The 72,089-nt window shown below is 41.5% G+C and overlaps 1 protein-coding gene across 1 annotated transcript; it reads left to right on the top strand.

The window, feature by feature from the left end:
• Positions 1–2,732: 2,732 nt before the first annotated feature.
• On the top strand, positions 2,733–29,881 carry midn (midnolin). The gene is made up of 8 exons (XM_026157682.1): positions 2,733–3,454; positions 5,710–5,938; positions 7,595–7,682; positions 7,794–7,856; positions 18,467–19,009; positions 20,236–20,359; positions 20,639–20,953; positions 27,850–29,881. Exons 1-8 carry the CDS (start codon positions 3,379–3,381, stop codon positions 28,110–28,112), a joined length of 1,701 nt encoding a protein of 566 aa, XP_026013467.1. The 5' UTR covers positions 2,733–3,378; the 3' UTR covers positions 28,113–29,881.
• The last annotated feature ends 42,208 nt before the right edge of the window (positions 29,882–72,089 follow it).

Raw genomic sequence — 72,089 nt, forward strand, 5'->3', positions numbered from 1 at the left:
TACAAGTCCAGGGTCAGACTTATCCAGTTCAGGGTGAATGTATGAACTGTTAGTATTCGTTTGTACTATAAAACCTTGGTCAGATTCAAATGTTCACTTCTGACTGCACTGCACTGTAAAGAACAACTGCAGCCTACAAGTGAATGGATAAAAGAAAAAAGGAAAACACATTTTCTCGTCTTTACTTTCTACATCAGTTCAGTAAGTGACAAACAATTGTGCTTATGCAATTTTGCTCACTTCTATTCGACAAAAGATGCACCTCATCAAGAATAACATGTAAATACTTTAATTTTAATTTTTTCTCCCTGATCATATGTAATATTTGTGGCACTGGGGATCAAATAATTTGTACTAATCTGTTTTGTAATTTTTGTACTTCCGAGTGGATGAGTTAGGCATACATTTTTAAGCCATAAGTCATAGACACTCCTTATCGGTAACATTCTTCCCAGCACTATTTGAATCAGCATGTTTACATGCATCCTCGCTGAATGTGTCAGCTTCCGGTGCCACTGTTGCGAATGTAGCATGGGGGTGGGTGGCGGGGTGTGTCTTTCTAACTCACAGCCACTTAGGGTGAATCAGGAGGAAATGGTGGCAGGAGGAGAAGAGCAGCAGCAGGCCGAGTCCGTTGGGCATGGTTCATTTTTCTCCTAAGGCAGAGGGCGGCCCACGGGTGACTTTGATGGATAGGAATGCTGCTCACCCACACACACAGACACACACACGCCCACACATGTCCCACACGCTGACTCTCTCACACAACAACTTGCGCGTTTTGGCTTGCACATGACCCACACAGACTCATTGACTTCTACACATACAATCGCACACGGTCTGCTCTGTCCCACTAGATCTGATATTGGATGTGAAATATTTACGACCCACCCACACAGCCTTCCACCCTTGTCAATAAACTCTTCCCAGAAGTACGTGTGATGCATTATCACGGAGATGACCACATGTGGGGGTTGCTCCTGTATCCTTCATCACTGGCTTGTCCATGTGCATCGTAATGCAACATGCGGCATATAGTGTAACAGATTTGGCTTTTAGGCTGCACAATGATAAATTCGTGCATTAATGCATTTTTTTCACTTAATCACATTGTGATTTGTCACATTAGCAAAGATAGAATGAGGAAAGATACTACACTAGTTGATGCAGATCAAAATAAATGACATACTCAACGAATGATCTGCTCTAGATACTAAAGAAAAACAAAACATGCCCTTTAATTTTTTTAAGAACAAAAAACACCTCCCATTTTATAAAACAAAGCCAAGATCCAGATTGGAGAGAGAGCTGCACCTTTGTCACCAAACATGTCAGATTGTGAGCTCAACTGCCAGGGCTAATTTGGGCAAAGAGGTCAGAATGTTCTGCATCACCTGAGCTGTGTTGACAGCCAGACCTGCTGACGAGCACAGCCGAGCCATCTCATGCCTGAAAGAAGGACTTAAACTCCCAAGCGGCCACAGTGACAAACATCAGCGCACATTAGCTCCTTCTCACCAAAAGTCATGTACAAACAGATCCATTAATGTGCAGCTGCCATCAAGTCCAGCGTAAAAACAAGCTGAAAAGTGAAGCGTTTGACCCAAACAAAGGGTTGTGTTTCAAGTTAGTGAGGGAGTTTAACCAACTCCTTTCACTTTGCTCTACTGAGTCAGCATCTTCCAAAGAGAAAGAACAAGATGGAGACAGATAAGGAAGAAGAGGGAGCTGTTGGGGCCAAGCAAAGACAGGCCCCTTTGTCTGCTCATGTAGCCTCTCGGAGATAATACCAGTGTTTCTTTTGAACACAACAGCCTTTTCTATCTCTATCACACACACACACACACACACACACACACACACACACACACACACACACACACACACACACACACACACACACACACACACACACGATGATGATTCAGGTCTCAGACGTTGTGATAATATGCTGGTGGGGCGCAGCCTCCCCTGCACAGTGGGAGTGTGTCTCTGTAATCAGACAGACAATCTGTGCTGGTCCTGAAGCAGAAAAGAAGGACAGTTCTAGATTGGTGCATTTAGGTATTTTCTGATGGCAGAGTCAGGCTTTTTCTTTTCACTTCTTTTCTTTTTTCCGTGTCAGTGAAACATTGCAAAACATGTCTTGTCCTTGAGGTGGACCACATTGTGATCATTATCACAGTTCTAACCATAGGGACGTAATCACTGCGCAGACATATTAAAGCAGACTGTCCTAATCTACCAATATCAACATCCACTAGTGGAAAGTAAATTTACACACGTACTTAAAAACTAATTTGTCTACTTCCTTCTTTTTCACTTCAAACAGACTTCAATTCCTTTATCTTAAAAGCCATAGCCAACCTAGACTTTAAATATGTTTTTTAAGTTACCTATGTAAAATTATATCAATAGATTTAGAGTTAGATCCAATAATTACAAGCAACAATAGCCTATAAAACCTAATAAGATACCATTATGAAAGAGGCAGTTATGAATAATGAGTTTCAATAGTTGTTAAAAAGCAACTAGATAAATGGATAGTTACCAATTTGAATACACTTAGTTTATTATTACACTTTAGCCGATTTTACGTCTTAGTGTCTCTGCTCCAAAGAGCAGCAGCCCGTAGAATAAACTTCCTACATTCTTGTATAAAACAGTCATTTTGTACATTGTGCGCTTCAAGAATCCGCATTAGGTTATCAGCAGGGCATTAATTCCTCAAACGGGACCAGTGGTGTTTGTTTATCGGCGTACGTGTGTCGTATCCAGGGAGCGTGTTTACCTGTTGCCCGGTGACATTTTCTCTATGTCGTCAAAGGTTGGCAACACCTCCAATATCGCCAAAGATTTAATTTCATTGACTCTTTTTTTAAGGTGGTAGGTCAGTGGCTGTCCGGGTTTCGTGTCTCTGTCGGTGTATGCTACCTTTAAAAGTCGTTCCTGCTGCTGGGAGCCGCTGTGCTTGACACAGTTGGATAGCTTTATCGGTTAAGAATTGCGTTATAGACGCATTCTTTCCCACAGACGACAGCAAGTTGGACTTGGTGGCAGCAGGGAAACGAGGCCACCTTAAATGACATGCTGACATAAGAAGAACATTACTCTCCACCCATATCCGAGAAGCGTCAGTTAAGAGGAGTCTCACCTTTCCGACTACGCTCTTATCACCAAGTAAGACACCGGTGATCTGACTATACACGAAAGCATCTCGGGACCTGACTGTTCCCATTATTGGCCAGGACTGACGAGCCCGGGTCTGCAGCGTAACGACGCGCACGGGGCCACCAGAGAATTTACTGAGACGTTATTGTGGATATTCAAGTGTCTGGATTTATCTCAGAGTTTTGTCGCTGTGTGGGTTTACTTTACATGCCAAAACTGGGGCAAGAGACGGGAACGCAGCAGACTTTTCCGCGAAGCTTTACAGTTTTCGCCACAGTTCTTGGTGAGTTCACTTTATTTTTTATTACGACTGATCTGTACGTTATGTTACGGGTGATGTGTTAGTAAAGTTTGACACGCGCTTTATGTGTTGGCGAGAAATTGATTAGAGACGAGTCAATTGCGGATCGATAGAAGCGTGTCAGCTGCTTGTATGAGACAATTGGGCGTAAATTCTGAGGGACAGCCTAATGTCGTGTTTATTGACGATAGCAGAATGTCATTGTTCCTGTAAATTATAATTAGTAGAAGACAGCAAGTCGTTGGTAATTATCTCAGATTAGAAGGAGAACGACAAATCTTATCAAACGTTGCTTTATGGTGACTGTCGTACTCAATACGAGTAAAAGCTGCCATACTTTAATGCATAAGGTTTTAAAAACTGCATGTTCCAAATGTAACCTATTTATACATATATTTATATATATATATATGCCAGGGGTAAACTATGAATCGTTTGCATGCTTTCATTGTGAAAACTGATTCCGTTGCCACTGGGTGGCGACCGAGTATTTTTAATGTTTTTTTTTTTTTTTTATGGTAAAGTGCCTACTTAGGTTTGAAGAAACTGCAGAGGTAAGCTCGCTGTGTAGGCTTTATGGTCATTTAAATATTCTTAGTCAGTCTCTCTTTGTGAGTTGCTCTGGTTACTTCTCTCAGGGATATTGCTCTCAGGGCGCTTATTGGTCACCTCAGACTTGAGAACTCGTGCAGCAGCAGTCCGAAGTCTGTGTTACATGCATATACTGCAGCTTACCTGACGAGAATAACCTACTCGTGTCCAGCGTGGATTAGCGTAAGATTCGCGATCACTTGAAGGGTTCCTGCTTGCTTCTGAGGTCAAGGGGGAAAGAGGGTGGCGTCAGCACTATTAATGTCGTTACAGTACATCTGATAACTTGGAGCAGAGGGATCTGGTCTTTATGCCAAGGGTTTAAAAATAGCCACGTCCAAGTTGGTGTTGTTGGTTAAGTAACCCGGGAAATATAAGGGAAATAAAGCGAGTCCTGATCAAAAATCTACTCTCACGGTGTCAAAAGTTGATGATGAGCTACATATGCTTAAATTAAGCAATCAGTTATATATTCACACTGTGTGCTGCTGTCAAACATCTCTTCAAAAAAGGCGTTTTTGGGATTAATGATGATCGCTATTTTCAGCCTGTTGCACAGTTCCCACACGATGAGACCCTTTAAACAGGCGGTACTTCCAGAGATGATGCACTCATCATCATATTTGTCTCTAAATATTATCTATAATTGGTGTATCTCGTGAAACGAGAATTCAGGAATGATTCAGCCGTGATTAACTTAAAAAACAAGTCATTTTTACGGGGACTGTCTTTAAAGCTTCCAGTAAGCTGTAGAGGCACACGGCCCTCGGTGTAGCCCTTTATTTGAGTATACTGTGATACTGTTGCATATTTTGCACTGTGCTGTAATTTATTATGAATGGCCTAAACTCGCTTGGCCTCCACGTGGGTGTCGAGCTCATCTTCCTATTGGCTGAGGTCATCGGCGTCCTGAAGGAGCTCTCCTGTGATTGGTCGGACGGCCTCGGGGGCTGTGGGCGTACTTTATCGATGGTGGAAGTGGGATACTTTGTGACAATGTTCATTGTCGATATTTCAGTGGGGCTGCCGTGGGTATGAGTGCGCAGCGGAGAGCCTTTTACTACAGCCGCAAGAGGCTTTGCAGCTCCGGATCGCGTGTCCCATCATCCAAAGCCCGAAAAAGCTCATAAAACATCCGAGAGGAATTTGTTGTTATACATTTTTTTTCTTTCTCAGACATTTTTTTTGTTTGTTTGGTTGTTTGTTTTTTTTAAAGGTAACTGCCTGCGTAAATGAGCGTCCGTGCCATTTTTTGCTGACAACATACTTGCGTTTCTGTGTGGCATTTGCCCGTCTATGTAGCATTTCGAAAGACTTGCTTGCACGCTGGAAAGCGCAACAAAGACAAAGATCACACAAAGGGAAACGCGACGCTTGTGTAGTTAAATTTCCTCGGGGGATATTCTCATGATATTGACCGGAGAGACGACGGACTGGGTTTTATTCTGACTCTCGGAGAGCGAGAGAAAAAAAGGGGGCACCAAGAGGAAGGAAAAAAAAGAGAGAGAGAGAGCTCTGAATGCTGCCTTTGATTTGCAAGGAGATCAAGGGACTGTAGTGGAAGCGACGGATCTGCTTCACTATTCTTTTCACCCTTTTCACTCCCCGGCTCTGCTCGTCTTGTCTCCCCCCTTCTCTGAGCACAGGTTATCGGATGGACCAGCATCCCAGCGCCCGAAGCTGCACCAGTCGCGGGGCTTCGTCCTGCGAGGCCGTCCCGACGGAACCCTCCATGAATCTGTACATCCACTCCACCACCGGCACACGCTTCGAGCTCTCCTTGCCACTGGAGGAGACCGTGGAGGGACTGAAGAGGAGACTGTCGCAAAGACTCAAAGTCCCAAAAGAGAGACTCGCTCTGCTACACAAAGAAACGTGAGTAAACACGAAAGAAATGCATTGCAGTTGAACGTGTTTAGTAAACGTGGTGTTTTCGGATAGGGACAATAATTACGCATACTTATTTCTTAAAGAGCCAACCGGTACTTGAGACGCTGACATCATAAGCCGTAATGTCTAGGATAGTCCGCAGTTCAAAATGTGCACAAACCGACTTTAGGTGCGCCCACCCTCCTGGGTTGAGGTAATATTTTCCAAACTGCACTTTAACTGGTTAAGCTCACGGGAGGCAAAGGTATGCCCGCTTTGGTGATCAATACGTTCAAGGAAACTATTGACCATGGGGGTGGACAATATTGGAATTATGGGCTGGGACTCACCAGTCACTGGAACAGTATTGACATGCAATCTGCAGACTTGCATTGATTCGTCCCCCCTTCTTATAAAAACTGAAGCATGACTGAATTGCTAATGCTGTGTGAGTCAAACATGTTACACATTAATGAATAAAGTCACACAGAAGTGCTAACCTTGACTGTATTTATACTGCTACTGCACAGGTGTGCATTATTCATGCGTGACTTGGTACTGAACCGAAGGTGGATATGTCTTGTGGTTGGATGTGAATGTGAGCGTGCAGTTGCATGACAATAGCCAGCAGATTCAGGAGAATAACAGCAGTTTGTTTGTGTGAGGTATCAGACGGCCAGTTTCGCGAGGGCTTGAAAAACGCTGCTGTTTAAGCAGAGCTGCATGTGTGAGAGAATAGATAAACTCTTTATTATTCAAAACGAACCAGAACCTGAAGCATTATGAAGCTATGAAATGAATCAGGCACAGGTTAAACGAGCTCACAATAGTGCAGGTGGTGCTATGCAAAAAAGAAAGGGGGGGCTTTAGTACATGTGAACAGTCAGCATTGTTTTCAGCCCCCATCTCCTCCCACCCGTTGTAATCACCCAATAAATCACATCATCCTTTAAAACCTGAAAACCCCATTTTTAATCCCCTCCTGCGCCTTAAACTGTAGACCTACAGCAAGTCGGGGCTGACTGCCTTTGTTCAGCTGCGTGGCATAAGATTTGGGTCATGCCTCCAGACCAGACTGCCCTAAACATCCTTCACTAACATAAAGCAGGCAAACGGGCAGAAACGGGTGTGAATGCTTGCATAGCATTTGGCTCTGAGATGCAAGCATTCCTCTTCTGTACTGGACATCAAGCAGTAAAGCCCTGGAAATGTGATGTGTTCTGTATCACATGATTTAACTTTCATAATCACTGACAGAGCCGTAACAGTTTGGCTAAGAACGGCGTCCATGCAATTCTAGTACTTGCCATTCTTTTCATTTATAAATTTAATATGCTGTGGTTTTGGTTTCAGCATGAAGTTTTTCTTCCTCATTTGTGCAACTGATATTGTCAAGGAAAAAAAAAATTCTTACCTCCACTTAGGCAAGTGCCAGTGGTGCCAAATATCCACTGCAAGCACTTGTCAAGCTCCACTATACTCGAAATTGAAATATGACAGTGCAATCAATACTTCTCTTTCGTGGAGCTTTACACCCACAGCTCTTTTCCAAAATAGTTTTGATGTCCGTCTGCACCCCCTGGCTGAAGGGTGTTTGTATGTCTGAAGAGAGAATATATTGTCAGCACAGTCTAATTATCTTATTCTCCCCAATCCCTGCAGGCGACTAAGTTCAGGCAAACTCCAGGATCTAGGCATCTCGGATGGGAGCAAGTTAACACTTGTGCCAACAGTTGAAGCAGGATTAATGGTATGGATTCAGCTTGCTGTGAATTTATTTTAGTTTGGAGTTCAAATCTAAAGAATGAACTTAAAAAAAAATTACACATATTACATTTTTTATTTTATTTCTGTCATGCAGTCTCAAGCATCAAGACCAGAACAGTCAGTAATGCAAGCTTTGGAGAGCCTAACAGAAACTCAGGTAAGGATCTATGTGTGTCTGTGCATGTGTGTGTCCGATGAGCCTAAATCAAGGCTGATAAAGCAAAGTTGGAATCCTGCAACTTAAACTGAGCTCCAAATTTTTTGTGTGCATATTTGCATTACGGCTAAAGAAGGTGGAAGCTTCAGTTAAGCACAGAGCAACACCCAGATATGGCAGAGATGAGCCGGCTGCGCAAGCCTCTTTGCTTGTCTAATCTCAGCCTCTTAAACAAGCCAAGCCAAGCTAGACAACCAGTGTGAGCTGCTAGAACATAATAAGCAACAACACCCTCCTGTATCCTAGTAACATCTGTGATACTGTGTGTGTGTGTGTGTGTGTGTGTGTGTGTGCGCGTGCGTGCGTGCGTGCGTGCGTGTGCAAGCATGCACAGCCCTGTAGGAAGCTAGTGCGAACACCACTCAAGAAGAACTTATGTGCTGTTGAGAGGGCCAGCACTTACTTCCATCTTTCTGTTTACGCCTGTATCTATAATCTCTCTCCGCTCCTTCTGTATTTCACGGTCTTGACTGACAGGCACATATACACGAGCGCACACACGCAAAGGCGAGTTTCCAGGAAGTGTGCTGTGGCTGCATGGAGACTGATTGTAGTCTCACTCACTCATAAACAGAGTGCTGGATCATCAGATGACAGTCTTCTCACTCAGTATTAGCACATGGTTCCTGGAAGCCTAGTGTGCATGCACAGGCCAAGCGAGGCCTACACCCTGTGCTTGCAGTGAAACAGTTCTGTGGGCCTGCTTAAGTACAGTATGTATTTGAGTCAGAGCGGCATGACTCACCAAAATGATCAATAGTGAGTGTGAAGTTTAAAAAAGACTCCGTGCCGGCCACAGAGAGAAACCGAGCGAGAAGAGAGGCGATAAGGCTGAGCGCTCGCAGACAACAGTGTGACGTATGACACATTTTGCAGCTGACTGACTGACTCAGATCCACTTCCTTTTGTACAGTTGGGCAACACTGAGATGTACGTAAGTGTATCACTGATGCACTACTGTCTGATGTCAGAACGGTACAAGACGGTGAAACAATAACACTGATGTAAGGAGTTAACTGAACTCTTAACAGCGGTTACATCCTGAAGAATTTGCCCGACGCTGTTTAGTGGAATAATTATCCGATGATGTGGGCTGCTCAGTGATAGCAGAGTGTGGTTCAGTATGGCTTCTTGCCCTGCTGATAATTTTATGGTGGAAATCCTAGCCTTGGTGTGTGTGCGTGTGTGACAGAGAGAACTCAGCATGCATCTCGTAGCACTGACAGCAGATGACTGCATGTGTGTAGGTGTGTGTAAGTGGATGTGTGCGTGTCTGTTACTGGATGTGTGTGTGTATGTCACACTGTAAGTAGGCTGGAAGCAAGCTTTGCCCATCATGTGGTACGCCTTTGCTGGGTAGCCAAGAGTGACTGTCATTTTCACTAGAGGCAGATGATAATTCAACCGCCGACCCAGAGGAACCGATCTCTCACTCTGCCTGTCTTCCTGTGTATCTCCCTGTCCACGTAACCTTATTATACTTAGATTCGTTATGAGTCAAGTGCTTGCGTTTTTCTCATGAAATGCTTACCACACGTTACCACATACACCACTTTTGCATACATGTTTATTTCACTGTAAATGGTAATCTGACGCCGGGGTACGGAACGAATAATGGGTAACAGGAGATTGATGTCACAGTAAAACACAAAAAAGGCGTAAAGCTGCTTTAGTGTGTTTATATCCACAGAAATTGATTCTTCTTTATAATTCATGAAACGAAATGGAATGATATAGATTGCGGAGAGATTACAGATCTTTGTAAGATTAGAAAAATAGGAACACAAAAGCTTTGCCTCATTTCCTATCTCCTCTCTAACTCTGGGGCTATCAAAAATCAATCAATGCACTTAGCCCTTAAAAGTGTCTGACAGGATAACTGATATGCCCATGCAACCAAAAATAGCCTGAGGGAGGTATGGGTTAGTTCTTAGAAAAAGGCATACAAGAGTTGGTTGTTAACCCCTGGACCCCTAATAAGCCATCACCCCTTCAAATATTTTGGTCATGCAAGGTCTTATTTCCAGATTGGATTCCGAGCTGCACTGAGCAGATCACCGTATGTCTTCTCCTTTATCGGGATTATGAAGAAGTCTTCAGCTACCAGGTTGTTAGTCAACAAATCATGCAGCGCATGCCAGCTTCCAAGGGCTGTTTCAGTCTCTTGTGGCATGAGTTTGGGGTGGGGGGCATTTAATGGAAGTTCTTACCCAGCAATGATTAAAATGCTATTTTTTTCCAATCTCCTATGTTTCACCTCCCTCTCTTGTTTCTGCTTAGCAGCTCTCCTGGGGATCTATAATTTAAATGTGCTGTGGTTTGCAAGTCCGGCGAGCTGCCTCACTTTGACCGTGATGGCTGACTTCTTTAGCAAGGACAATCATAGCTGCCTTAATTCCTCCTCTGGCATCCTCCTAGACTTTTTTTTGCATGACATCTAAGCTGATTTAAGCCACTGCTTCCTGACAGCCCATCAAAATACAGTTGCCTGCACTACTCACTACTCTTTTCTTATTCTGTCTGCTAAATAGCGGCTGTGTGTACAGCTTATATTTGCAGTCATACATGGGAACACACACATACACACACCAAATTGAAAGGATATATTTAAGAGGATTTATGGTCATGATGAGAGAATGAGAAACTGTCTGAGCCTAGTTGTAAAATAAATGTATATTTCTATGACAAGTAGTGAAAGCAATATTTACCATTTCTAGTCACATTTAGGCAGTAACATCAGCTCTTGATCTATTTTAGAATTTGATTATGTGGCCATTTAACACACAGGGACTATTTGCTCATTGATGCACATTGACGGTAGAATAAAGCCAACCAGACGTCACCCTTACCATCCCTACCCCCCCCCCCAATGCCCTTCCCCCCCCCTATGCAGCCACCTCTTTGTTCCCATCCTAAAGCATGAACACCACACCGGCTCAGCTGACAAACATAAGACAATGATTAGTCGCCTTTCCACTTCAAAAAGTCATGTTAGGCACAAGGTAGGACAATCGTTTACCCAAACCTTCTCCCTAATCAGTCCTTCCAGTGCCGTTTGGGCTCCATCGGACTCTTGGAAGTGACATAATAATTTTGTGTAAGCTTCAGAATGTCAATTCTGAGTGTTCCAAAACAATATAAGTTATGTAACTATGGATCAGTGACACCAAAACGGTGACCGCATTGGAGCAAGCCAAGGTAGTTGTTGCTGTTTGTTCTGTAAGGTGAATTTTTAGATTGCTGATGGTGATGTTTGAGAGATCAGCTTTTAAGTGGCTTGTTTTTGAATTTAGCCAAGTTTGCATTAAGCTCAGAAAATTTTCAGGACTGTGCCCACCTACTTTTCAACCCCTCTCAAAAATTGAAAGCTCTAAAGGAGCAGTTCCTGTGGGACAGACACATCCTAGGATGACTAGTTCCTTTAGTGGTAGTACTGAGGTGGGGGGGTAAAGAAGGGCCTAATAGGCTTCAAACTCCAAAATCCTGTTAAGTGCAGCTACAGTGGTGCATACTGGTTTTTAAAATCGATGCGCAACCCAGCTGGAGCGAGGCTCAGCAGGCTTCAGATTGACAAATTTTGCCTTGAACACTAACACAGACTGCTTCAGGAGGAGGCTGTGTTGCCATTCCACATGTCCCAGGAGAATACGCTGTTACATATCTGCTCTACTTTTCTCGCTCCCAGCGACAAGCACCTCCTGTCCTCATGCACTACCTCCTCCCCCTCACTTATTCCTCCTCTTCCTCTGGCCGGGATACGGCACGGTTTTGTCTTTGTGTCTACAAGCAGACAGACGCAAACTTAACAGGCTCTAACAATCTGTGGGGAGTCACCTCAGGGTCACCCTTTCCTTATTTCCTCTGCTATCCCTCCCTCAGGGGTTGCCACAGTGGGCCTGACAGGTGGAGGAGAAAAGAAAGGGGGAGCTTTGCACAAGTCAGTCAGTAATGTGTATTTGTGTTTGTGTAGTTAAGTGCTATTGGTTGGGGACAGTGGGCAGGAAGGCTAACATGGTTGAGAGATTACAGGGAAGATGAGATGATAGAAGAAAAATGGAGATAAGAGGAGAGGTGCTACTAGAAAAGGAGGATTTAAGAAGTAGTGCTTTTTTTTTTTTTTTTTTTTTTTAAAGACAAACTTTGGACCTGTGTGTGTCTATGTACACAATTGTTTGTAAAACAGCTCAATGCAAATGGTCAATATGTTTCTCTTTGCAGTCCTGCGCCCTGCACATCACCTTATATTGATGTCAGTTAATCAGTAGGATTGATAATACTGGAAATCATTGGAGAGTAACTGTATTGAGGATTTGGGAGCGCAAGGAACTGAAGAATGACCAAGTCTGCCTGTTGGTCAATATGAAGGGTTTCCTCCCCTCTTACATCCCCCAGCGCTCTCTGTCCTTCTCACTACTATTGAGATTAAGGCTTTTTATATGCATGCAGCTTAAGAGACAGAATCTTTGCTCTTTAGAATGGAAATTTCCTTTATTGTAACCTAAAATGAAAGCTACAGAAATTAATTTTGTTGCTGAATGTGTAAATCAAATCGTGCATGGAATAAAAAAACAATGCTGATCTAAAGGCCTTTTCAGTCCCTGCTCATGTAAATCCTGGCCTTGAAAATTGCATTAATAGGCTGATCATGCAGTATTTTTGCACCTGTGTAATCCCCTTTGTGATGCTTAAAATGCATAGTGGGAGGGGAAGTGCTGGGATGGGTGGAGGGAATCAAGGTGTGTTGTGGGGCAGTCAAAAGGGAGCTGGATTTGCAGGGAATTTCATTGTCCTATTATGTATATTCATCTCGATGCATGTGTTTCTGTGGGTGTGCGCATGTGCCAACATCCATTTTTAATGTTTCTCTTTGTATGTTTCCTCACTGAGCGACCAGGGGAGACTTACTTCTCCATTTTGGAGTCGTGACCGTCATTGTTTTCCATTCCCTGGCGATACAGTGCTTTTGTGATTCAAGTAGCAGGCATCGTGACTAGTGGGGCTACTGTGTGGGAGGATGGAGGCCATGTATATCACATTCGATAGCCACTACCAAGACTAATGAAGCCAGTGCTACTAGGGATATGGTGCTGCTGGCAGAGGTGCAGGGTTCAAAAGAGCCAGGTCATTTCAGTCTTTCCTATAAAAACGTAATGAGGAAATGAGAAACGTCTTTAAAAAAAAAAAAAGGCATCATTTTTGCACGATCACCGTTGCAATTACTTACCGTCTTTCTGTTAACGTTCCTCCATCTGTCACAGAATTTCTATACCTATCTCTCAATTTCCCCACACCCACTTCATTTATCTCAGAAACATGTGATGCTGTTTCTTCTTTCATTTGCCGCTGCTTCGTATGATGTTGTTTTTCCCAACTATCCACAAATTTGTCTCACCGGGTACAGAAAATGCTGTGAAGTCATTCTCTGCCAGAACAGGATCCTGATTAAATTGTATTAATCAGCTGGTGTAAATGGCTTTCAAGAGAGTGAGAGGAAAGTGAACAGCGGGGGAAACGAGTAAGTGAAGATTGCTTTGGTGTTGCTTGCCTGATTTAAACCGGATCTTGATAGCTGGGGACTAAGAGGTGAATATGCTCAGTTTTTCTGGCTAGTTGTAAGGAGTGGCTTTTGCAGGAACCCGATCGTCTTGACTTTGCCATTTTGATCTCTCCTTTCATGGAGCCGATCATATTCTATGATGGCCAGCTGTTCCTTTTTTACTCCACTTACCCCCCTCTGTTTCTTATCAGGTACTGTTACAGATGCCTATCTTTCTAATGGTGCCTTTGAAGATTCAACCCCCTCTGCCTTTAGGATTTGGGGATGATGCAAGTCATTGATTTTTTTTCTTTCTCCTTCTCTCTTTTGAGAGCCTTTCATTGCATCTTTAGCTGGTGCGTGTCTACCCAAAGACTATCAATAGCGTCCTGGTGCGATCAAAACATTTAGGTCGATAGGAGGGTTAATAAGCAGTTTTTGAACCATACCTTTCCACCTCGCTGTCCGGCAGGTGAGCAGCTGCACTGGAACCAGAATATGGCTGGAGGAGTGACTTCCTCCTCTCGCAGCTTCTCCTTCTCCTCCCCCGCCCGTCCCGCCTTCCAATCCTCTATCCTCTATCCTCTTTTCCCCAGCACAAAGCTGCTCAGTTGTTCATGAATGTCAGCTCAGTGCTGGCAGCACTCTCTATCTTTCCCTCCCTCTCCCTCTTCACCCGTCCTTAGACTCTCAGCCTCTCTCTTCCTCCCTCACTCCTTATCTCCCTTCCTTAGTTCGCTTAGTGTGCAAAGGAAGAACGACTGCAAATGAGTTCCTTGAACCACAGGGACCCCAATAAATAAAACTGTCAGCCAGAGATGTCGAAAGGGAAAAAAAAAAAAAAAAAAAAAGAAGGAAGGAGCCAGAGGCGCACTCTCACTGAATATTTCATCACCCACCACCACCACCACTACTACTCTGACACCTTACCCTCATTGCCAGCATCCCCATCCCCCCTTACCATCCTTGTTCCCTCCTTTTTTCATGCCATCCCCCCCTTCTCCTTCTCCTCCATCTTGTCTCCACCCCTCCTCGCCCAGCTGCCCCTTATCATATTCTCTCCCATTACTGCATAGCAACCAAAGTATCATACAAACCCCACCTCCTGGACACCCAACAACTAAAACAAAATGGCTGAGAGCACTGTTTCTGGGGTCACTTGTTAGAGAGGTGGGTCTGACGGCTACTAGATGGAAGAGCCATTTTTCAGTACCTGTATATTGCTAAATAAGCTTATCCGTGCAGTTTTTGGTGAGTATAATCAACTATGTTTGCGGTCAGGAAATGCACACCTTATTTGTTAGGCATGAACTCCTCATACTGCTCCTTCAATATAATGAAAACACTGGAGTGCTGGTTTCTTTCTGTCTGCCTTGACAAAACCCGGGGTCTCCATTCTCCTTGTCCTATGACTCTCCTTCATAAGTTGCTTTCATAAAGGACTGGAATTTGTACAGCGTCCTTCAAAGACCAAGGTGGAAATAGAATTGGAGGTCTGTTGCAGACTTAAAGACAAGCTATGAAGCGCTTTTTTGTTTTCCTGTGATGTTCCACAAAGCACTATCTGGTGTTTGTACTGACGTCAATGGTAGCCAGCCACGTTGGCTGTCTTGACTGTGCTCCTGAGAGCAGACAGGCATGTTTGGACTGGAGCTGAGCTTCTAGCCGAGACCTCTGGGATTGATTTGCTAGCCAGCTTTCTAGCAAATCAGTGCCCCTTTTCCTCTCCACCCCCCATCACACACACACACACACACACACACACATATATATATATATATATATATATATATATATATATATATATATATATATATATATATATATATATATATGCACTCTCTAACGCTCTCCCCTCCCCTTGTTTCTCTCATAGTCTCTGTCCGTCTGGAAAAGGCTTGTTGTTACATGATCACTCTCGCCAATCTAGCCTCTGGCAGGCAGGGCGCACTGTATCATCCTCCGCCTCCTCCCTTCCCTTAGGAAACGGGCCCTATTTCAGGTGTTCCACTCCACAGCTCCCGGCTCCCAGCTACACAAGCTGTTCGCCCTCCTTTTCGGGAATTGTCAGGGAGACGGCGTGTCAGATGAAAGTGATGTAGCTGTTTGGTTTGGACGAGTGGAATTCCACACCTGAACGTTTAATTTGGGTCTTTCTCAAAGCTAACCGCAAATATATGAGAGTGTCCAATGGAATTATAGTAGTTGAGATGTCCCCTGTCATTTTCCCTGCAAATGAGATGTCTGTGTTTGTGTGGGTTTGTGGCCTTTTAATTTCTTGCCTAAAAGAAGAGGTTCTGGTGGGTGGTGTATGCATGGAGACCCCATATGAGTCACATGGTCACACACATTTTTAGCTCTCATATACATGTGAAGGTTTGTGTGAGCAACTTCTAAATTGACTTTATGAGTCAACGACTGAGACTCTGAGACCTGGAGTGACAAAAATCAACTGGAGGCGGGAAAGAAGGAAAAAAGGTGTGAGGAAGCGAGCTTGCTTCTTTCGCAGGCTAATTTAAAACCTGCTATGTGGTGTTGGGAAGTAGGAGTACATGAATTCTGTCTTGTGGTTTTGAATAATCCACCCCAGTCATTATAAAGGTAATCAAGCCTCCTCTCTGTTTGTCTTGCTGTCATCACAGTTGGTCTTTTTCTCTCACTTTTTCTTGCATGTGCTTGTATACAAAGAAAAACAGTGATAAAGCAAAGATCCTGTTCATACTTGGCTCTTGGCGTCTTGGATGTTCCTTTCTTGGAAAGAAATAGAAGTACAGCTTTGCAGTCTCCTTTGGTTTCATGCAAATTTTGACCCTATGACATTCACTCTGACCAGCTGTGGAGGTACCCAGAAGTCATGGTGGTCGTTCCCTCCCCCTCCATGTCACAGCGTAAATTTGAGCAACATGTATCCGTTTAGCAGCAGTTGCATTTTCTCTGCAGATAAAATCAGATCTGTGCAGGGAGGTAAAAACTGATCTCACATGGTTCCTGGAAACAGGATTCTGACGCGAAGTGTGAAATGTAACCTGTTTGAACTGGACGTCGACTCAGCCCGAATATATTTGGATCTAGGATCAGAGGTCTATAACGGATACCCACAGGGGTGTCCCCCCCCCCCCCCCCCCCCTCCCCCCCACCTTCTAAACATTGGGTTGACGATCTCCCTTGGGGCTTTCGATTTGTATGCATGCCGCTCTGCGTGTTGTGGGTTGACAAGCTGTCGACACTTACTCTTGACAGCTGTCAGTCACAGACACAGTCATTGTCTCCTCCCCCTCCTCTGGTCTTTTCTTCATCTCTGTCTCTCCCCCCACCCACCTTTTGGAGCAGGCCTCCCCATTAGGTCTCAAACACATGCACACCTCTTCTCCTGACCTTTTATGTACGGAGTTTCCTAGCGATGTCACATGTAGCCCCCTGCGCTGTTCTCCTCCTCACTTCACACCCCACCTTGCGCCTGCTGAGCGTATCGCCTCACCACGTTGGGGTAATCGTGGTGAGTGTGGATTGTCAATAAATCATTAGTGGCTGACTTTACATTCTGAGAAGTTTGAGTTTCTCTTTATCCAGCAGCGTATTTTATTCCGATTTTTGCTCTAGCCATCAGATCATCCCAACCCCTTAGTTCTTTCACCTGCCCCTCCTCTCCCTTCATCCTCTTTTTCCACATCATGTCAATACCAATGTCCAAAGGTCACCCTGGCAACAGAGAGGCAGCGGTCGATAGAGAAATAAATAAGCAGAAGAAAAGAGAGAGATGTGATGGAGGGCAGAGCCTGGTGATTCAGAGGGTTAACTACAGGCGAGCATCTTACAAGGACACTCCAAATATAAGCCCTTTGCTCAGAATTTTTTTTTCTTTTTATATATTATTTTCTGTGCTTTGTTATTTAGATACATCTATCCCTGTGCTCTGTTCTGCTTTTCTGTCCGTCCTCCCTCTCTCTCTGGGGACTAAAATCACACATGCGGTAGTGATTGTTGAAATCTTTTTGGACAGGAGCGCCACTTTGTATTTGCTAGTGCTGGCCATTTCTGCTTGTTTCCATTTAGGGAGAACCTGAGTCATTATTGCTGAGTCTTCAAGACCCACTGAAGCTTTGTGACTCCTGAATCACACTCACTTGGGGGGGGAAAAAAAGTAAATAAATACATGTCAGACTCTCGTTGCTTGGACTTCAGCAGCAAGTCACAATACACAGCATGAGAGCCACAGGCATACAGGAGGATGACAAGAGAGGTTTTGTTATTTAGCACGAATATTCCAGCCGAGTCGTGACAACTCTGTACTTGTTAGTGTGTGTGTGTGTGTGTGTGTGTGTGTGTCCATCCAGGCCTTGGGTGGGTCACTGAAGGCCCCCGACACTTGGCTCCAGTTAGCTGTTGCCAGTGCTCCAAACATGGGCATCCTTTCCTGATCTGCTGCAGATTCACAGACAATTGACTATTCTGTGTTTGAGATGCAGGCGGGGTGGATTTCCTAAACGTGGGACTGATTTTTCAGGCCATGGGCCAAACAGAAGGGTGGCCTTTGTCTTTGAGCTGAATAACCCTGCTGACTAAGAACGGACTGAGTGGCAATGGGAAGCAAGGAATAGTGGGTTCTATTTGTGTGTATGTGTGCGTTTTCCAGTAGGCCTCCCTATCCATTCCCCGCCAACAGAAGTAAATAGATGACTATTACAGACTAGTGTTTGACTGCACGATGAGCTTATGTGGTGTGTCTGTGTCTCTGTGAGAGGGGTAGCTCAAAGAGCTGTTGTGTGCACTGTAACTGGCATCCATGGCCCAGATTGTTCATTTACTAAGAAGGAAGTCTGTATGCATGGGGAGCCTTTCTAGTTCCATAGTTTTTTACAGTGAACAGTTGTAAATGCCAGAGTGTCATTAAATCTGGATATAGAGCATCATATATTAAGTTAGACTTTGTCATCTGGCTAAGCTGTGTTGATACCTTGCATAAAAGCAAAGACATTGAATCACTTAACCCTTTTTCCCCTTTCTTTATCAATAGGTCAGTGACTTCCTGTCTGGTCGCTCTCCCCTCACCTTGGCGCTGCGTGTAGGTGATCACATGATGTTTGTCCAGCTCCAGCTGGCAGCGCAGCAGTCCGGTGGTCCCCAACTCCAGCACAGGCACCTCATCACCCGGGGAAATTCGGAGGGACAGCCCCGGGTTCCCCACACTCACCCGCACTCTCATCAACACCCCCAGCATCCACATAATCACCCCAGCCCCCACTTGTCCCATCCTCACCCTATCCCCTCCTCCCCTTCTTCCCCAGGATCCCCTTCTTTTCCCCTGCCCTCCACACACCTCCAGTCCCTTCCTCCCATGTACCACCAGTCACCCTCCTCTGCTCACTGTAGCCCCCCTACTCCTCCACCACACTCCCCTCGCCCATCCCATGTCCCTGGGGGTCTTTTCCGCTCGCCCGCTCATCATCACCACCACCCCCACCACCACCATCATCACCACTACCACCAGCCTTCCTCAGGCCAACCCAGCCACGAGATCGGCCAGGTCAGCCCTGTAGCCCCAGTCCTCTGCCCTGAGGTAAGCCTCAAGAAAATATTCTTATAATTCTTCCAAGTAGTGTTTTTTTTTTTTTTTTTTCTTTAATAATAGCCAATCACAGCATAGGATTGGTAAGATATTGTCTTATATTATTTTCTCAAATAAAAGGGTTCAGTGGTAAAAGTAGGTACATCTTTACAATACATAAGAAAGACACAGGCACTTGGGCTGCCATGAGAACGATAGAGTGGATGGGTTATGACCATTTGACCCAAGTGCCATCCTCACAACTAAATCATTCTCCATTAAATCAATTAGATTAATGGGACATCCTTGTAGCACGAGGGTGAACCCGTGGTTTAGTCAGCTCTGGAGAAGCGTTACACGTGATTTTGCGTGTGTGTGTGTCCAAACCACAGTACATTTGTTCATCACTGGAGTACACTGTGCTCCCCAAATGCATGCAAACAAGCCAGCACATGCGTACACCATGAGAACACAGCATTCATATGACCTCAGTCTTCCCAGGGTAAAGAGCAGTGGGCTAAAATTATAGGAGCAAAAGTGTTCTGGTGTTGTCATTTAACTTTCAGCGTTATGCTCATTTGTTTACCTTAGGATAACTTCATGAACAGCTGCACACACATGCAGAAACACACTTACTTCTGTTCTTCAACCCAATGTGCTGTTTATATTTTCTGTACCTCCTTGAATAGTGAATGGTAACCAAATATCAGCGAACTGTGTGGGAGAGATGGTTCACTACAGGAAAAACAAGGAGACAGGCCAGTTTAGTAGTGAGAAAACGGATATGGCTATTCCTCATCAGGCTTTCACATGCATGACAAAAAGACATGCATACGCACACAACGCGCTTTCTTGGGGTTTCAGTTTCGCTTTCAGATGTCAGTTGAGCAATCCATGTTAAGCCAAAGTGAAGTTGTGAGGTGACCATCTTTAGTTTGATCACAGTAAAGTAACCAAATACCTTAAGTCTTAAGCTATATGGCATGGCAGCAAGCTTAAATTTCATGTTGTCTGAGGTTTCTTATAACCATCAGCCTTAACTGCAGAGGTTAATTACACTGTGCAAATGGTAGTTACACCCAGAGGTAAAGGGTAAAGGTCACTGAGGGAGCTCCTGAAACAGTGATTTTGAGTTTTCACAGCTTTTACTGTAATAGATCATATGCCCTTGTATCCTCAAACATGCTTTGGTCTCACTTTATGCTCTTTTAATAACACTTTTCTTTTCCCCCCTTCAGGCTAACTGCAGTACCAACACCTCCAACAGTGGCACCAGTTCCTCGCCACGCTCCCGTAAACCCGGCGCCATCATTGAAAGCTTTGTCAACCATGCTCCCGGAGTCTTCTCAGGGACTTTTTCAGGTAAGAAAACAGAGCTGCAATTACTGACTTATGACTTATTGCTACTTTAAGCATCAACTGTGCACATAGTGAGATCCAGTTCTAAGATGCCTCTAAGTAGAACTTGACAAAATTTAACATTTTCTTCTCTGTTGGGCCTTTGTTTTAGACTTGTACGCATGCCAGTTTTAAATGTTTTAATTTTTTTAAAAAAATCAAATGATATACAAACATTATACAAAGAAATATAACACGCAAAAATTATAATATTATTTTGGTCTGTTTTGCTTCCTCTCACAGGCACTTTGCACCCAAACTGCCAGGACAGCAATGGGCGTCCCAGACGGGATATTGGGACCATCTTGCAAATCCTCAATGACCTCCTGAGCGCCACACGCCACTACCAGGGCATGCCCCCCTCCCTCACCCAGCTCCGCTACCAGACGCAGTGTGGTTCGCCCACTTCCCCATCCCCCTCGCCGCCTCCTTCCCCTCCAGTTGCTGGCATGACGGGCCTCTCTGCCAAAGCTACCTCTGTGCCCGCCAGCAGCCCTCCTCCAGCTCTGCATCCACTTGTGCAGTGCGAGAGCCAGATTCGCATGTGCAAACCCCCTGGTGAGTGACTCCACTCCACTCCCCTTCTGCACATGCAAACATGTCATGAGCACAAACAAAAACACCCCCTCACACATTAAGTCATTGTGCATCCCTTGAAGCCCTTATGAAGCAGATGTTCCTGCAGTTGCCACAGCTTTGGAGGAATGTGTGTGTGTGCATATGTGTGTAAAATTGCATGCAATTTAGAACCCTGTCAGTGAGTTCTGCATTTGCCTTGCAACCTACTGAAGAGTTCATTGTTATCTTTGTCTCTGTTTCTGTTCTCATATCACATCATGTTTAGCTCAGTTCTGTTGGGATGCTTTTACATCATTGTTTTCAAGTGCTTATTTTCATCTCTAAAATACTGACAAAGCGAGAACAGAAAAGTCAGATTAAAGAACAAAAACAGTCATGCATATGTGTCTCTGGAGGTTTTGAAGCAGATGAGAGAAGAGGAAGAAAGCGGAGGGGGAGGGGGGTCTTCTTAGTAATGCAATACTAGCTTCTCCAGACCTGTTCAGTCAGGCTTCACTTGTCAGGCAATGCAGTTGCCTTTTTGTCTTTGTGAGCTGAGGGGATAGGTTTTACCCCTTCAAGCCTGGGCTGGGCTGTGTTTATATTAGAACAGGTTTGGGGTGATGTAGCCTACCTCCTAAATACGGGCTGCAGCTTGGGCATGTATAGACCTCAACATACCCACGAGAGTTTGGTCGAGGCAGGTGTAGAGTTCAGATGATGCCATTTAAGGACTGGGCTGGGATGTTTTAAAACCTCCTTTCCTTACAGCGACACAGGATGTTGTGTGTCAAACAGATGTCCAGCGCTGATAACATCCAGTCAGCATTGTAAGCTTGGCGTGAGTGCACTGAGGAAAACATCATTGTCCTCTGCCTCCTTATCTCAAGCTAGTCTTCAATGAGCTGCTAAATTTGCACAAAATTTACCAGCGTAAGTAGAATTGTCTTGTGGGAAGGATTGTAGAAATTATTAATTAATGTTTAATGTTTTCTTCTGTTTGGAAAAAGCAAGAGCATACATACCTATTGTTGTAGGCTGGCTTTGTTCCTTGTTTTCTGACCTTTAGTTGTGAGCAGAATGAAGGATTTCAGTTGTCGCTTCTAAACACTGACTCGCTGGGAATGTCCAGTATTTCACTGCATCACCCTTAGTGCATTTACAAGTGTTCAGTGAACAGTTGGAATAACACAAGCTTATTTTCCTAACTCAGGAAAGACCATTCCTTTACTGCCCCCACCTATTGACTCACCCCCATCCTACCCCTCTTCTCCCTCTTCAGTCTTGTCATTTCTCGTCATCTCCGCTCAGCCCAATGCCACTGCCCCCACCCCGATTTGCTATCCAAAAACAGTCTGTAAAATCCATCTCTCTGTGTTCCTCCTAATCACCCCCTTCTTTTTCCATGTCTGTGTTGTGCATCAATACATTGTCTGTGTTCATTTGGCCTTTAAATAGATTTATTCCAAAATGCAGCTCTGAAAAGAATTTGCTTTGTGAACTTGAGGCCAGAGAGAGGAGGAGGGGGACAACACGGAAGATGGGGGTTGTTAAAACCACAACACTAAGCCTCCATTCATTCATCATATGGGTGTTTATATCCTGTCCGTCAGTCCACCAACTGTCCACTCATTAACCAAAGGCAAAGAGTGAAAGAATAGCCTGTCTACTGCCATTTTCCAATTTAACTGGCCTGAACCAACTTCCTGCTCACAATATGCACTTCCAGAAAGCCTTGAATGGTGACCTGTCCAACTAAGCCTGGTTAAGACAATGATTGTCCTGGTGTGTTGTGTGAACAGGGGCTATGTGCCTGTTTGTATCCTGCTCTAGTTGGTGTTCTAAATATGCCGATGACTAAGCGGTCTCAGTCGGTCTTATCAGCCGACACCTGATGCAAGACTTACTGGACTTAACACCGCAGCTTAACTCTGCTTCACAGAAACCTGCCTTCATTCAGCTACAGGAAAAAAGCCTGCGCTTCCCAGCTGCCTGAATATGTGTGCGCAATCAAACTTGGGTTGAGAGAGCCTCTTGAAAATGTCACAAAGCTTTTCTGTCTCCTGAGAGCCTTTACCTTTTGGTGAAGAAGAGGAACGTAAATAAAATAAAAAAATGCACACACACTCCATCACAAATTTCCTGGTTAAAGGCTGTGACGACTAGCTTGGTTTCATGGTTTTGCTATATAGTATTGCTGAGTTCTAGGGCTTTTTTTAGACCAGGACTTGTGTTGAATTTGAACAGGAGGGTTTTAGAATGGCCTGACAGGTTGATTGTTAGCTAAATTCCTTTGCTGAGTAGGCTGGACTTCCCCAGCATCCCCCCTACATCCCACTAGCCCCCTGCCCAGTCTAACCCTTTGTGTGGGGGCCAGGGACAGGGGCAGTATAGAGGGCACCAGCCTGAACCATTGTGGGACAAAAGAGGGGAGGGCTATGGGATTATAGGGTTGCCTTTTAGTCTCACTCCCACTGCAGCTGGCTTAGCTCAGGCACACAGAGAGGGGCAAAGCGGGGGCAAAGTTGGCTCTGGAAGCTTCTCCGAACCCCCTTCCTCTCTTGTGTCTCTTCCACATCCCTTCACCACCTCCTAACCCCTTTCGATTTGACATGTCAGGTCATGTTAGCTTTGTGCAGGCTGGGACTGCGCAAGCCAAAGGAAGAGGGAGGGTGGCAGAGAATGAGGGACACGCATAGAAGGAGTCTTTGCCCTTAACCCCACTGCGTCCTGTATTTAAACCCTGACCTGCTTAGCCGAGGCATGGCGCATTATCCACTGGCAGGCTTTAGCTCCTCTCGTCACAAACAGACATTTGCCGGGACACACGTGCACCAGTAACGCAACAAATGCCCCAGCGATGCAGCACAGCACAGAGATACCTAGCAAAGCCAGCCAAGCACATCAGGTGCCCTTTCATTGTCGACAAGGAGAGCAAGAGGGAGAGAGAGAGAATGCAAATGAAGTCTAAAAGTCATTGAAGAGCTTGCGTCCCTGCAGGGCTGTCAGTGCCCTTTCAGCAGCTGTCAAAGTGCTCATATTAGCTCCACTTTGATTGGTTGGTTAAGAATATGTCCGATTTGTTTAATTTTTGCTTTCTAGTAAGTAGAGCTGGGTGGGTTATTTCCAGATGGGTTGGGTTTTACGGCTGAACTTTGCTCTGCAGACTTTGAGCTACTGCTTGACTTTGTTAGGTCAGGGAGATGCGGAGCATTTAATCTGAATACATATGTTAGAAGCACTAATTTATACCCTCTCCAAGTAAAAGAGGAAGAAAAAGTGCAACATTAGTGATGTTCAATAGTGGCAGAGTGGCACTATTCAATAGAATAGAATTCAATCTTCCAGTTGAATTCTATTCTAGTTTATTAATATATTATTTCCACACAATAAAAGGGTTAAGGCAAATTTACTTTCTGATTCAGGATCGTTACAGTATTTTTGCATGTTAAATGTGCCACTATTATTCCCACTTGTAATGAAGACTGGCTTCAAACAAGCACAGAGGGATGCTAAAAGAAACCAAGAGTGATTTTGCTGCAATGTGATTTTCTTTCTCTTTGTCTCCCTCCTCTTTCTTTCTGTGTCCATCCACCCCTCCTTCTCTACCCTGGTTCCCTGGATGCTGAGCAAACACAATGTTCTCTCTGCAAGATCACAAGACTTATCAAGACAAACAAACAAACAACAGCAATAAGACAACTGCAAATGAAGGCCAATCTTTATACAATCAATAAAAGGAGAAGCTCCTTTAATCTCCCTCTCCGTCCTGCACACTGCAGCCCCTCCTCTCTTTTTCTCTTTCTCCATCCTCTGCCTCTCCTCCTCCACCCACCTACTCCTCCCACCCTCCCTCCTGTTTGCTCCCTATCTCAGTCCTTGCTGTGTTGCTGGGCTGGGCTCAAAGGCAAGGAAAACTGACGCATCGATTATTCATAGATCACCCCTTCTTTCTCTATCTCTCTGTCTTTTTTTCTGCCTTTCTCTGCAGTGCCCACTCTATTTACTACAAGGCTTATGTCAAAGTCTTTGGAGATGAGTTTGGGGAGGGTGAAATGTGCTGCTTCAGGTTGAGTTTTAGTGTGAAAGGCAGGCAGGGGAGTGGTTAAAAACAGAGAGGAGGGGGGGGGGAAAAGAGCCTGGTGTTTCCTTCCTCTGGGTGCCCTTGACCCATCTTCTGTTTGAAATCTTCCACTGTGTCTAAGAAAAGATCTGTAGTTGCTTCCTCATCCGTCTTTTCTGTGCCACGGTGGGTTGTGTACGAGAGTGGATTCTCTCTCTTGCTCTACAATTCATTCCCTATGTCTTTTAGTCACCTCTTTGGGTTCTCCAAGGTTATTGTGCTCACGTCAAGCTCTAGTCTTTGCAGTGAGGCTCCAGGCCAGCCTTTGTGTGTGTGTGTGTGTGTGTGTGTGTGTGTATAGTCTGTCCTTCTTAGCCAGCCCTAATAATAGCCCTAGTGTCATAAACATAGTCTGGAGATCCCTGCGGCCAGCTGTGTCCGGCCTAGCCGCCCAGGGCTCCGGTAGTGACGCTGATGAATGGCTACACACACACACTTAGTGTAGCTCCAAGCACATTCCCAGAGCTCTTGCCAAGCCAAAGGCCAAGACCTCCTGCCTCACCACCAAACTGCCCTTTATTCTCTGTGTGTGAGTGTGTGCGTGCACGCACGTGTTTTTGTTTTTTTTGTTTTTTCTTTCATATTGTTGAGCCGTTTTGGTAAATTACCCCTTTTAGAAAAAACAAAATCATGACTGAGGAACTACCTTGGTGAAATACAGGCAGGATTTAAACAGAGACACTCCAGACAAACAGATTTTCTATGTGGGCATGTGTTGGCTTTCTGCCATTTCATTGTTTATGGCCATATTTTGACAAAGCTGAAGGGCGGTTTCACTTTTGACTAGTCAGAGCAGGGGAAGAAGGTGTAGAAGGGGGACCAGAAAGGTAACAAAGCCTTGTGGCAGAATATATGGATGTCACATGGAGCTGAGGCAGCAGAACAATGGCTTTAATGTAGAAGACCACCCCCCATATCCCCCACCCACCCTGTGGTGTACCCCCCCCGTTCTCTGCTGATGACACATTGCCCTCACGCACAGCGTACAGAGCATCTGGATGCACACATACATTTATATCAGGACAGAACATATTGACAGGAAGTGGAAAAACCAAGTCTGCCTGTGTGGCTGTGTGAAGACGTTCATGTTTCTGTTAACTCTGAGCCGCTATTCACATCCTTTGTTTTCAAAAAGCACCATTGAGGCTGCTTAGTGGCAGTTTACTTTAGTATGCACTGGTAGACAGTGGTGAATATTTATTGCTGGAGAAAAGGCTCTGGGCTGCTCGATCCGATAAGCAAATGAGAGAAAGAGGTAAATTAAGCCCACACAGAGTCCGGAATTCATTCCGATGAAGGGGGTGGGGGGGGAAGCAGAGGAGGGCACAATCGATTTGGAAAACTGACACCTACGGCTGATCCTTTACCCTCCACCCTCTTCCTCTGCCCTTTTCTCTATCCCCCTTGCCCCTGGGGTAGGAATTCCTTAACCCACACCACCAACCCCCACCTCCACCGCCAGTCCCCTGCCTGTCCCCTCCTCCTTTTTCTTCTTCACACTGCCCCACCTAGCTGTCTCTAGGGAGATATGGGGCAAGAACTGGAAGAGGGAGGGGCAGAAAAGGGGCTTTCTGTGTGCTTGTGTGTAAAGGGTGAAGGGGTAGAATAGATGGAGTGGGGGGGTAAGGTCAATGAGTGGAGAGTAGGAAGCTAAAGCCATAATAAAGAAAAAATGGAAGGGGGGGGGGAGAGAAAAAAACAATCTTTGCTTTCCTCTCGTCTCTCTCCCTGCTTACAATTTCCATTCGCTTGCATTTTCTATTGAAAGCCAATAGCGTTGTCCTGGACCCGAGATGGATGGCTGCACTAGAGCTAAGGTTTAATCAATAGGTCTTTTTAATTTGCCATCGATCCACGTTAAAAGCTACTGCGGCTGTTGGGGTGTGTGTGTGTGTGTGTGTGTGTGTGTGTCTGTGCACCTGTGACTGTGTGCAGCTGTGTGTAGTTCAGTGCACGGGTGTGCACATTGTGTATGTATTTTTGTGTGAATACATGATGTACCCAAATACGGATGTGAACGTGTGTGTGTGTGTGTGTTGCGGTTCATGCAGCAGGCGCAGGGATGGCCACTGTGCTTCGGTTTATTGACATTCTAGCCCATTATTTAATTATTTAATTCCCAGACAGATACTAATGGAGCTAGCTAATAGATTGCGGTTGCTTTCCCCTCCTTCTGAGGCCCTGAATATACGTATAAATGGAATTAGACTCGACTTGGCTGGTGTAGGAAAGCATTCACGGTGCAATGCAAGGCCGCTCCCTTGAGACTAGACTCTCCTATAGGCACATCAACAGCTAGAAATGCACTTAGGAGCAAATCCAGTCACTGAAGCATGCCATGGGTAATTACGTTTGTAAATATCATAGGCAGCTATCAGAAAGTATCATGTCTGTCAGGGGTTTGCATCTTTTTTGACCCTAGTAGGTATTTCAGGCTTGAGAAGGTCTCCCCCATTCACTGATAAGGGGATGAAATAGCACTGTGGAGGCTAATTATACTCTGTGGGGGAGGTTAACCACCAGATTCCAATGTTACATTGTGTGAATGGTGGATGTGTGTTTGTGTGCATTTGTGAGCCAAGGTTAAGAGCCTAGCATGTTTTAGCATTATCATCAGCTACACAGGCACACATATTAACACCCCCCCCCCCCCCCCCCCCCCATTCCTCCAGAGCTGTTAAGAGAGAAGACAATTAAAAAACAAAACAAAAAAACATTTGCTATGTAAAGAAAAATACCTGACTGTCTTTCTACTCTTCTCTCCTGTGTCCAGGTGATCGTATACGTCAGACAGAGAACCGCGCAACCAGGTGTAAGGTGGAACGTCTGCAGCTCTTGATGCAGCAGAAGCGTCTGCGCAGGAAGGCCAGGCGGGACCAACGGGCTCCTTATCAGTGGCTGCCCAACCGCAAGGCGGGACGCAGCAATAGCAACAGCAGCATGTCCAGCGAGGGCTCCCTGGACCTGGACTTTGACGATTCAGTGTGGAAGCCCGATGTAAAGGCTGACTTGAAGTCCGAGTTCGTCATGGCCTGAACCATCTGCTCCCACATACGCATTCAAAGATGTGCAAAGCATTGCTTGGGATTTCCTTAGAGATAATTTTGAGGGAGCGGATTTGCAGGAGATGACATGTAACTTCAGAGAGGAAATCACAGTTGTCCTTGCGACAGTCATCTGTCACATGAAAACAGGCTCCCTGCAGACTCTAATCTCATTCTGCCCTTTGTGGGTGACCTTGTGAAAAAAATAATAATACAGCAACATTAGCAAAAGAACTTTCTTGTGATGCTTGGATTTGGACAGGCAACTACTGGACTTAACAGTGTGCAAGACCTTTTTTTGGGGGTTTGATTACAGAGACCATACCTGTACTTGAGTATAGCAGAATTCAGTGGGTGGTGGTGGTGGTGGTATTTTCAGAATTTTTGTTTTTGTTTTTTTCTTTTTAAATGCACTCTGGGGAGAAATGAAGAGATCCACACTGGACATAACAGGACAGGAGCACCAGAGGCTTCAGTGTTTCCTAATCAGAAGAAGGGCAGAACTGCCGGACTATGGATTATTTCAGTGGGCATTCTAATTGATCTCAAAACTCATCAACAAGAGTCCAGTTTTTACCTGTTACGGGGTGGTTAAACCTTTTTCTTTTTCCACTTTTAAGCATATTATTATATTTTATAAACAAAAAAAATATGTAGCATTGTTCACAAAGCATTCAGGTTTTCATATAACAGTTCAAAGTAGTTTGCACATATTCTTGATTTATAACAGCTGGTCAAAATGTGCGAGGAGGAGGTGGGGCCTGAAATAGAATAAATAATAAATATGGAAGTATTGATATCAACCTCAGTGACATAGGGTATTGATAGGAATGATTAATGAATACACAAAATAAATGAATATTAACAGAAAGTGCTTTAGAGGATTTTAAAATCTTTAAAATGTATATGAAAAAAAATCTATTTTTATTTCTCTTCCTATCTGCTGTTTTCAAAAAACAGCAGCCCTTTGTGGCTTTAGTCAGATCGTTGACTACCAACAAATATGTGCATCCATTCAATCATTCATTAGCTCATTCATGCCTTTTTTTGTCTGGCCACAACAAAAGTTACAGAAAGATCATTTTTCATGCAGCCAACCTCATGTGTTACAAACCTGAAGAGACTGAGGGATTTCGAGTTTGTGTACATAAATGTGACAATTGGCAAATGCTTGTTAGGGCGTGTGTGTGTGTGTGTAAGTTTGTTGTAAATTGATTTTTAGAATATCCTATGTTTTTGTCCAGTTGTCTTCTCTCAAACGACCCCATACGTTCTCAAATTTGTGAAGTTCAGCTGCCGTGAGCACATGGCCCACTACTTTGCAACATGACTGTATGAAAAAGCAAGTTGGCTCCCAGTTTGATGCCCAATTGATGTGTACCTGTTATCACAAGTTCTCATAATGATGCCTCCATTTTTTTTATTTTTTTTATTTTATTTTTTTTATTACTGGCCAAGAGGGAGGCGAAATGGGATCTTTATCCGGCATCATTATCTAGTGCCTCCACCAGTACATTCATTGACATATCAGGTTAGGCCTTTCACAGTTTTGCTGCTACACATGGGGACTTAAAATGTGGGGGAAAAAAACAAACACGGGAGGGAAAAGTGACTTTCCTTTGCATGCAGAAGTGTGTAATTATGCTGATCTTTTTTCTATTGATGGAAGAAAAAAACGAAACTGGTGCTGTGGAAATGAAGGTTAACAACATGCATGAATTTGTGAAGAAAATAAACAATGCTGCTTTTGTTGGCAAGGTTCTTTTGTAACGTTTAATTTGTTTCAATGTTAGAACAACCGTGTCCTGCTTAAGTATTACGACGCAAAACCAAAACGGATGAAGTTAAGTGTGGGCTAAGCTTTGTTGCTCGGCACTGAATATTTCAGTGAAGATGAGGATGTGATGATGAGCAAAGAGCAACTGACTCTCTCTCTCAACTCCTTAAAAGCTGGTTCTTATCCCCAATGACTTTCAAGGACCCAAACAGCCTGCAAACTGTTAAACCGCCTCCCCTCCTCCCAGCCTGAATGCCAACAGAGGCTCATGTGGATGCATTCTCACAGGGAACCAACAGACCTGAGGATTTGCAGTACTGTCTATCAAACCTACTCAAGAGAAGCGTCTGGTCTGTCTGTCTGATTGACCACCCAACCACGATTGCACTCCCAGAGATTGCAGTGAGAGATTACCTTTTTGGTGAACCTCATCTATTTTTTTTTTTTTTTTTTTTTTTTTTTAAGTGGCCTTACCTTTCACTAAAAAAATGAGACACTTGGGGACAAATGGGGGTGGGAATGTTTCCTGTTTGTTTTTTAAACTTTCTGTGCATATCGATGTTGGACACCGTTTTTGTCACAGAGGACACTGGGCATCTGTCGTTTAGTGCTTTTAGCTGGTGGAGTCTCTATTATGTCAAGGCTTCTGTGCCTTAAAATGTTGCCCTTGCAGTGTCAGTGTCAGATTTGAGCTTGTTATTCATTTTTTTCCCCACTTTGTTGGTTGATACACATGACTGCAGTATTTTGCAGCAATGAGAGTCGTAGATTTTCTGGGTTAAAGCTTGTTTGAGTGAATCAAATACTTTTCAAAAGTAGGTTTTGTTCCTCAGATATGGTCTTTGTCCCATTTCATTGTGTTGCCATGCTTGTTGGTCTCTGTTATTCAAACCACACATCCCTCTTAACCCAGTCCCCAGCTGCCAACAAGCTGCAAAAAAGCTATAAATCTGTGTAACTTTTATCTGAGGAAGTTTACAGCACAGAACGTAGATGACAAGAAACAGCCCAGATTCAAAATAAAAGGTCCTATAAGGACTTCCAAGACTACATGCACTTCCTGTTTCCTTGGATCCATCATTTTTAAAGGACAATTAAACCCCTGCCCCTCCCAAATGTTAATTTTGGGTTGTTTTTATTTTTTATTTTTTTTTTGGTTTTTTTGTATATGTATGAACTATACTCTGTGTGTGCCTCACTTCTGTGTAAAACTCAAAGATGAAACAAAACAAAAAAGATGACAAAAGCATTACAGAGAGGATTAAAAACAGTATGTTGGTGGAATTCTGATCACGTCATTTAAGTTGCCTGTTCTTTCTTGTAGCCAACTATTGAAAATAACAGGATTCAAGAATACAATTTACAATGTTCTAGCTCTAGACCGGTGTAGCACATGTGTGACTGTATTAATTTATAAAACCAAAATGGTAACTGTGAATTATGTATTTCTTTGTGCATTTTTAAAAACAAACAAACAAAAAAACGACAAAAAAACGACAAAAAAAAAATCAGTGGAAAAGGTTGTTGGGACGTGGAAGCAGCTGATGTTCATGTCCGAGAAAGGGAAACTTTTTTTTTTTTCTGGTGGAGTATAATGGAAACAGAATGTGTTTCTGAAAAAGAAAAAAAATGGAAAAAGCAAAAAAAATATATGAATATATTTTTTTTTCTTAAGCAATACATTTCAGTGTGACTTGTGATAGAACATTTTCTTTTTTTAGGTAATAAATAAATAACAAAATGAGTACATCACATTGTCTCCATGAGTATTCATTACTTACTCTTTTAATATGACTCAGTGATTTTCATCTGAGATCTGTTTCATGATGTATTTTGATAATAATAATAATAATAATAATAATACTTTCAAAACACTCAAGGACACTGTACACAGCAGAATAATAAAAGCAACATTAAAGCAAGCAGTTTACACAATCATAAAAGCACAAGACATAAAACAAATGTAAAATAGCAGAGTGGAGAGGTTATGTGGGATAAGCTATTTCGAACAAGTGAGTTTTGAGTTGGGACTTAAAGAGAGAGAAGGGAGTGATATTTCTTAAATCAGGAGGGTGGGAATTCCAGAGTCGAGGAGCAGAGCAGCTGAATGCCCTGCTCCCCATGGTGGCAAGACGGGGAGAGAGAGAGAAGATCTGAGACACCGAGATGGGATGGTGATCTGAACCCGATCAGAGAGATATGGAGGGGAGAGATGATGAATAGCCTTAAATGTATACAGGAGTATTTTGATGTGAGTGAAATATGAAAAACTTGAAATTTCATTGGTAAAATATTGCTACCGGTGTATCCAAATGCATTTCTACGTGTTTATCTGAGTTTTTAGTGGGGGAATTCCCCTTATAGTCTTAAACCACCTTGAGTGTGTAAGTAAAAGTAGAAAACCCTTATATAAATACTAGTCTATTTATTGTGTTGTATACATAACAAGCTGACTGGCTATGAAGTGGTAATACTGGAACTACTAGCTTCTATGTTCTAGGCTGCACTGCTTAATGCTATCATCAAAGTAAACAAAAGAAATCATGTGATGCTAGTGGAAGTTGTGTTATTCAAGCATCTCTTCCCCTTACAGCTCAAATTGATTTAGATATTTATATTTGATTTTTATTACCTGCTTCAATCGTCATGACCTTACTTTTTCCTCCTCTTTCTCTTGTTTCTTAGTTCTTTGTTAACTCCCAGAAGCAAGTTAACTTTCCATAGCAAGTTCAGCTCTCGATTGCTGCCTATACTACAAACTTTGCATATTGCCACTGCTGTAGTATAAAGTTTGTCAGTCCTCAGGGGCTCCCCACTGACCTGAGAGCTGACCATATGTAGATGAGAAATTGGAGTGCAACTAGTGCTATCTAGCAAGCTTGTTTAACTACATTAATGGACATTACGGGGGAAATCACACATCCTAAATAAGTGCTGCTGAAATTGGAACACCGACTTTTTAAACTTGCTGTTTAACCACAGTGGAAGCCATATTATTTATCAGGTAAATATATGCTCCAGAACCAACATGACAAACACCTCAAGAGGCCCCGTTCAGTGACTTAAATAAGCAAAGGTGAAGTCGAGCTGACCAGTCACAGGTATACACAATTGTCTTGCCATCCATCAAAGCAATAACATTATTTAAAAACAACTAATATTAAGTGTTAATTATGTTTAAATAAAAATAAAAATAAAAATGAACTCCTGTAGTTGCTATGCTTATCTATAGAGACCAAAACTCCTTTACATTTCAGGGTGTAGGTATGTTCATTTCTACTATAAGGCTATGCAAACTAACACGAGACAGTCTCAAGTAGCCAGTTAAGACATCATAGGTTTCTGGGCTTTGCATTGGCTTCATTTTTTCACTGTTCACTGTTAAAGGCAGTGGAACCAAGGGTCTGAATTTGTGGCTGGAAGGCAGCTGAAGTGGTGAGGAGGTTCAGTAAGGGAGCCTACAGAAATGTTCCCCACATCTGTGAGTATCGCCCAGCTCAAGATGAGACAGAATATGGAAGTGCAGTGACAGACTGGAGAAGGAGACTTGCCTCGTGTGAAGCCTTCTTCTTGACACATGTACTAACAACAAAAGGTGTTCTGAAGCAGCTTCCTGCTTATGTAAACAGTGAGGCTGAGAACCGAGCTTGACTTGGAGCATTAAGAAAAAGCTGAAAGAGGAAAGGAAGATGAAAGAACAAACCGATTGTCAGTCAAAGCCCCAATAACACGGCATACTGCTGTGAAATGTTGCAACATAGCATGGTGGCATCTTCTGTTGTTTCTTTTCAGATGCTATAACGAACTTAATGAGTCAGCATGACTGAAATGAAATTGGGGTAACTCATATTTGTACATTTATGCTTGCTGAGGCAAAATGGATCTTTGTGCGAAAGACTGATGCTTATCTCTGATCTCTAATACACAAAACCAGTAATTCCATTTTTTTCCAGTCAGAGAAAGGATGCTTTGTGTTGTTTACACCTTCATTCTAAAAGTGATAAGGACTAAAAATCTGTCCCTTGACCTTTTCTAATTCTCTGCCTCCCTTCCTCTTTCTGCAGATATGTTTCTCGTAACGAAAAAAAAACCCTCCTACTTAGTGTCCTTCCGAGTAAAAGCCAACACTTCTACGGCACGTCTATGGCTTGGGGTGAAATGCAGGGACAGCATAGTTTGATAAAATAAGACTTAAAAGTCGATCCAAGCATTGTCTTGAATCCACAAAGCTATTATAAAGCAAACTATTTTGTGAGCGTCACAGAAGTCTACATAGCTTTTTAACTTCAAAGTGACAAACCCGAACTCTCTCACTCAGCCTGTTTTGGGAAATAGAAACCACAATTATCTTTAAGCAGTGAATGCTTTTTCAGCACTGAGTCAACACAGTTAACACGAATCTGTCTGCAATTCTTAAGAAATATGTAACTAGCAAAGACACTGTAAGCTTTATTACAAACCTTTGTACAACAGTGTATTCATGCAATCAGCCAGTCGTGCTGCAGCAGTGCAGTATATAAGCTGGTTTCATACATGCAACCCTGAACTCTTCTAGGACTCACCCAACAGAGTAGTATGTGAGAATGCAAATATCTGAGTCAGCCTGGTCAGATAAAAGCCAGTCTTAAACCTGCCAGCTTCCTAGTACAAAGTCCGTGTGAGGCTGGATTGCTGTCACATGGTGGGAACAGACCACGTAATAGTCTGGTACACTTTTCACAGGTAAATCCATGCTACGTTTTGCTTCCTGCATATTATAATCAGGAAGCTCCCGTTCCTAAACTATAGACAGCATTTTCAGAAGCATGAATACTTCTTAACCTGAGAACCTCAATTCTACCAGTATTGGGGTTCACAGGGGAAACATCTGCTTTCACCGGCTATGCCGCCAGGTCTGCTATTTGAAAATAGACATCCATGGTATATCACAGAAACATCAGAATCTTAGCCAAAAGCCCACAGGACATTTCCACGACCACTAAACACAGCTAAAACAACAAACAATTAAAGAGCAGGTACACAGATTAAGCGAAAAGTTGTGAACACAAAGTACAGATTCCCACTTAATGGCGTGCACAAGGCAAAAAATAGTTTCTGCTGAAAACACAGATCTCACAGATTCTCAAACTGCAAGTTTCATCATAAGGAAAATGTGGACAGAATATCTAAATCCCATTTGTAAATCTGTGACTTTATAGCAGTAGCTTCACCCACTTGACATCAGGGGTTCCAAGTTTGGGGTGAGCAATTTGTGGCTAAAAACTTGAAGAAATTACTTATGCAGTCATGTTGCCATGGAGCTGAATGTCACTGTGTGGAATCCACAAAACAAAGGCATCCACCCTAACCATTGTTACTGCATGCTGAGGTGTGGGTAGGTTCACAAATATTCAGGGGTCAATCATTTTTTTTCAAAAGAAACGGACAGCTTTAAGTAGGTGTTACTTCACATATGAGTAAGCAACCCATTCGCTGGATACCATCTCCAGCACTGTGTTAATATATTTTCTGCCCTGCCTGGATTAGATCGCAGAGAGACAGCGGGGTGGTACACTATATGTGCCTTTGACTCATTTATGACGACAGTATAACCAGATGCTTTCGATAAAGGTGTCAGTTTCAAGTTTTAGTTTAATGATTGACAAATAATCTGTGAGTCAGGGCTATTTGTGTAACAAAAGTATACAAAAATAGCATTTAAAAAGTTCTATGAGCTTCTTAACCCATGTGTTACAATAAAGCTTCTGGGGTATTATTAAAGACAGCAACAGTTTTCATATTCATGGTAAAAGTAAGGAACAACAGTACAACAGTCAGTGTGGCTTATCTCAGATTTTGATGCTTTTATTGGGTTCTGGCATTGGGTTTGAGCTTTGCATAAAAGGGTCGATGTGTTATTTCCTCATAGCTGCTAAAAATAAAGCAAGATAGAAAGAACCAAACTTTATAATTGCCGAGTGCAACTTTGACGCGAAGGTTATCCTGCCATCTGTCAGTTAGGTGAGACAAACAAAACAAACCGCAAGTGAGAATGTTGACACAAATTTACAGAGAATATTGCAGGTGTAGCTAACAGACTCTTCATACTGATTCTGCTCTTTCTGACTGTTTACTGATTTACATCTTACTGGATATAACATGAGCAAGAAGTGTGGCAGCGCGCTGATAAATTCTCATGGCTTCCAGTCATACTGCAACTATCAGGAGCCTCTTCTGAGAAGTCACTGCCTTTTTCTGACTGCATCTGACTGTCAGTCTCAGCCTCCACACCTTTCTGCTGCTATGTGCAAGTTTGCTGTCTGTGGATGTCACTCTTTTTTGAGGTAGAAAAGAACAGAGAGAGAGAGAGAGAGGCAGAGGCAGACAGAAAGAGGAGAGGTAGGGCCTCAGCTGCCACCGCAAACTGAAACCTTGTGGCTCTGGGATTGAGAGGAGTTCCGCAGAGTTGGGGTTTCACACGTTTTTCTGTGATCTAAGATAAGACATGCTCAGCTGTATCCTCCCTTCACTTAAAAAAAGATATACACACTCACACATATGGACATAAAAAGAAACGTACACACACACGCAAACACACACACACTCACACACACACACACACACACACACAGAAGCATAACGGAAAATATTCCAGGATGTCGTGCTGTAAGAAAGCAAGTATCATATAGTCTGCAGTCATAATGAAAGTTCATACTATATGTGTGTTCTTATCTTCGCAAGTGTTGCAAGCATTCACTTCCATACGTACGACTTTAAGATCTTGTAGACATTTTGAATTTCATGATTAGAGCTTGATTAGATTAGAGCTTGATGAAGAGATTGTGAATTGGAAACGGGTATCTATCCTGTTCTGACATTGACTCAATCCACCGACCTGTAGCCCTAAACCTAACCTATGCCACATACATGCCACATCTAGTTTGAGTTATCCAGAAAGTGAAATGTAAAAACTCAGTTTTCTTTCTTTTTTTCTCTGTGCGATTAGTGTAAATCATATTAAGATGCCTGGACAAAACAACAGGATGAAAGCTGAACTGGAATAAATTTCAAAGCTAATTGTTCCCCCAATCTTCTCTTTCTACTCTCTCAGTTTAGTTTTCATGCATTTTGCTGTCTCGTTTAAGTGCATGCTTTTATCATTTCTACATAAGAAAAACAAACAACCTCTTTGCTCTGCTGAAAGCACCATCTGCACACGAGAGTAATGGAACAAACACACTGAAGATGCATTTTTCGTCAGGTCAGGGCACAAGCATCAGAGCTCGTCACTATGTCTCCTCCGCAGTAAGACCCAGAGCTGTTCACATGGTCAGCAGGGACCTTGTTGTCTTTTGTCTATTTTTGTTTGTTCCCTGCACAGTTGAAAGAGAAGAATGGCTTTCTGTTTGGAACATTACCTGATGGATATTTATGCAGCTGTGAGGCTGTGAAGAGGACCTTTGATATCTTGTTCAGCATTTGCGCGTGCACATACATACATACACACGCACACACTAAAACACAATGGATTCATCTGCATAGCAAACCATACTGACATATGTACATTTTAATGTCAGGACAACTTCAAAATTTACATGGAGACTTGTGCTATTTCCCGTAAGTTACGTCCCACAGTGCTACTGTGTAAACAAATTTACGTCCCCACAATATGAGTAATATCCACCCACACACACACACATACATGCACAATGATTACTCTGTGAAACTCCGAAGAAGCCGTAACTGCCTTGCACATGCAGACTTTACTCTAAAAAGCATTCAGCTGTTTTTCCTCATCGCTGTGGAGTCAGCCTAAGAGTTAGACCTCGTGACCCCGGGGGACTCCTGGCACAGAGGTCATGGTTGAAACAAACCCTGGAAACTGTGTAAACAGGATGTGTACACCCAGCCAGGCATATGGTACAACTTGTGCTCAATCCTTCGGGAACAGTCTAAGACCCCCCAGCATGGGACTGGCACTTGTTTGATTGGAACTGGGACCTTTGTCGCCATCAAAATATGTCTTGAGAAAATGTCATTTTGTTTATTTTTTGTCCACAAGTCTTCTTCTCCAAAAATTTCATGTTCTTAAAACTGTTTTGAAAAGCTATACATAACATTAGCCACTAGACACACTGCAGTAAAACTTACACATAAATGTGAAATTATTAAAATGTTAAAATAACAAACATTTTTCATAATAATGCATGATTTTTAAAATTTATCCAAAAATATGCAAACAACGGATTTACCAGTAACTTCAATAGAAAAAAAAATAAACTACTGCAAATTGTTGATCTATCTATTGTGGATCAAGCTGCTTAACTACAAAACCAGCTCCCTTAGCTCAGGGAGGACACTCTCTTATCAAATGTCTATGCAATTTATTCAAAGACTATCAGAGGACTTAGTGTAAGTGAGTGAATTAGGTATTAAATGCAGAGTGGAGTTCCTGTCACCAACCACAGATAATGAGATGGAAGAATTAGATCTGTTGATCACTTATCAGTGATATCCCTTGCATTTTTTTCCATTCTCAATCCTGTTAAATTGTTTCTCTGCCAAGGGAAAACCCAAATCAAGCACTAAATATATTTAAATCAAAGCTCAAGACCAAGCAGGAGACATCTGCATTGGTCTGTAATTATTTAAATCAAGCACATTTTCTTTTCTTTCCCAGAGTTGAGCTGGGCAATCCCACATAAGCTCTGTTCACCTTGGACATTGCTATTACTCACAGATTTGGGGGGGGGGGGGGGGGGGGGGGGTTCTGGCAGGTGTCATATGTCAAATGCTCCTTTTTGTTGGTGTCCTCCACCTCTCTTTCTTCTAAGATGACGATCACATACATTTCAGCAGTTGCTCTAGTGACCTTTAGCAGCTGTGGGGGTGAAATTGGCTCAACTTCTAGTTTTTTCTAGTTCTGCTTCTAGTTCTCACTTGTATCTGCATTGCAAATGACTGTAGCTTATACAGTAAAATACAACATATGTACCATAATGCATGCACATGTTCCTTCCTTAGCAAGTCTGTTCATGTGATGGTAAAAAACATTGCACAGCATATCCTAAAACATCTTAACAGGTATGACATTGGCTGTGTAATTGGCATGCAAAGCATTAATATGTACAAACTAGGTCTCCTCTGTGGCTCAGCATGCTTCTCCAGACCCTCACATGTTGTAGATGCCCGGGCTGGCTGCCTAATTAGACCTGTGTCTGAGTTAATTGTAAAAGGTATACTGTTGTTGCTCTGTGGCCATGCTTCCTGTACAAACATGGGGATTTCTCATGCTAAGCACTCAACGAAAAAGGGCAGGTCAGTGGTTTGGATGCCCTCCAACAGGTATTCACTGCAGCAGAGCAGGCTGGGCATTTTTGCATCTTTGTCTTTGCAATGCACCCTCGATTCCTCTTGCCCCATTTATTGAACCACCATCCCATCCATCCACCCTTGGCCCCCATTAGTGAATGTGGCCCTATGAGTTATGGGATGGCTTTACAGTGCGCTGAAACAGCTGAGGTCATGGATACAGCCAGAGTGCGTGCAGCCTCGTGCGTTGAATGTAAATGAGTTGGCCTTTCTCCAGCCAAAAGCTAAGCAGATCTTGTTTACCCTTTCCTTTGAGACAACAGCCAAGGCAGGGATCCTGCTAATCACTCTAAAGTATATGGGACAGCAGTGAACATGTAGAAAAGGACTCTTCCGAGGGATTCAAGCTTCTTCTTAAACCCAAATACTTTTTGACAGCCATCTCTCTAACCCCAATCATGTTTTGATACCTTGCAGAGCATGTAGTGAGGAAACACCGGTTGTATGCGTGGGTTCAAGACAGTTTCCACTGAGAAAAGGTGAACTGCAAACCTCCCCCAAAGAGCAACAAACTCAACTTCAGGAGCGACAATGAAACAGGGGAGGAGAAAAGCTGACATTATGGTTGTTTATTGGGTGCTAGTGGCAGAAAAATAGATTGCCCTGATGCAGTGTAGTGCCGGTTACAAAAAGCTCTGGATAATTAACATTAAGATCAAATAACAGACTCTAACCCAACCTAAACTGCTTTATGCTTTAGTTTTAGTTTCACAGTCCCTTGAAATACCATGTCAAGTAGGATACACATTTACATTCCATTTAGCTCTAAGTGGAGATAATTGTGCACAAATGGGTGCAGTTTTGAATGCCTGATAAGGAGCATGCAAAAGGCTATTAGTGTGTGTATGTGTGTGCACACCATTGAGCATGCATATGTGTTCTGAAGGTGTATTTGTGTGGATGCAGTTTATGGTGTTTATTTAGCTTTGGGGGAAGCCCTGTGCCCATTGTTCATAAAACCCCATATATGGTAATGTAAACACTGTGCTTCGTAACGCCTCTGGAGCATACACACAAAAATGAATGAACACAGGAAGACTCACTCTGGCAGGAAGTGGCAGCTGCTGCCATGGTAACAAACTGAAACCCGAATCAGAGAGGGAGATTCGCCTCTTTCACTGTCTTGACGTCATTTCTAGTACACTACGACTATAACGCTGCAGCTGCAAAGCAGACACAGTGCAAAAGAAAAATACAGAGAACTTTCGAATGCTCACAGAAAAAAAAAAGAACACAAGCACCCCCACCCCCAGCACCCTCAAAAAGGCAAAAAAAAAAAAAAAAGTAAAAAAACCCCAAAAACGTTTGGCCTATGCCCTTTTAAGAAAGTCATTGCACTGGAAAATCCCCATATGTTCACCCCCTATCAAGGACAATGATTATAAAGCAGCACTGACATCACTGGCTGTAACAATGGCACATTATCAAAAGTGCGACCATATGGTTCACGTGCAAGTGGCAAAGTTATAGTTACAACTCCTTTGTAAACTCCAGCATCTCTCACTTTTACAGATTAGTGGTGTGTGAAGCAAACTGATTCTTTTTTCTTATTGTTTACAAAAGTAGTAGCTCAGTAAGCATTTGCTTCTCAGTTCATGCTGATGGTGCCAGCATGTCTTTATCACAATGAGAAGAGAGACTGTGAAAACAGTCAGATAAATATAAAAATAAAGAGAATAAAAACTAACAAGGGAAAAAGCAGTTTAACGATGATGCAAAGTAGGAAAATGTGGGTGTGCATGTACACTTTATGGACAAAGTTAAAAAAAAATGTCAGAAGGACACATGCTGCCAGTTTTCAGGTCATGACACAAATGCAGTATGTCATAGTCCTCAATGCCCTCCAGGCTTAAACATTTATCCTATTTTTTCAACCATCTCTGCTGGTGAGCAATTTTTAAATTATTTATAGCAGTAACTATCTTGTTACTCACTCTGCTGACCCATTTGGCTTCAGCAGTCATTGTTGTTCCTAAAATGAACCTCAGAAATAAAAACACTATAAAACCGGGAAAACTTCAAGGCAACAACAAAGGCCACCCACTGTCAAAGCAGGTGATTTGTTGCCAATCAAAGAATCCCGAGCCCTCATGGCCTCGTTCATTTTCCTCTCTTTGTCCCCCTCGCCACCTAATTAAAGACTCTGCATCCATACAGATTTCTAGAGCTCCATTCGTCTGTACAACTGAGCTGTGACCTTATCCTTTGTAATTAGCTGTTGCTTTTTAATGCTGCTGGCGTTTATTAGGTTGGAGGTTTAAAGAAAAGGTGGGGGTCTGATTTCACTTGGCCCTCAATGCTAAATCCACAGATGACTTTTAAGAAGGAAAAGGGGAGGGGACACAAGTGTGTGTCTGTGGGGGTGTTTATAGAAAATAAAGAGGCTTGAGAGAAGATATGTGTGAGTGCAAATACGGGTGGCTTGTATAATGGGAAGCTGAGCTCCAGTTACATATGCATTCACTCCTCCTGACAAACATCTGCCTATAATCATCCAAACCATTCACCCTCCTTCCTATAGTTCTCCAAAAGGTGACAGACAGGTGTTGGAGCCTTGTGCAGTATTATTATTCCATGTTTGTCAAAGGTTATGATTTATGATGGTAAATCTCTGAAAAGAGCCATACGTTGAAACATCTGTCTCTGTGGCAGTGTGTATAGGATCCAGGGATTCAACACTTGAGCTGCCAAATTGTCGTTTTATTTGACTGGCTTTACACAATCTGTCGGGTCAGCAGTAGTCAAAAGATACTTTTGGCTGAAACCTATTTTCAAATGTTAAAATAAAAAAAGGAAAGTCAAATTTAGAGTGAATACTAAGGACATATACACACATATTTTCGGTCAAGCAGTTTCTTGAAAGAAAATATTAAATGAAAGAAAAATTATAATGAATTTTATTTTCCTCAGCTTCTGCGTACATCTTAGAAACGTCATCCTGGAGATGATAAACTGAACAGCAACTTAGAATAAAAACAGAAGATATGAAATTTGCAGATTTACATTTCTGTGTAGGCAAGCATTAAAAGTGTGAAAGCCAGCTGAAAAACAGTGGAATTAGTGTGTCAGCCGATCATGATCATGTACATGTCCTTTGCCAATATATATTACTGCACAGATTATGTTTTTTCTCCTGTCCAAAAGGTTTGTTGTTTAGCAGTGCACAGGCCTGATAAGAAGATTGATAAAAAGGCGATTGTCATGGATGGCTGGGCAATTTTTAATCTTTTAATATCATAAATGCAAATATTGCAAAAGAAATGCACGATTTTTTTCTTGATTTGATTGTGCTTGCAGATTAAACCCAGCTGGTTTACGCATTTAGAAAGGTATGAACATTAAATGTGATGAAATTCTGTATTTCTTGTGTGAACATTTCACAGATTCTCTCTTTGGTTTGCTTTTTAATGCTTACCACTAAACAGATCCTACGCTTTATTTTGATTTTATGTTTTTGACTGTCAGATTTATACATTCGTGTAAAATAGAGACATTCTTATTTCTGTATGAGTGACACATCAGCAGCCTTCTAGCAGATACCACTGAGTGTGATCCAATTGTCCATGGTGGGATCAGTGGATCATCCGGGACCCTCCTGCTATGCTGCCCGCCCTCCCCCGCCTCCAGAACAGTGTGGGGCCTCGGGTACAACAGGGGGGCCATGATCAATAGGGATTTTGTGTGTTTGATTGTCTGTGTGCGTATGTGTGTCTGGTTCGGTTTCTGTTTCCTAGTATGTGTGTGTGTACCTGTTTCCATCTGTGTGTTAAGTGATGCAGGGAGGGGGTGAGGGTTTGGAGGGTGAGCGGTGTCTTTTAGTTCAGTGCTGTGGTTGTGACTGATAGGGTGGCGGGCCCCAGCATGTGGAGGCCCAGGGGACCGGCTCTGTATTGGCAGACTCTGTAGAGAGGCTTTCTGTTCCCCCATCGATCCCAACATGTCAATTAGACAGACTCAAATAAATGTGCCCTCAACCTTAGCAAGCCCGCCGTATGCAGAGCCTCCCATGTAAACGACACTCACACATCAACCCTCGTGTCACCGGAGCCGGGGCAATACCAAAAAGGCTTTCTGGGTTAAAACTGAACTCGAGCTTTTCCGCTGCACAGATTGTTTTTCACTTTGACCCCAGCCTTTGCTAACGAGCAGTCAGACAGTGTTTGATGCTGTGCAGGTAAATTACCTTTTATGGTTCTCACTTCCCCTTTGGTTTCTGTGAAAAACAAGTGACATTTACAAAACTGAAAGCAGGCTAGGTTGTTTTTGTTTTTAGAATTTAAAAAAAGGTAATTTGTAGAATAACAGAGTGAAACTGAAGTTGTTTGCTCCAGTGAGAAATAAAAAAAGTTGTTTTTACTGAAAATTCTCAGAGGTAAATTTAACCATTAAAATTCCAAATATTGAAATTGAGAAAAGCCTGTTACTATAACAGTTTTTCATACTTCGTTGTGGGATGTCGTACTTGGCACATGTTGACTAAACAGAGACGGTTCAGACTGATTCAAATTCACGTCACCATCAACTTACCATGATGCAACCAAACTATGGTTGAAGGCTGATGACTCTTATCGCATCATAATGTTGCCCAGCAACCACCTAAAATGAGCATTTTTGCTCAAATTGAGCTATAACACCTCAAAAAGCCATTTTATTTTCAATTTTTCAACAACAACATCTAATTTACACACCCAAAATTTAAATTATGGTTGAATTAGCCATGATATATCATGATGCCATTATGTTGCCTGGCACATTACCATTACGTTGCCTGGTAACCATCTAGCAATTGGATAAAATTTATTATTTTTAGCCTTTGAAAGCATAAGCAACACCTTATGAAAGCATCCTATTTTTTAACATCTCATTTGTACCCACGAAAGTTAAATATGCATACCTAGCAACCACTTGTCAATATACTAAAAACACTATTTTTTTTAGCATTTAAACACTAATCTTTTTTTTTTTTTTTTTTTTTCACAACATAATTAAGTATGGGTTTCTGAATAGGCTGTTTAGCTTCAGTTAAACTAAATAGCAGCTGACTGTAGGCTTCTGTTTAATGGACAGACATAAGTGTGGTATCAGGGTATTTATCTAACACTTTTACCCAAACCCTGACTGACTATTTGAAATACAAGATTAATGCCTATTTCTAACTAAGCACACATGAAAAGACTCAACGCAACACACAGACACAAACAGACGTTTGAACAGCCGGATGAGACTATAAAACTCCAAACAAGCCCACCATTATACAGACAGATTGAGGTTGGAGCCTCTTGGAGATAATGACAGGGAGAAGTGAGTGACCCCCATGACTGGAGGTGATAAACCGATACTACCTCTGTCTCTGCCCCTCACTACATCACCCTTCATGCCCCATATTCACTGCTCTCCATCACCCCTCTAAACCCAACTCTTTATGCCTCTTTCCCTTGAGCAGACACCCCTGTGAGCTGCCGCCCCACCCTTATTCCACCCACTCCTCTCCACCTCCCTGCACTGATCAGTAGGATTTACTGTGCACTCATCCACAGTTCTCAGCCGGTCACACATGCCCTCTGGGTCGATCTCGGTCGAATTCAATTTGTAAGATATTATGTATTGATCCCTGTGCTCTGTCCTGTCCCCCTTCCAACCCTCTGTGAATCCCTGGCAGGCGCTCATTGACCCACATGCATGATTCCTCAGATCATCATCATGTAAGAATGGCAATCTGAGCCAGTATTACTATATGTTTGGAGTATGTTTGGAAGCGATTAATAATGGCGATTATTTTTTAAACATCTGCTGCCCAAGATGTACTTGATAACACAGAAGAGTGTAAGAAGCTTGACATGAAAGACATATTCCCTAAAAATCTTTTGTGACAGGTTCGTCAGTGCTTAAGTGATCTTATTTCTTTGGTAAATTAGTACAGTGTTTGGCCTTTGTTAACAGTACATTTTGAGAAACGACTTAAATGGAAAAACAGATGTGTTTTCCTCTATCCTGCAGATTTATTCAGCACATTCTTTATTGAGAATGGATAACAGACCTCCTTCTACTAACCATCTTGTGCTTCCATTTAGCTTAGCCAAGAGGCTTTAAACCTTTGAGATCAATAATTGCTCCCCTGTTTCTCTATAAAACCCACAGGTAAATAATTCAGATGAGATTGTGAAATCCTTTACAATATAAATTCTACTGGGAAAAAAATATTTTAATTTCAATGTGTGATTTACAGCTATATATATTCACTATCACGGGCCCATCTACACATTTGCAGGTTAAATCAATGACTATTTTGACTGGATACATTGAGATATGTAAAACATTTATAACTAACCTCTTACATCATTACCAAATATGAGGGAGGCTCAGTATCACCTCCCTGCAAATTGCAGTGTTACAATGTTGTTAAAATAAAAAGCCAATTATGTATAACCCAGAAAAAACCTTAGCCCCAGACTCTACCTAACACATTATGGTGCACCATGAGCAACTGACACATAAACAGATGAGCAGAGGGCTTGCATGGCTGCGACAGATAAGAGAAATAAGGTCACATGCTAACAGGGGAGAGAAAGCTCTCCACGAAGGTGGACAATGGCTATGACATTTCACAAACCTGGCTAATTCCCCGGAAAATTTAGAAAGGGCATGTTGCGTATAATTGCATCATGAGGTGATCATGTTCAAAGCATATCGCTGTAGCTCTCCTTTTTTTCCTTGTGCCCACTAATGGTCACAACAAACTCTTATTTAAATTACCACGCTTTATGATGTGCATTTCAAAATAAATCTCAAGCAAATACACTGAAGTAACATAGTGGAACAAAGCAAAAAATCTTAAAACAACAAATGAGATTTAAATTCTTATCTCAGCCTGACGGTGTACAACAATCCTTCGTCTCAAACTGAGGGTATGAGGGACGGTGCATGCACATGTGTACTTAAGATGTTAGTGATGCATCCATGTGCAAGTGTGTAAATGTGTGTGTGTGTGTGTGTTTAGGGGAGAAACTGACAAAAAAAAAAAAGAAAAACAGGAGGTAGACACAAGATTCCCTGTGGGGTGAGTAAAGGACGGCACTGTGGAGTTTCCACGTCAGTGTTTGGGATTCCCTCTGTTTACCCCTCAACTTCCTGTCCCAGTAAGGAAGCATGAAACACTCTCTGACTCCCCTGGCAGGAAACATGAGCCTGCTCTGCTTTGTGACTCACCCTGACCTCCAGCCAAACCTTCATCACATGACAGTTTTAGCTGTACTGTGGGGAAAATTTAAATGAGCCGAGAATACAAATGTTCAAGTTGACAGTATACTTATATCTCTCTTACTGTGTACAACATATATTTTTTGCCAAGGCCTTTAACAATATAAACACCTAAAAGAGTACAATAGTGTGCAAAAGTCTTGAGCCATCCCTTATTTCTACATATTTTGCTTTGAAGGAGTTTTTAATTTTGGGGGGAAAAATGGCCCTGAGCAAAATTTTGTCAGGCTTTTCAAACTTTTCAGAGGATTTTTTGTTTGTTTGTTAAGCCAGTTAACACTGACCTATGAATCAGGCAATCAAGCATAAAAAGGGTATCTAATTTGAGATTATTGTGACTACACATAACAGACAACTTAGCAAAGAACCAATTTTAAATGGTGTCTTTGCTACTTGGAGTCTGCAACAAAACGCAAGTCTATGAAAAACACCAACAATAACAGTTTGACAAGCATAAAATTATATTTTTGCACCAATAAGGTGATTTCCATAAAGGTATAAAAACAGACAACCGTATTTCTTCATACATTTACTTTAACTTTGCCAGCATTTAATTAAAAATGAAAATTAAAAACTGAGTCTGTGACACTCTTGTAAAGCTTTTGCTCAATACAATATGTGTTGTTAACCTCGATGACACCATGCAGCTGCAACTTTTCTTTTATGCCATTAGTTTTGTGCCCCTTGTTCTACAGAGATAATTTAAAAGTTTGTTCGCCCTCACCTCTGAGCTTATTAGCATGGAGAAATATTTTGTTCCAGCTGTAAGGATATTGACAAATTTCAACTTTACAATTAAAACTCATGAACTAGTTTTTTGGCATCACTCTGAGACAGGATGTTTCTAATTTTAGGGATGTTGCGCAAATGCAAGAAAGCAGCTCTACATATTTGTTTAATATGCACATTGAAGGACATATCCTGGTTCTATCCATATCCAACTGCGAAAATATAGCTAGAACCTGTGTATTTTAAATGTCTCTAGCACACTAAAATAAACATATTTTATTATTTGTCTAATCTTGAGTGCCTGAATGTGGACTTCTTATTTTAGCAATAACCTTTTCAGTTAGTTTATTCTACCATTATTAATTTCCACTGGTGTTTAAGGAACAAGCAATCCTTCTCTTATTTAATTTTTTTCTCCAAGTACATGTGCCTTTTAAAAATATATATTTTTAGGAAAATACTTTTTCTTTCATTTTTTTATATTACTGTCATAGCTGTAGGTTAAATATGGAGCTACAGCCAGCAGCTGGTTAGGTTAGCGTTGCACAAAGCCCAAAGGACAAACAAACAAGGCCATATGCCTATCAGCATCTCTAAAGCTCACCAAGTAATGCTGTAGACATTAACTGTTTCTTACACACAAAGATTTTAGGATTTATAATGCATCTTAATATTGCTTTCTATGTACTTTTGGAGATGTGTTATCTGGTTCTTCCATTTCTAGTCTCAGTGAAGACTATTTACCAAAGAATCCATCTGGTGTCCATCTTTTCACTAAGCTAGCAAATTTTCTGAAACTACAAGTAATATGTGTTCTCATTACTGCTTCAGCTAAAGTCCTTTTTATGTGCCCAGTTTTATTATTTTTTTAGTAAACAAACAAAAACAAACAAACACAAGAGACATTGTGTGAGGAATGAGCTGTCATGGCTCTAACATTTGGATTTAACTGGAATTTTTTTTTAAAAATATCAGTAAACCTGGAAGCCTGACATTAATCTTCTTTTAGCAAGTAAAACATTTCCACAAACACTAAATTTCAGAAAATTGTGGGGAAAGTTCACTGGAGCCACAATGAATAAAATACACAGAGCAAGAGCAGTTACTTACTTCTAAAGGTTAGTGCTACAGGCAACTCACACGTATGCGGCTCATTAAGGACCTAATAAAAAACTTGGTCTCCGTCCAATAACAGCATATGTAGATTCTCAAGCCGCTGGCAAACATTAAAACATAATTTCTTAATAATTTCTTATTTGTTTAAAAAATACATTATTAGTCCTAGGGAGGAGCAATTTCTTATGCTTCGTGTAATGATGCTTTTCTTTAAATTTAGTCCAAATTGTGCAAATTTAAAGCTGATTTACCCATCTTTTGAAAATTTTTTAATTCAGGTAAATTTATACAATATAACACTCGTGTCAAGGTGCTTAATACTGTAAGATAAAAACCTTACAGTGTTAAGGAGATAACCCTAACAATCAAACGACCTGCTACAAGTAAGCACTGGTAGGCTCACTTAATCCTTCCCTAACTATAAGCTTTATAGTAAAAGGCAAGCTTTGAGTCTAATCTTAAAAGAGCGCATCTGTGTCTGTCTTCCGAATCCAAACTGGAAGCTGGTTCCAGAAAGAGTGACCTAGAAGCTGAAGTCTCTAAAGCCGATTCTATTTTTAGAAAAAATTATTTTTAAAATTTAATTTTAATTGCTGTGCAATTCAACCACAGAGATGACCCGACTTTCAGGGGCCATAAGATCACTTGTAATTTTCACTAGTCCTGTTTTTGTTATATGAATTCTGAAACCTGATTGAAGCTCATCAAATAAACTATTTCTATACAGATGATCAGTTAGCTGTTTTACAACTGCTCTTTCAAGATTATTTTTATATAAGAGGAAGGCTGAAAAATGGGCTATACTCAGCTTAGACATCTGGGTCAAGTGATGGCATTTAAAGTATAATTGTTTAATTTCTGCCATCTTAAAGGCCTGTGTTATGTATCAATTTAATAGAGACAAATTACTAGTATTTAAAATTGTAGTATTTATTAATGGTAACGTTTTTTGAACAGTCTTGTGGGAATGGGCTCTAATAGACACGGTGATAATTTAGAGGAAGAAATTATTCAAGTTTGAAATTAGAAAAACTGATATTTATTTAAGAGTCTTAATAAATATCAGTAGTTATTAAAATTGTACTTAATATCTGACTGAATATTTTTTCCCTAAAGGTTAAAATTTTGTTTGTGAATAAGCCATAACATCACTATTACCGTAGTTAAAGTTGCAGTAATACTTGGCTCAACAGAAATGACTCTTTGTCAACTTGGTTACAGTGCTGAAAAGAAACCTGGACTTGTTCCTGTTTTCCTCTATCAGTGAGGAGGCCTGTTTTTATAAACTAATTTCCCAGGCCAAACAAAGACCTTTTAAATGAGTGCAATGTCATTTTCTCTTTTTAATAATCTGCTTTAAGGTGCATATTTGTGAGTTAGATCAGGGAGTAAAAACAGTGTGATTTGATTTCTTTTACAGAGGTGCCACAGTATCCAGTCATGCAGAGTGAGAATGTCATACTATTAACAAGATAGTTTTTGGGAGTAATTTTATTTAGTTGCTCTGCATTGTGTTTGTGCATGACATTGAAGATGAATGTTAAAAATCATGCACTGTAATGATATAATCTGAACTGAGCACTAAATCACATTACAGGTCTAAGAAATCAGAAACTTTTAGTAAGGGCTGGCCTACTTTTACTTGTACTTAATAACAAATAAACCTGTTTTTTGTGTTTTCTAATTGGGGTGTGCAATACTAAGAGTTAGTTTTAATTCATATGAAAGCCTATATCTTGGTCTTTGCTTGATTGATTAGTCAGAGTGAAAGATTGCAGCCATTCCTCCTCCTCGGCCTGTGCTTCAGTATGATTCACGGGTGTTTATTAATGTAAACGTATATATCCTTTGGAAACCAGGTTTCTCTAAGGCATTATAAAAAATATTTAGCTCAATTATTACATTTTATACTAGCAAGGAATCAGATGAGAGTAATCTAATGCTTAACAGTCCACATTTAAATGTTTTGCTCTTTGGTGCAGTTATATTTGCCATCCTTTGACTTTTTTATAATTATAACATTTTAATTGTATTTTGTTTGTATTTGCATTTTGGTTATTATTAAGTAGTCTGGGCGCAGAGGAAGTCTCTGGGTTTTTAGGGTTAAGATGGTCATTCTGTTGGAATAAATAAAGTCTCTAGTAAGTAAGCAGCAATTAGACTGGAAGGGCCAACCTGAGTAGAGCTCAGTCAGCAGTACTCGTGGTCATTGGGTGGTACACGTGAGCAGCGAGAGAAAGGTGAAAGCTGCAAATGGTGTAAGCGAAAATATGTATTTGCCAACAACGTGCAAGAACCACTTCAGTCTAGTGTCTACTTGTGCATACCTCAAACTTTTCTCCCTGTTCCCCTTCCTTAATAATGGTCAGCATTCCACTGATACCATTTCTGATGACACTTCAGCAAACAATGCATGGATCAATTGAGGATGGACCACATTCATCTCTCAGAGCTTGTGTCAAGTCTTTGCTGGAGCTTTTCCTGTTCTTCTCAGTTACTGTTTTTTTATAGTAGATTTTTTTAGGCCTTTCACTTCTTTTGTTCTTCACATGTCTGCTTTCAAGAGTAACATGTCCTTAAAAATCTCAAAATCTAAGGACACACTGCACACCATGCAGAACGATGACAGGTTTTTGGATAATGAGTCTTTGGGAATCACCTTGTTGGTACAAAAATACAACTTTATGTCTCTCAAACTGTTGTCTTTGAGATTTCTGGAGACTAAATAAATTATTCACTAAGTAAATTCAGTGATTCATAAGTCAGTGTTGAGTTGCTTAATAAAACAAAAACGTTCCTCTGAAAATCATCAGTTAGAAAGAATGAATGGAAAATGAGTAAAAAAGCAGCAATGTCCAAAGAAGAACTATGAAAGACCTCCAGAAAACCTGGAGAACTCTAAACTTTTTTTTAGAAAGTCTGTCTTCTTGGTAGCAAAACATAAATAAAATAGGGGTGGCTTAAGACTTTTGACGTGTACTGTAAGTCAATAAGAATATTCATCTGCAGCACATGGGTTTACCAAATTAAATGGTAATCCATCAGAAAGCTCCACACTTGAACAAACTGTTAGACTGACATTGATGTCATCCCTACTGCTAGTGTGGCTAAAAAGGAAGATTTTACACGTTAATTCTTCTTTTCTTTTTTTGGAATCCATCGAAAACAAAACAGCGAAAACCTTGCACTATGCCACAATGTATAAGCACTGACTGAGTGATGACTGGCTGTTGTTTTTCGAACTGTGTTGACTGTCTTGGAAGTGTGCTTCCTTCCTTCCTCCCCTCCAGATTTCAACTCTGTCTGAGTTTGGTGTCGTAGGCCAACAGTCAGAGACGAGGCCGGCAGTGAGCCTGGACTACATCAAACGTGCACCAGACACTGCAGCCGGAAGACAGGCAGGAACCATGAAGCTCTACTCAACTCTGTCACTGTCTATCATCAAAAAACTGACCTAGAACAAGCAGTGCTGCAGAAATAGGGGTGTCCGGCAGGTGGGAAAGGATGTAATCCAACATACAGACATACAGTTTTTCTGTCAGCATTTTCTTTTGCTGAGTATTGTCTGAGGAGAGATTAAACTGGAGAGAAATTGAGAATATCAGAGTTCATGATAAGTGGCAAAGGTATCCTCGTTTATCTGCAGTATTTTCTCTTTGTACAAAGCAATCGCAAACTCCAGTACATGCCAATTTTCTGAAGGAAAAGGTTATTTTCAGAGGATGAAGATAGACTTTCCACTTGACCTGTGTATAATCAAAGAGCATAACAATGAAACCAGGTTCTGTCTGCGGCTCCCCCCTGCAGCTTTTTGACATTTAGCAGAGCTGTCTTTTGACTTAATGACTTGTGAATGAAGAGAGAGACAAGGGAGTGTTGTGTGATTATTGTTGCATTCATTCAATTCGTACAGCTATCTGTCATTTTGTAGTTGATTTCTATGTTTACAACAACCTGTAGAACCAATTAAAATGGTTTGTCCAAAAACAAGACATGAATTTGAAAAAAGGGAGAAAAGCACATCAAAGGTGTACGTAAATTAGAATACCTTCTTTCAAATTGGCAGCTCTTTCTGAAATATTGATCAATGACTTGGCACTTGTTCAGCAACAACAATGTGTCAGACGTGAACGAGACCAGGCAGGACTTAAACCAAACCAAGATAAACAAGGTCGATACACAGCAAGAGAAAACTAGCACAGACTGGACCGGATCAGACCTGTCAGATGTCTGTCAGTCTGCACAGATCTTCTCAGTCAGTCTGGGAGGAATTGATCGCTCGGATTGATCTACGGCTCAGTCCATCTGCCTGATCCAGACCTTAATGCCATAGAGCACACAAGAGGAAGAGATGGGGAGGGTGGAAAAGCATAGCAAAGCAGAGATAAACAGATATCAGTGCAGATAGGTTGGTACATCAGGAACTGTAGGATGGGACGGAGTCTAGTCAGTCTAGTCTGGACAGCTGGTGTTGATAGCCAATCTGCCCAATCCTGGCGCATTTTGTAAAACATGAAACCCAGCAACCTGATAGCATGAATTAATAAATGAACAATTTCTCTTACAACAGGGCCCCCTGCTCCATCTGGGCTTTCTTTACACAGCCACAATAGACACTTTAGAGGGGCCCATAGGGGTGTTCATTCCCTCAAGTACTAACTACACAGACCACTGGATGACTGAGAACCACTTGATCGCATAATGACACGAAGAGTTGATATCGCCGCTCATGCAGCCATCAGAGTTATACATAGTGTGGAGTCTGTGAATAGCTGCTGCTTCTCTGTTTCTTTTTTGGTTATTTAGAGCGGGCCTAATAAGCAGTGTGGGTGGTGAATGAGGAACCATTAGCTCAATAGCTGAATGAAACCAGTACAGCCTCCTCTTACTTCTTTGCTTTTCACCCGCAGCAATAGGAACACCTGCACCGAGAGACAGGCGTAGTAGGAGCACAGGGACAGGGGGTAAAGAGTGCCAGGGTTAAGAGGTGGAAATGGATAACAGGATGAGGCAAAGAAAAGAAAGAAAGACATTCTTGCCAAGAGAAAGATGGGAAGATCAATATCACTCTTATGTTTGTCCTTCAAATATAAGGCCAAGGCAGCTGGTTAGCTTACCTTAGCATAGAAAATGTAAATGGGCGATTGCTGGCCCGATACTGGTTACCTGGCAGCAATAACTAGTCTAACATGTAAGGTCTTCAAACGGTTTCAATAAACAACATATAGCAACCTAGGTGGAAACGGCAACCCTTTAAGTGCTAATAATATGTTTTGCAGGGAAAGCAAGCAAGCTTCCCCGTATTTCCTCCTTTGTTCGGTGAAGCTCAGCTCACAGCTACTGAACTCAGTTAGATGTATAAAAAATAGCTGCAATAGTCTTTTATCTAACTATTTGCACACAAAAAACAAGTGTAATTCAAAATGTTGAACTATTTGTTTAAATTCTTATCATTAGTTTGTTTGCACTTCCTAGAAACAGAGATTTTCCTACATGTCTGTTTTGCAATTGACAGCTGCAATTGATGAAACTGGTGACGAAAGGTGAAAAGAATGAAACCAAAGCATTGTGGGTGTTGAGTGAGCCTGTCAGGCTACTGATGTATGGCAGGGCAGATGTAGCGCGGGGGAGCTGGAGGGCAGAGGGTGGGGGTAGTTATGGGATTGGTTGAGGTAAGCTGGCAGAATAGAAGAGAAAGAACAGCGAGAGACCGAAGAGGAGCAGGCATGCAAGCTATGTGATGACTATCAGAAAAACACAGGGGCTGTCTGTTCTTTCAGCCTGCCTCGGCTGGGAGGCACAGGGCTGGGTCCCTAAGCAGGTGTGCGGGGTGGGGAAACACAGGAGGAGGGGGGCAGAAAGACAAGCGAGGGAAATGGAAAGTCAAGTAGGAACAGAAAAGAGGAGAAAAGTACAAACAGTGGTGAGTATTGATAAAAAGGCTGAAAGACAGACCAACGCCACTGAGATGAAAAAAGAGGTCAAAGCAGGTGGAGGAGAACGGCACGCAAGGCTTGCTGGAAGCTATCCTGGTCATTAGTATCTCTCGAATGGCTCAATAAAATGCTCAGACACTGGAAGACAGTATGCCTTCCAGCATTTGTCTGTATGTTTAGATGTCAATATAGTAAAAGTAATGTATCAGAGGAATCAGATGGATCAATACAGAGGAGAGGTGAGTATAACTGAACCACTGTGACCCTTAGCTGACCTTTCATCATCAAGACACAAGTCTATCTCACCTATCCCACAGATGTACACATACATGCACACAGACAACTGAACTCTCACCTTATTAGCTTATTACTTCACCGATTCCAAATAGCTTTTTCTTTCTTTTGTCTTTCTTTCAAAATTGATGCATTGCAAATATGTGTAGAAGGAGAAAATGCATGCTCGTACACACAACTGTAATTGATGTGCTACTTTTTCTGGTTTCCTAAACCCTACCAGTAGTGTCAGGCTAGATTCATCCATCTCAGACTGTATGATATCCAATGTTTATATCCGTATCCAGTCACATTTGTCCAGTAAAACGTTTTATTTATTATTATTTTTTCGGACAGGATGGTTATTTCCTTAGTGCTGACACAGAGAAATGCTGTTTCTCAAATTTCCTACTTACACAATTGCACTTGCTATTTTGAGCCCATTAACAACTTCATGCTGCCAATTAAAACATTTAATATATAATATATATATCTGATATAGAGGTAAAAAAAAACTGAGTGTGGATTGCTCTACACTACATTAAGGACACACTCTTGGCTAAATAGCAGAGCAACTGCTTCTCTTTACATTTGCATTGCAACATTACCAACTAGTTTCACTGTAACACCATTTCTTTATATGGTCATCAAATATGTATAAAGATTATTATTATCAGTGCAACATTTCAGAATGTAAGGTACTTTGAAAGTTGTTTTAAAATGTTGTTACTGCAGGTCCCAGTCTTGCATTTTTCTAAATTAGTAAATGTTAAGCAGACAGAAAAGAGCAATATGGGAATTTACTACTGCCCTGAGCAAACCAAGCAATTGTTAGCCAGTAGGAGGAGATAACTTCACAAGCACTGATGTGTATGTAGATACTTGGAATAATTTTTCATATTTTAGATTCTTTATTTGGGTATCATATTTGCCAAAACAGTTTATTTATTTGGCTAATGTAACTCACCCTTTTGTGTTTCCCCTTAGGGCCAAGTAGGTCAATGTACAAGAAACAGGAAATGGAAGAATCTAACAGTGATGTGTTAGGAGGGGGACATGGCATGAAGCTTCAAAGCTTCAAAGCTTTTTGTTTGTTCCTGAAAATATGATAGAAACCATCTATGCTTGTACTTATATGGTTTGTCATTTAGCTTTTTAACGTGTTAATCCCACATAAACATTCATGTAAGGTAGTAATTTTACATGTTCATGTGTGGCAAATTATCCTCTTTGTTGTAGAAGAATTAATATTATATGTGCAGAAGGCATCAGCAAACAGTCACAGTCAAATGTTTGATTCAAGAGAGCACTTAGCTGGAAAAATGCATACATAAATAAATAGCTTACCAATTATACAACATGAAGATGTAGTAGCAAAATAAGACACACTGAAAGGCAGTTACTTTATGCATTTTGACAGTATTTCTTTTTAGTCTTAAACAGTCAATAATCCCCATTAGGGAGGTGAAGGACGTTAGCATGAACCAATCATGTATGGTTTGTTCTTTAGGGTCCCTGCTGTTCTAGCATTAGTGGCAAACATAATATTTTGGTTAGGCTAGCATAAAACCTTATGACATTATTCTATTCTATTCGATAATCCACATTTAACAAAGTGGGTTCTTGTGAAGCAGGAAGGGCATGTGGGATGTCTGCTACACCTGTCTCATACAGGCTGAAGAAATATATTTGTACAAATTGCTATGGTTCACATACAGCACCATGTTTCAATAGCACTTGTGAACAAGTTAACTCTTTAGGTCAGTAGTACCACTGATAAAATGGCTACCCAGCATTTGTCTAAACAAAGCTGATAAATATAACTGGCAGCAGGAAGCCTTGTTTTTCCTCTTAAGCATGTTTTCCCATAATGATCTGATGTCATACCCAGCTATCTACTTTTAGTATGTTTAGTCACATTTTTGGCTTTATGTTTTGTGGTTGTAATGAAAACATACTAAACCTTATATTCATACTGAACCTTGAATTTTGGTGCGCCATTTCACGTCTTCCAAAAATATAACTCTTTTCTATTTCTGAGTGTGCGCTAAAGCTTTGAAAGGGCAAATAATTGGCTTGTGACTCCTCACTGCAACATAATTAAGCGCAGATAAATCTGCAGAGACCAGCGTAGGCCCTGTTTATGAATACACACACAGACACAACACACACACAGTCACAGCCACTGTTGCTTTGTCAGCTGCTGCTGTTTCTGGTAAAGAGCGCAGGCTGTGGGAGTGCAGGGACATTTCTCGCTAAGGGAAGTGGTGGGGTTTTGCGGTCTTGTTTTAGCCCTTCTTGTTGAGAAATGGCCAAATGCTGCTTTCATTTTGAGCCGAGAGGCTAGCAATTACACTCGGCTGGTCACATGACCGAGATGCATGGCTTTTTACTGCACCACTGAGACCCTCCAAGGCTGATATGCCAAGAATGAAAAATAAAGAGATGACCCCTCCCCCATCACCTCCTCCACCACCACGACTCTTTCCTTGCACGCACACAAATAAACAGGCACACACAAATTCATACAGTCTGTCGCTTGCCCTCTGAATAGCATCCAGCCAAATGTGTACATGCAGCTCATCTTTGCATTAATCCATCTCATAGTATAAAGAATACCTTGCTCTAGAATTAATGAATTTGCCAATAATGTTCCAAATGTTCTGGGGCTAACGTGGCTCTAGCCCGTAATGCTCTTATGGTTCTCTGCTGTATTTGCTTCATTGAAATATAATCAATATCCAGAGACAATAGATGACCAACAGCATCAGATGAAAAAAAGCACTCATTTAATTGCTGGAGAGTCATCATTAATCTACTCCAGTGTGTGAGTTTCTTTAGGATTGAGTGTGCTTCCTATTGTTTGTACGTTCACTTACTTTGTTTCAAAGTGGATTTTTTTTCTTCCCCTCCCAACGACAGGGCAACGCATCTTTTTCTGCTTGAGGAGGACGTTGATGAATTACTAAGAGGCCAGCCGGAGAGGCACAATTAAGATTCCATCAGGATAACAGAAAAGGTAAATTATTTACATTAACAAGAAGGCTCAGATCACCCAAACATTCCACCACAAATGGACAAAAAAATGCCCTCTCCTCTGGAAACTGGTGGAACTGGCTTCCTTAAATTGTTTGTGCTGATAATTAATGAGCCAAGCAAATGTTTGCATGTGTGTCTGTGTGGTAGGTACGTTAAAGTGGGGTGGAGAGAACATAGGGGAGGTAAAGAGGAGTGATGTGGTGGGTGGTAGAGGAATGGGTTTGCTCATTAAAATGGCCAATGAGGCACACAATATCTTGTCTTTTTGATTTTTTGACTTGTACGTGAGCTTGTACTCTTTAGCATATGAAGATTTGTCTTTGGATCCAAAGCTAATTATACTGTATGTACACTTGCTGAAACAAAAGATTCAGCTGCTACTTTTGTAACCAAGAAACAGATTTTCATGTTAATAAAAGTTAAATTATTTTAAGAAGGATTTGATGTGTAATTGAATTGTGTAGACTCTGTTTATATATGACTATTTGATCACTAAAAATTAATTGGCATTTTTTTTTTAAAAACATACATGAACCTAAACAGAGGTGTGCATATGTAAATTACGGATTCTGGTATCCAAAGCTTTCAGTTTAGGGATTTCCACTGGTGAGGGCGTGAGTGTTCAAGTAATCCTAGAAGCTATGCTATCAGTGACAATTTGACCATTGGAGGGCCTTTAACACAAATTGCTGCTGGATGAAGAACCACAGTATAAAAGGAATTTCAAGAAAACATGTTAATTTGCCTGGGATAGAGATACCAGAGCCCAACCCTGGAGCTAGGTTTGGGGGAGGGGCTCATCTGCAAATGCTTGGTGGTTGGGACTTTATCCACGGGATGACAGGATTTTGGCGTGTTACTGATCAGGCAGCAGTTTATGGCGGGGACCTTGGCTCCCCAAGCACCAGCTGCTGAAACTGGCTTTGAGGACATGGAATTGGAGTAGTTCAAATGCCTCAGTGTCTTGTTTAAAAGTGGTTTAAAAATGGAGCAGAACAATGGCAGGTGGAACAGTAAAGCATCTGGAGTGATCCCCAATGGTGAGAAATTAGCTTTTTCTAAAGAGTTCCCGGACTGGACAATGTAGGGAGTAACTAGAATTCCTCTTGGATGTGTCCCCAGTAAAAGCATGTCTAACCAGAAATGGATTATAGGAAGATGTAGGACATGCAGGAAATATTATATTCCCAGAAAAAAAGAAAAAAAAAAGAAATATTTATATATGTATATGTATATATATATATATATATATATATATATATATGTATATGTATATATATATATATATATATATATACATATACATATATATATATATATGTATGTTGTTTTTTCCAGTGGTAGGGAAAAGAGAAGGTTTGGACAGCTGTTATAGTTTCTATCTTCACAAATAAGTAGGGTCCACTTTTCATCAGACTTTGATACCTGCACCCTTAGGGAGACTTCAAGCAGACTTGAAAAATGTATAATGGAAATATATGCAGCCAAGTGTAATCCCATTCCCAAAGTGCAGATGAGCAGGATAAAATAGATGGATGGTAAACATGTTACTGGTGTTGGTCACTTAGAGGATCAATAAACACTGACGTCAACACTGACAGTTGCATTTAGCAGGTAAAGAACAACATTAGCATTCATTTGGAGAAATTTCCAATATGTGTTGTGTGTTAAAGTCAAACATTCACTCCATTAAGGAAATATGTAGACCAAGATGTGCCATTAGATTCAATAGTTGGTTATTATGCCATTTGCTGGTAGGCAAATTTTAAAACTTTAAAAAGAATAAAGAGCAAAAAAAAACAAAACAAAACACATTAAACTATCAGCAAGCAGTTTCACATACTATAAAATAGAAAACAAAGAATACTGGTTTGTAGTGAGTTTTACTGGCACCAAGATTCTTGAGAATGTGTCGCCACAAAATAATAAAAATCTCTACACTTAAGATAAATAGAGACACGAGAGAGAAACTAATATGGAAGGAATCAGAAACATAAACACATCTGCGTAAGAAAAAGTCAGAGTGGAAAGCTATCTGATTTTTAAAGATGAATTTGGGACTGGCTTCTTTTGACAAATTCCAAAACAAACCTTTCCCTTGTGTGACATTTAGGGAACAATTTTAAACTGACAACCCCATGTCACCATTACATTTATTTGGAATGTATACATGCAAATATTTATGCACTTTCTCAGATTTCTAGTTCTGGGCTGTCTACTTTTGTTTGCATTAGTGAACACTAGAGTGTTTTTGGCAGTATTCAGGCTCCTGCTCCTCTTTCTTGAAGCTTACAGAGACTAAGCGAGGTGCATGCATCAAGAAATCCTGACTGATAGCATGCGACAGCTCAGTCATTTCAGAAAATGTGTATAGTTACTCTCACACTGCATAGCCTTTGCCTAGTTTTGTTGAAAAAAAAAAATCAAGTGAATGTTTGACCAAATTTCAAAGATGACCGCATGCGCTGCATATCGTAACACAGTAAAAGAAATTCCTTTAGTCAAATTTACATCGGTCATGTTTATTCTCTTAAGGTTCTTTTAAAAGATAACTTTCAAGTATATTTTAGTTGTAATATAGTGATGTTGCATAAAGCAAATGCAAAAACAGTATATCTTATAATAAATAATAACTATGAACATTTCATCCAACATTGCTGCACACTCTTCTGTAGCAGGTGCAATGTGAGCATTTTATAATTCATAATTCCTTCTATTTAGACTTAATATAATTAGTTTAATTGACGTTTATTTATACAAGGACACCTCAAATTAGTAAGGAAGCACCAATCATAAGAGAACCTCCTATAAACAAGCAGTTGGTGACAGTGGGAAGGAAAAACTCCCTTTTAAAAGGAAAAGACCTCAGGCAGAACCAGAACCATTTCATGTTAGAATCACATTATAATAATGATTCACAATAGTCCCGCCTATAAGTAACAACAACGTTTAAATGCAGAGCCTACCAGAGTTTTGTTGCTGGCCATATCTTTTGGATGTTTAGCCATCTTTTACGTTAATGTGGCATATCACAAACAAAACCACACACTGTACTCAAATGGCCTCCACAGTCAGCGAATCTCAATCCAATAGAGCATTTTTGGGATGTGGTGGAACGGGAGACTCACATCATGCATGTACAGCTGACAAACATGCAGCAACTATGTGATGCTGTCATGCTAATATGGATCCAAATCTCTGAGGAATGTTTCATTCACTTTGTGCTGCTTGCTACAAGGAAGTAAAGTAATTCTGAAGACAACCCAGTACTAGCCAGGTGTACTTACTAAAGTGGCCAGTGTATTTGTGTGTATGTGTGCGCGAAAGTGTGTGTTTGCATATTTGCACAGCTGTGTGTGTTTATACCAACCAATGCATGTATGTGCCTACGCATGCTCAACATGAAAGTTTGTGCTCGTGTGTGTGAGAGAGAGCCAGAAAGAGAGAGTGTGGGTGGGATACGTTTTGACAAAGTTCCCCATTTTTCAGAAATAATCACTTGTTCCCGTTACAGCGACAGAGTCGTATCACTCCGGGCTGCTGAGAAGGCAAAGCCAGAAAAAAACTGCTTCTCTCTTTCTTTCTTTCTGCCTGTCTCTCTCTGTCTCTTTCTCCCGGTGCATCCGACCCTTGTCCTTGTGGCTGCTAACGAGGGGGTGTGGTTGTCACTGGAGGCGTTGAGGCTAAATTACCATATTAATTAGCTCATCTTTTGACCGACAAACACAGAACTGAAATGTCACCACACTCATAGGGGCCATAGGAAACACAATTAGGGAAGTCATTATTGTTTTAGTAATACCCCTGTTTCTCAGTTCATTTCCTACATTCTTTATTCCTCCAATTCTTCGTTTCCTGGTCATATTCTCCCACTCCTATCTTTGTAGTTTGACCCTTACAGCCCTTTCTACTTCTATGAATTGCAAAGCTCATATAGGAAGCATGTAGGATGGAGTTAGTCATCAAGTGTTTATGTCTGTTGCAAACCTGCTACTCGGGCCATCACACCGAGCTAACAAGGCTCAGGAACAGCAGCAAGGTTTCACTTCTGCATATTAATGACAACAGCTACACATGCACGCATATAGTGATTTCACTTTTGACAAGCACAGTGTGTTGCCACTGAACCATGACCTATTTTTGACCATCCTTGCATCAAGACAACATTATTCTGCAGGTATGCACTCACAGCCCATAACGCTTTTGACCATAGCACTAATTACACTTTAATATAATTCCCATTTCACTGCATTTCATTTTAGGCCAGAAAGATAATAATTATATACAATTTCCTGTCTTTACATTTGAAAAAAAAGTAATATTGTGGACAACCTTTGATAGTTGATCATAAAACCAGTTAATCATAAACCTTTGATTGATTTGTGACAACTACCAGTTTGTCCTTAAACTGTGTCATATATACTGTAAATTCAAACATTTTGACATGAACCAACATGAATTTTCACCTCTTGTCAGTTGTACACTGTGTGACTGCTTGTCTTTATTTAACTTAAACAACCATAATATGTAATAGTGCATGCATACGTGGAAGACATGTAACATCGCACACTGTAAAATATCTTGTAGAAAAAATCAAACAAAATCAAAAACAAACAAAAAGAAAACAGTTTTAGGGAGCCCAGCTTCCAGTCTTTTAGCAAATACAAATATTGTATCTTTGATATATGCAAGTATTTAGAAATGCTCTTTTCTACCTCTGACTTGTGTGGCTGCTACTTTTACTTGTGACTCTGGCATGCGTGCTGAAATACCACTGATCCTTCACCTTGATATTCATATTTGGTTAAAGTCACAGGAAGTCAAATCTGGAGAATGGGGTACGTGGTGAACCAAGATTCACCACGTACCGTGGCGATCGTGGCTCAAGAGTTGGGAGTTCGCCTTGTAATCGGAAGGTTGCCATGTTCGAGCGCTGGCTTGGACAGTCTCGGTCGTTGTGTCCTTCGGCAAGACACTTCACCTGTTGCCTACTGGTGGTGGTCAGAGGGCCCGGTGGCGCCAGTGTCCGGCAGCCTCGCCTCTGTCAGTGCGCCCCAGGGTGGCTGTGGCTACAATGTAGCTTGCCATCACCAGTGTGTGAATGCGTGTGTGGATGACTGGCTATGTAAAGCGCTTTGGGGTCCTTAGGGACTAGTAAAGTGCTATATAAATACAGGCCATTTACCAACATTGCATTAGTGTGCCCAAAAATCTCCTTGTGTTTTCAATGCACTGTGTGCTGGCACATGACAGCATTCTGGCACACAACGTTAGTTCAGACTGTTTCTGCTGAATAATCTCCCTCCGATACCTCAGGATGTTAGAGAAGACATAGCCTACAGCCTTATCATGCACAGCCCATGAATGCTGTACCAAAAAAATCATGCATAGTTCCAGCTCCCATCTCCATCAATGGTTCTTCATATTAAATTCAGGTCAGTGGATGTTTGCTCTCTTCACAGGCTTGAGGACCCTGGTGACATATAAGACACAGTGTGTGTAAGAGTGTAAGTGGTCAGAGCATAGCAATCAAAAAATATCAGCCACACTGCAGTTCATTTGGACATGCTAGAAAGGATGAACCTGGTTTATATGCTTTATTGAATCCATATTAAAAGCTTTTGGGTTTCCCCATTGAAACCATCTGACGAGTCAGTTAAACCTGCCTGTTAGGCCCGGAGATCTTCCTGTGTAGATCTGACTCTGGCCCACTGCCTTTCCATTCTTCTGTGCTATCACAACACACTTATCATGTTGAGACCAAATGTGTTATCCAGATATCAGCACCCTCACATGTTTTGAAGTTAAAGCTAACCTTGGTGCTTCCTATGCATGCCTCTACAATCTTGTGTGCATGCATGTATGACGGCACCTTTTTGGTATTTGTATAGGAGAAGGAGATCCAGTAGATGTCGGGCAGGAAATAGTTTGTCTCCTGCTCTAATCTTACGCAGCCAGACCTCTGAGTCATTAAGCTAATGGAGTAATTTAGACACAGAGGTTGGTTTGTAAAAGGGTGGAGGCACAATCAAACTATACAACAGAGAGTTTGCTCAACAAGAGGATGTTTTTCTGCTAGCAAGCTAAGCAATCAGATTTGATTGTTCTGATTTCTACTTATTAGTTAGATTAAATGAGCTCTTTTAATTTACCCACTTTCTTTTTCTTTAATCAGAATAGTGGCTTTCTTACAGTTGAAATGTGTGAGCTTGTATGCTTATAGGAGTATGTATATCAAACCTGTAAGGTACAGCTTTTTTCAGGATTTGTGATGTGGGTCACTTTAAATGTCACACTTCAGCTATGAAATTATTAGGCATTCAACACTGTGTATGATCCTGTATATCCACTCATGTATAATGTCATCTGTTTATGGCAGAGTGTGCTCTGGTTCTCCTCGGGGGGCCTTCACTTAAGCTCACCACAAGAAGAAGTGGGTCAGTCCCTCTGTGGTGAGGCGTAAGAGTCAAGCGGTTACAGGTCTATGCAAAACAGGGACCGGGAGGAGCAGAAGCCTCAGTAAATCAAAGGCGGTACGGCATGTAACATTTAAGGCATCCGTTAGAAACATACAGCGTGTGTGCAGCATATATGCTGTGTGGTGTCTATGTGGGTGGATTGAGCAGCGAGCTAATCAGATGTGTTATGTGTATCGGGTGAAAGCGTGGATGCTCACGGAATATGTGAGAAATCTGTCTTTGACCTCGAGTCACACTTTCATACTGCAGCATTTGATGACTTGTCACGTGGCTCGCTTTAGACATGTTGTGAAGGACAAGCCAAGGGGCTGGGAGAGAATGAACCTTTTAGAGGATCAAACCGTGATGTGTCAAACTGAGAAAATGTGCATGAAGCAAAAACAAGATCATTGTTGTTGCTTTGTTAATTTATAGTGGATTATTTATATTTCTAAATACATCCACACTTAAAGGTGCTCAACAGAACTTCCGGGAAACCAGTAATATTAATGAGACATGTAGCTGTTGAGTTAACTACAGTCAGCTTTCTTTTGGTTGCATTTGCATGTAGCATGGTGATGCAGATGCTATAGTAATGCACTGTTATGTATGTCATGTATTTTGCTCATTCCCTGACATATGATGACAAAGTTGACTTACATGCGGCAAAGCTACTAATGTTGGCTGCAAGAAAAAATGTTCATTCTGCAACCAGTTGGGGACTTGCTGGAGATTATCTAGACATTTAGCTGCACTAAAGGTTAGTTTCACTACAGCTCAGAGAGTAAAATGGCAGGCGTTTGCAAACAAGTGAGGATCTGTCATGCAAACTACAGGTGACTAAGACAATCCGACCAAAGCAATTACAAGGAGGTTTTAGAGTTCAGGGGTCACTTAGTTGGCTAATCCCTACCCTTGCTATTGTTATTAATTAATTAGCTCTTAAAATAATTTTACAAAATAGCCAACTAGCACTTCTACTTGGCAAGGATTTTGCGAATTATAATGTTAGCATGACAGACAGCTCTGCTAAACTGCATGAATCTCATGATAATTCCCATTACGGACCAGATCAATCTAAAGATTTGGGATTAGTCTATTATTTGCTACATAAGATTGCTTGCAAATTGTTTTGTTAGTTGACAACCTAGTATTAGCTAATGGTGGTCAGGAGAGAGGCAGCTCAGGGTCAGTTTTGATTCCCAAAAGCAAACAAAGAATCAAATGCCCTGCTGAGATTCTTCAACAACCTTAGCAAACACTATTCTGTTGAGTTTGCAGTCTCACATGCAAGTTTGAAATCTAATTAAATACGACATGATGTTAATTTTGTAAATTATGGCCTCCTAACGGGGCTACATTGGTCACTTGCTATGTCACTCTGTTTCCTAGTCAATGTCAATGTCAGGTTTTAGATGGTTCAGTCAGGCACTCAGTTTTACAGTGTACATCATCAACAGGCATCCATCTTTTACATACAGTCTATTGTTACAAAAATTTCACACAACGGTAATAAAAAGGTGCTTAATACCTGATGAATCATGCAATAAGAATTTTGAAATATAGAATAGCATAATAGTCCATATACTGCCTTTGCTTATTGTCTACGTGCATACTTTTTCTTCCAGTTTTTTTATGGTTACTGGATTGAGAATGAGTTTCACATGCACTAAATACTAAGCAAATCTGATACCCCAGTTCTGTTAAGTTCTGAGTTATGGCTCTCACTTTGATTTTGTTTGTATAGAGGGGGTGTTCCTCTTTTCTTTTCTTCTTTCCTCTCCAAACCTAATAGAAGATGCTGTTAGAAGTCCTCTCTCATGGGAAGAATGCGACAGATCCCACATTGTTCATTGTTGTTTGCCTCTTTTTTGAAAGAAATGCAGAAAAAAACGTCACAATGGTGTGGGCAGGGATGGGGAAAAATGGAATTACAAAGATCACATTTTCATCTACTTTGATCTTGTGTGTTAAGAGAAGGTTTTGGTGAGTTGGTGTATGCATGTGAGGGGGGGTGACAATGTTTGTATGAGTGTGTCATGACAGAGAGTGGGGGGGGGAGGAGAGGGGATAAAAGCAAAGTATAAGAGAGAAAGGGACAGTGAAAGGAAGAAATTTATGGAGGAGGGGGTATAGGGATGTGTAGGCCTAGCTGTCCTTGAGGGTTTGAAATGCATGAAGAGAGGAGTTGCTCCATGCAGCGAGAGTGGGCTGTTTATTTACTGCAAAGAAGCTGTCTCCCTCCAGGGCTTTCCAGAGGAGCATGTCCCCATCACTACCTCAGCTCAGCTCCTGTACCTACCCTCCAGCTAAACATCCCAGTTAAGCTCCACCTAGCCAAAAAAGACAGCATAAAGAGAAAAAGAGAGAAAAACAGAGAGTCACTCTCCTCCCATAGCCCTTGGCCATGTTCTTTTCTACCCCCGTCTGGAGCTGAAAATGGGGGAAACCACGCAGCGCCTCTGCCTCGGCACCGAGGAAAACAAGCAGACTCCTAATGCCAAAGAAGTGCTTATTAAATCCCAGGCAGCCTTGCAATTGTGCTGTGCAGCCAGTCAAAATAAGAAATTGTTTGTTGTTGGTTTATTCACCCTGCCTCCCTCTTATTCCACATGCTTTCTTAACCTCCTCCGAATAAGCCCGGACTTTCTGTTTTCTCTATTTCGTCCTCCCCCTCCCTACTTTCATCTTTCTGTTTGTGAGAAATGATGTGTGGCTGAGGCAAAAACATGGGACATGACAGCCAAGCAGTGAAAACATGCAGATGTGACAGTATGAGAGGGCCACTGGAGGGCAGAAAGAAGGAGAGAGTATTAGAGAGAAAATGACAAGCACAAACATAAAATCAGAACTGAGATGAGACATTGCAAACAAAAAAATGCAGGAGGGAAAGGGAGAGAGTCAGAGGGATGAAATATTTGAACTAGTGAAGGAGATTGTTAGTGTGGAGAGAAGGAAAGGGAAAGGGTTGGGGTACACTGTGAACAGCAGATTGTGGGGGCGCATGTTGTCGAGGTGGCCCAGGTCCCTGGTGCCCTCCTGTTTCATGGCTCTCACAGGCTGTCAGTGAAAACAGCCCAGCCATGTAGACAGCTGTGCTCAGGAGGCTGCGGGGGCGAGAGGAGAGGACCTTTGTTTTCCATTTCGCTCCTCATCTCCATCAGTGTCCTCATTTCTCTCCCGGCTCACTGTATATCCATTCCATCCAAATTTCTGAGCTCTCTCATGTTTGTTCTCCTCATCTACAAAAGTACCACAAAGGAAACAAAAGCCTTGGTTTTGCATTCAACAGCCTTGACAATATTTACACGTCTGTTTGCTCAAGTGTGTGTTGTTTTGGTTTTTCTTACTGTTGTGACTCAAGTCAAACAGTGTAGACTGAAATGCCCCCTTTTTTGGTTTGGGACACATATTAACCCATTTCCTTGAGGCTCTATTATGTATGTGTGTGTGTGTGTGTGTGTGTGTGTGTGTGTGTGTCTGTTGGCATATTAACACAGGAGACATCTGAATTGGAACCATCCCGCTAAGCAATAGATGTGCAGAACTATGAGGCTGTCATTTCCAGTTGCTTGAAATCAATCACGGGTTTGTTTGAGCAATTTTTATTGGCCCTAAAAAGTCCTAGCCACAGGCTAGGGGATAGATTCATCTTCACTCCGCAAAACAATTCATCTCCCAACGTAGAAACTTAAAAGAATATGACAGCTTGTCATCCAGAGTGTCTCTGTGCGTTAGTACCTTTTTGTGTTCATGTCTTCAACATCAGAGGGATCATAGAGATCAATGCTCTCTCCTGTTTCCTTTGAAGGGACAAATGCTATCCCTGTGGTGGCCCCCCTCCTCTATATACTGACCTCTCTGTGCCTCACGAAGGCCTTCGCTTTGCCGCCTCATCTCCCTCCACCTCCGCCCCCGTTCCCCCCGCATTTCCTGCCATCTTGGCTTTGTTTATGAGCCTCTCCCCTGGAAGGACAGGTTAATAGAAGACCTGGCTCAGCTCAGGTCCGCCTGGTTCCCATTCCCTCCTAATAAGATGTTTCATCTAGTGCCTTACTGCCTGCATGCCGGTGGCAAAGTTTTCCCCATAAGCACTGAGTCCAATATGCTTGTGTATGTGTCCTTCCTTGCTATTTTGGCCTTGAAGTACAAAAAACAACCAAATGGAGTAAACTGTACAAAACTGAAGAAACAGCTCCATAACAGATATCCGAAGACCTTTGAATTGCACAGGTTTTTACAGGTTTTTAATTAAAAAAAATACGTGTGTGTAACGATTTTATTGGAGAAATGGCCCCACTTCCCTACAAGGATCACCAGGGTTTTTCCCACAATATTCTCTTAGTTTTAACTGTAAATGTAAAAAATAATAATAAAGTGCAGGTTTGTGTTTTCTTCTGAATACTCCATGATGTGATTTAAGGAACTTTTAGCTACACCTTCACAAGCTGATTTAGCAGGAAAAAATTATTACCCAGTTAGGGAATGGGATCACAATTCCAGATCACATGAGTCAAACAGGATATCTGATACTTTGAGTTTGTGTGAACAGGGGTTTACAGTACCTTGTACTGGGTGTGTTACACAGCTGCCGGAGAATGTTACAATGCCACAAAAGAACATTTGCCTCATTTGTTTGAATGCTATACATGAATTTGCAATAAATAAATAAATTTAATCGGCCGGCTCCAATTAGACTTGACCACATTACTCAGTAAATAAATGAATATCTGGGGGAAGTATTTGGAACAAATAATTTATTGTGATTGTCTGTTAGGGGCATAGACAAAACAAAAACTGGTCTCGGTCAAATAAGAATATCAATATCAATTCTGCAAGCTGAGATGTTGTCGTACATTGCCCTCTACAATATCTGGCAAATAAGTTAAGAGGAAAAAAACAAGTGATAAATGCCTGCTGCAAGTAGGGTTAGTTGACACAGTAGGATTTGTTTTTGGATCGACTTTTAGTTGACCATGTTTAATTGTTAGTGCGTTGACTAGATGACAACAGGGATGGACTGGCCACACTGGGCTAATTTTTGGCTTGTGATAAACATTCAGTTTGATCAGCAAACAGTTTACAGACCTCACAGAATCCACGCTTTAGGCATGACCCTCTCCACCACAGACTGCTCGCTCTCTCTGCAGTCTCCACAGCGCAGGTGCGAACACCAAAAATGCATATAATAGCATCTGCGTAGCCTCTTTCTTTCTCTCTTTCTCATTCTTGCTCTCTCTCTGTCTCTTTCTGAGCCTGGCAGATAATGTGAACCAGGTAATGTTAGACACACTGATCAGATACAAAGAAAAGATAGAGGTGAGAGGGAAAAAATGAAAAGTGATGCAGTTAAATGATGAAAAATATGCAAGAATCAGGGAGCAGGTCAGTTTAAAACACTAATAAAAACAGTTAGAATCTATTTTAAACGTGACCAGTTCCAGTGAGTTTATATGTGAAGTTTTTTATGCTGTTCCATGATGTTTTAATATAAAACACTGGGAAATTTAATCTGACTGTATCTAACTCTTTGTTTAAACCATTTAGGCTAATTATTTTGCATGGCTTTGTACATTTGTATGTGTGGTTATTGATGTAGTCCTAGGAAATTTTCACTGCAGTGGGTGATCACCAAAAGCACTGTGCTTTTTCTGTATAGCTTTATATAGTAATGATTACAGATGGTCTTTTTACACTTATAGTTTCAGTGTAATTAATTTGCCAATTTAATAAAAATGACTATTTTTTAAAAATCTGTATAAATATCATAATAATGAAATTAAATTACATTTTTTAGGTGAGGATAACTTGTTCATGCATAATGAAATCAGATATTATCATAAGCCTAAACAGCATGTAAGTTTAGCTGCAAAAATAGCACTCAGGTAGTTCACATGAATACAACTACTTCATTCTCCATTAAAAGGAGTTTTCACAAATGCTCTGCACACCTGATTTTTTTCTTTAGAAATTATAAGCTAAATCATAAGCTAGAAATGCATATGAGAAGCTCAACTAATAGTCAGGTCATTGAACTCTTTTAGTGTTTTGCCATCACGTGTGCTGCCTCATGCACAACTGCATATGCATACCTAATCTCCAGAATTTATCCACAGTTCCTGTGTGAAAATGGATAAAGTCACAGCTCTGTATCCATATTCACTACTCTTCCCCATAAATATATAGGGTTATCTGCCATTTTTCCTTTTTTAAGGTTGAATTGTGTTTTCGCATCTCAGGACCACAATTAAAGACAGAAGAACAAACCACTGAAGGTCCCCCTCTCTAGCACAGTTACCCTGTAAATGAGCTCCCAAGGACACAGTAACAGCTTTCCGAAAACACAGAAACACAAGAACTGTGGTCTTTTTACAGGAGAACAAATGAAAGACAGGAACTGGAGGAATGGGGAGTCAGGCCTTGTCCGTAGTGTCTGGACTTTAGGTGGTTTAAATCAACTTTACTAGCTGTGCTCTAAAAGTGAACCAGTTCCCTCTGGTCCAGAGGGAGACAAAAACGCCCTGGCGCCTAGTAAGCAATGTCCGCCTCACCCTCTGAAACCCAGGGAGGAAAAGGAAATGGCATGTTCTTCAGGCTTCAACTTTGACCCCCCTCTCTGATGAAATATGGGGCCTGCCCCGTGGTGCAGACTTGTTTGAACTTGAGTCTCTGCTGGGCGAGGGTGTGCATGTGTTTTTTATTTTGTGTTTGTGTGTTTTTGCACATTACATAGTACAGTTATGTGATTAATGGTTAATAACTTGGAACTGTGACTTTGTGACGTATTAGCAATCACACAACACGACTGATGAGAAAAAGGCAGGACTTTATTTGCATGTGTGTGTGTTTATTGCAGTTGTGTATCTTTGATAAATAATGACTTTCTAAATCATTTTGTGAATGGAAATAAATTGTTAACATCCGATTATACTGATATAATAGATATAACAGGACAAAAGAAATATAATTATGTTTAATAGATTTTCTGTTACTTTTGTTCTGCGGTGTGTTAATTATGAATCTATGCAATTATGAGTCTACGAGAAGAGTATTATTGTGTTTTTATTAGAATGAATGACTCGTGGTTGAGAGGTGTTATGAGAATGTTTGCACAGGACTCTCTGGCACTTTGATAAATGTACTCAGAAATGACCTGTGTGTAAAACCAGTTACACTGTTCATTCATATTCGATATTACACTTGGCACATGATCCATGAGCAAAGCACAATGACCTTTACCATACCGATGAACAGTTTTTCACTCTATGTTGCAGATAAGGCAGAATGTATGCCTGCTGAAGCAGTTGCGTATGGACTTGAACTGTGACATTTTGTAAGAATTCACTCGGCTCTTTTCCTCACAAAAGCCACATGTGCAAATAAGTCCTCATATCACCTCATTTAATCTATTTCTGTGAGTACATTCCCTGAGGTACTGCAAACTAGTTTGGCAGTTTCTGGCAATATGATGACATGGCAGAAGATGGATATATTGCTTTCATGTATTTGCTTCAGGAAAAAATGAAAACGCTTTTGCAAATATACAATTGTAATAAGGTATTCTAAATTGTATTCATATGATATATTTGATGCTGGCTCAGTGATGGATGGCATTTCAAAATAGACATTGATATTTGCTTTTTAAACATACACGGGAACACAGAAGTGAGATTTGAAATTTTCCACTTCCCTTCAAATCCTCCTGCTGTGGCTGTTAGTTGAGGTAATTAAGAGTTGTCTCTGTTTCCATGGCACATCAGAACTACAAGCCGGCTTTGTACAAACTGATCTGACGGATGTCCCTCGTACTGTGCCTGGTGTTTCCCTAATTGGCAATGCGCACGTTTCCATCTCTGCTCTTTTAAATTTCAAATTATGGATGAAAACGAAGGCTGCCTGTAGCCGACGAGAAAAGCAGCCTCAGACTATGGATGGTGGCTGCAAGTGTCGTAACCTAGCAACCAGAAAGTCGCTGTGTGAGTGTGCACCGAGGGAGCGAGGAGAGAGCGAAAGAGAGGGGCTTCCTCTTGAGA

Source organism: Astatotilapia calliptera, chromosome 23, assembly GCF_900246225.1.
Source record: "Astatotilapia calliptera chromosome 23, fAstCal1.2, whole genome shotgun sequence".
NCBI classification, from domain to species: Eukaryota; Metazoa; Chordata; class Actinopteri; order Cichliformes; family Cichlidae; genus Astatotilapia; species Astatotilapia calliptera.

Coding starts and splice junctions, on each gene's coding strand:
- midn (XM_026157682.1), top strand. CDS start 3,379: ATGCCAAAACTGGGGCAAGAGACGGGAACGCAGCAGACTTTTCCGCGA. Junction 7,857..18,466: donor AGAGCCTAACAGAAACTCAG/GTAAGGATCTAT, acceptor CTTTATCAATAG/GTCAGTGACTTCCTGTCTGG. Junction 19,010..20,235: donor CCCCAGTCCTCTGCCCTGAG/GTAAGCCTCAAG, acceptor TCCCCCCTTCAG/GCTAACTGCAGTACCAACAC.